The following is a 72089-nucleotide window of genomic DNA, read 5'->3' on the forward strand; positions in this document are numbered from 1 at the left end:
CGATGAAGTCCCGAGCGCCTTCACCACCTCCGCCATCATCAACCTCCTTCCGGTGTCGCGCCACCTCGGTATGTCCTCAAACGGGATCCCCGTGTTCTCCAGTTTCTGCTAAGCCGCTCATCGTCGTAATCCACATACCAGAGCGCTGTTTCGGCTAACTCCGGCGAACCTCTGTCGTGCCCGAGCTCGGTCGCCACCGTCCTTCTTTTGCTGCCACTGCTGTTTGCCTCCTCAATCTCCTTAGCCGTCTGATCCGATTCCAAGGGCTCTAATTAGATCTAACCTACCCCTTCGCAGACCAATCATCTTTCTCCACATGTCTCACTTGATCCAGTCAGCATCTCAGCCACCTCACACACCTCATCACCTTCCGCATCAACAAAATTACTAATGTGTCATCCCTGTCACCGTGCCACATAAGCCATGTCAGCCCAGTCAACAATTCAAGCTTTTTGAGTACAAAAATAATTCTGAAATTCCATAAAATAGCACTTTTGCAGAAAAGCCCCTAGATCTTCAAAGTCTCGTAACTTCTCCGTTTTTACTCTGATTTGAGTGATTCTTGTGCTCAATTTTTTCTAAAATCATGATCAATCCAACCATGCTAATTTCAAATAGAAATTATCATATCTTTATAGTGGTTTTCCCTCATTAAAATTTAAGTCTCTGCAACATGAAGATATTGTTTTGATTTGTAAATTCATGGTTGTCACAATGACATATAGGTCCTGATCAAATGTACATGTCATTGTATCACAAACATAAGTTTATGACGTTAAAATAATATATTAATTTGTAGGTCACACATTTTAATGAATCAATCAATCTTTTCTATCATTTCATGTGAAGCCCTAGTTCCTAACTCTTCATCTTTCTTTGAAAGAAATCCAGTCAATTATGTTCTTCTTGTCCAGCCCAATCAAATCCCAATCCACATTCTATTTCTTTTATTTGCAATTTGGAGTTTATTTGGTGTTTATTTGATGTTGCTTTTGTTTGTCGATATAATTCGCGATTAGTCGACAACGCCTCGGATCAGTTTGAGGGACTTCAAGACTAAGATTTTGACAACACTGAGCAGCATTGGGTAAAATTAAAGTATACTCCTTGATCATCTCGAACTTATGTTTTTAATGTTTTGTTTATGCAGTGTCTATCAATGTGATGGGTAGTCACCTATGTTAGGGTTGTCCCTAGATTTTCCCTTTGCATTCCTTGAAGCCTAAGTGCTAGTTGATACGAGTTTCTTGAGTAGAATTGCTTAGCCATGCTTTTGGGATGTTAGGAAGTGTCATATACATGTTTAGTGGACAAATGCAATGGTGATGATGAACCTGTTTTAGTGACATGAAACCCTAGGACTTGGGCAAAGAGTGGGTTAGAGGATGTTGGTTCTTGTGGTGGGTTGTGGGTACGTTCCGAGCAGAGATGTTAGGTTTTGTGGTTATTTCTCTGTTGATTAGTTGGAAAGTCTTTGCCCAAGTGTCACATATAAGGATTGGTTCATGGAACGATAACACAAGAATTACCATACCAACCATGAGGATGATATGTGTAAGGCTTGGCATATTGGTTAGACACCTGACTGTTATTCGTTGGAGTACCAGGACCTAATCAATGGACAATGCTTTGTAGTGGTCTCCTTGCGGCACACCACTGGTGTGTGTTAAGTTTCTTGCAAACATGGCAACACAGAAATCATGACTCGTGGGAAAAGCTGGACAACCTTTGCAGAGTATAAAACTATTATAACAGCCATGCTCATGGTTATGAGAGACTTGGATCCTCACATGATTAGTGGGTTGTGATTATGGGTTTGGTTGTGGTTATGGATTTGGTTGTGGTTTTGGTTATAGTATAGGGAGTACTAGACGGTTATGGTATGCAAGGTGGGGAACCTTGTATGTTGGGTGTGCACTGTATGAGTTACATTCACTTAATAACTGCTTAATTTTTTTTAGTCCAAATATGTTTTCATTACTCGCATTTATGCAAATATACTATGTGTTAGCCTATTCTTGATATAAGATTGCATGATGTCATGGCTATCGAGCAAACCAGTCAACCGCGTCGATGCTTTGATAAGACGGACGGGAAGAAGGGAAGAGGCTACTTCCTGATCCACTGTACCAACGCCCATAACTTGATCGAATGCAAGGTCGTGTGAGGCATCATCGACCAAGAGTTTGGGGAATGGAAACCTAGGCACAACAACAATGGTGAGGACAGGGCCAACCCTAACCAATCAGCTCTAGGCTTCCAGCAGGCTGAGAACATGATCCACACATCTTTAGGGGTGCCGCAATGTATTCGCCAAATAGGGAGTACAAGTCGGTGGTCCACGAGTTATGTGCGATCATGCCAAGCCTGGGTCCACACCTGAAGTGGTCGGAGGTACCCCTCACCTTCAACCAAGCGGACCATCCCGCATAAGTCAAGCACCCCGATCATTATCCTATCATGGATGAGCCCATGGTGCATAATCCTTGACTGGGGCTCGTGTTGGTCGATGGATGGAGGTCCATCAACCTCCTCTTTGCTGACGCGCTGGATGCCTTGAAGATCCCGAGGAGTGCATTGAAACCATCTCCTCCCTTCTTTGAAATCACCTTTAGCTCTTCAGCCAAGTCTTTGGGGTAGATCGAGCTACTCGTCATCTTTGGTTCACCGAGTAACTTCAGGACTGATGTAGCGGACTTTGGGACCTCTTACAATACAATCCTAGGGCGACCAGCGATAGCCCAGTTCATGTCCATTGCACACTATGCATACCAGGCGATCAAGAATCCTGGTCCTAAGGGAGCCATCACTATTTTGGGCAATACAATGATAGACCTGCACTGTGACAAGAGGAGCCTTGACATGGTTATTGGGGGAAAATAGACCAACCTGAGGATAATGGTTGACGATTGCTATCAAAGGTCCCTCTAGAGCCTTCGATCTCCAGACCCTCAGCAAGAGGCCTGACTTCTGGAGGCTGCAGGACCCTTCGGGCCACCTCTCTGGTACATACGTGGCCTTCCGAGGAATGGAAGCTACAGCAAGTCCCTGCAGAGCCTTCGGCCTCTGGACCCTCAGTAGGAGGCCTGGCCCCTGGAGGCTGTGGACCCCTTTGAACCACCCCTCTGGTGCCTATGTGGCCTTCTGAAGCCTAAAGATGCAGCAGCTCCCCGGAGACAATATCAGGGAAGAAATGACACCCCCTGCATCTGACATGACGCGAGGTGATGGGCGGTTAATGCCGGTGCAAGTGGTGCTTATCCTGACACCCCAGCACGATGAAGGTCGTCCTGACACTCCCAGCAGAGTAGTGCCAGGCCGCAATTGGCAACCAACTCATACCTCAAGGGGCAGCCACCACAATAGTTACCACGATAGATATTTATCTTCCATATAGGGTAAAAAGTAGTTATCCAGGAGAAGACCCAGTAATTCGGTCAGATCCTAGATATTTGTACATCACGATAACTTTTACACTAAGCTACACACCACCCTATAAATAGGGGGTCGTGGTCATCTGGGGAGGAGAGGTCACAAGGAGAACGTTGAAGGCAACACACAGGACACAGAAGTGCCCAAACACAAAATCACGTTGTGATACTCGCCCCAGACCGATCTATTGTTCTACTATCAATACATTTGTGGAGTTCCTTCCTCTCAAACTTCGTCTACCAGCTTGAGTCTCCTCCTCAGAAGAAACTCTCTCCATACTTGCTGGGGTAAGACGATCTCTTGCTCCAACAGCGTGCCGTCTGTGGGGACTCGAACACAGAAGTGCTAGAGAGAGGTAGGAATCCACCAGAAAAAGCACCAATGCGCTAGCGCCATATCCACCGTTGCAACCATGGAACCATATGCGTGGCTATCTCAGCCATGCACACCGCGTGCACCCTCCAGCCCCACTGCCGTATGGCATGGCGTTCCTTCGGCCTTGACGGATCCAAAACCTTGGGTCTGTATGTAAATTCCAGATGGCACGGAGGGCCTTCTAGCCTCTGCAAGACGAAGAACTCGCTACACCAGGAGAGGTCACAGTTAAGTAGGCCGCTTTCCAGTCGCTCTGGGCTAGCGAACCCAGGGATGTCCCGCCTGGGCTTGGTCCCAAAGTATCTCCTTCGACAGCACCTGGGATGCCCCAAGGGAGCCAACATCTTCGGAGAATCTGTCCACCTAGAGTCCTCCTTGGGCCCCTCTAGCGAAAGAGGGTTCCGAGGAGGTGCAAGGCTCCGGAGTGCGCAAACCCTACTAGCGCCCCTAGCGCAGCCCTTGTGACACCAACCAGGGCACACCCTTAGTGGACAGTGTTGCGGTGCACCCGGCGCATTTCCTCGAGAGCACGACAAGCCTACACACCGCGGGCGTAGCATGCCTAGGTCACTTGGAAGGTAGGATTACCTAGGTTTCCTAGAAGGTATTGCGTAGGTCCGATAGTGTGTAGAGCCTTTGGCATTAATACATGCCGAAGGGGATACAAAATCTCCGACAAAAACACAGAGACTTACAAAACCTCCAGCAAAAATGGAGAGACCTACAAAACCTCCAGCACAAACAGAGAGTCCTACAAAACCTCTGACAAAATGGAGAATCTTATAAAACCTCCGGCAAAAAAGGAGGGACCTACAAAACCTTCGGCAAAAATGGAGAGTCCTACAAAACCTTCAACAAAAATGGAGAGACTTACAAAACCACCGGCAAAAATAGAGAGACCTACAAAACCTTCGGCAAAATCGGAGTCCTACAAAAGCTCTGACAAAAATAGAGAGTCCTACAAAACCTCCGGTAAAAACGGAGAGACTTACAAAACCTCTGGCAAAAACAAAGAGTCTTGCGAAAGCTCTGGCAAAAATGAAGAGTCTTACAAATCCTCCGGTAAAGATGGAGAGACTACCGAAAACCTCTGCGAGATGGAGCGTCTTACAAAAACCTCTGCCAAATAGAGAGTCCTACTAAACCTCCGGCAAAAATGGAGAATCCTCCAAAACCACCGCAAGACGGAGAGTCTTACCAAACCCTCTGCTAAAACAAAGAGATTTCCAAAATCTCTGCAAGATGGAGAGTCTTACAAAACCTCTGTAGGACAGAGAGCCTTGCAAAAACCTCCGCAAGACGGAGAGTCTTCAAAAACCCCCACAAATGGGGATGTCTTCCATAAAACCTCCACAGGACGGAGAGCCTTGCAAAAACCTCCGCAAGATGGAGAGTCTTCAAAATCCCCGCAAATGGGGATGTCTTCCAAAAAACCTCTACCGGATGGAGAGGTTCTAAAAAGACCTATCGAACAAAATCCCCCAGCATCTTGAAGGCCAATGCCTCCATGCCAGAGAAGTGCAAAACCCACTAGCCTCTGAGAGGCACATCCAACAAATCAAAGGGGTATAAATCCCCCTCCCCGCAGGAAGAGGTATGGCCCATGTGACTCAAACATGCATGGTAGAAGGTAAAATCATTACCCTGTAGTCTCATCTAAGACATGACTCATACATCATTTATAAAGACTATGCTAATATTAAGCAAAAGCCCACTCTGCATGGCACGAGAAATAGAACGGAATCCCCAACTATTCATTGCAGAGGCAGCAGTTTCTGACACACCGTCGCTAGGCTCCGAAAGGATTACCTCCAGAACCAGGCAGTGGCTAAGGGTTAAGGAGGTCAAGGACCACCTCTCCCGTCTAGCATTTAGCTTTGCCTCCAACACGCTATCGCCAGGCTCTGGACAGATTACCTCCGGAGTCGGGCAGCGGCTAAGGGCCGAGGGGGTCGAGGACCATCTCTCCTGTCTAGCCATCAGCTTCGCCTTCGACACACCGTCGCCAGGCTCTAAACGGATTACCTCGAGAGTGGGGCAACAGCTAAGGGCCGAGGGGGTTAAGGACCACCCCTCCCATCTAGCCTTCGATTTCACCTCCAACACGCCATCGTCAGACTTCAGACAGATTACCTTTGGAGCCGAGTAGTGGCTAAGGGTTGAGGGGGTCGAGGACCACCTCTCACATCTAGCCTTCAGCTTCGCCTCTGACACGCTGTCGCTAGGATTTAGATGGATCGCCTCCTGAGCCAGGCAACGGCTAAGAACCCAAAGGGTCACGGACCACATGTCCCTTCTAGCCTTTGGCTTCACCTCTGACACGCTATCGCCAGGCTTTAGATGGATCGCCTCCTCAACCAGGCAGCGACTAAGAACCCGAAGGGTCGCGGACCACCTCCAGAGCTTTTCCCCAAAGATTCCTGATGGACTTCGTCGTATCAAAAATCTAGAACAAATTTAGAAGAAGGCCCTACCAACACCGAAACCGAGTACGCGATGGCCAAGAACGACAAAGTCACCACTACTTTGCCCGGCCCTCCTTAGTTACCCTACATGTCTGTCGCTACCAGATTCCTGAGGCCACCTTTCCCAAGGAAGGAACAACTATAATCTATGCAAAGTCTCGATACCTCGGTCATTCGAAAAAACTAGCCATTGCCTACGAAGGAGGCGAAGAAGTGTGGCATGAAGACACGAAGGCACACAGACATGCGGTCACCTGTACGAATGATGCCCTACACTTTGGCCCAAAAGAGATACAATAGCTCCCAAAGGTCCAAATTATATTATTAAATAAATCGTACATCCGGAGGACGCATACAAAGAAGCAACAGTACAAAGGCCGCTACGGAGGAGACAGACCCCGAAAGAGTAAACCAAGGGGAGAAAGAGTCCAAGGTGGCAAAAGGAAACTAGGGCCCGTAGCGGGGCCATAGTCAGACCGTCGGACAGGGATGACCCACAACTTCACCAGAAACTCCCCCGAAGATCGCCTTTGCCTCCTACGGGTCCTAGCAAGGGCCGCACATAGAGCGGCATATGCACCTCATCCGCGGCCTACCATCGTGGAAGCTGATGTAGTAACCGGCCCCTGAGCTGTCAGAAGACGAAGAAGAAACCAAAGAAGCCACCGTCGAGGACTCCTCCCCCTTCTTCTCGACCACCTCCTTCATCGTCGATGCCACTGACTCCCCATCGCTCTCCCTCCGTAGGAGATCCTAGTCGGTCTCCTCATTGTCGTTGGAAATATTGATGATCTTGACAGGCGTGGTCTCCTGAACCAGGGGTTGATCAGGAGCAGCAGGCAACTGTCAACCCTGCAAGGACGGAAGTAGAATGGCCACTGGCGTCAACGCCAGTGGTCAAGCCTGCCCAGCCCTAGTAGAAGAAGTCGAGATCATCAACATCTCCAAAGAGGATGAGGAGGAAGACGATGTCATATTCAAGTCAAAGGTTAAGTGTTCACTCGTGGGGCAGTGGTGAATCCAGCTGGATAATCTTGACTTTATATCCAGGCCAAGCAGCCACGTATGACCCAGAGATGAAGTGGAACCAACATGGCGTCACTCCATGGTGTCCCCCATTGAATCCCTGGGGGTCCGTGACCATATCCCGGTTGTTTTGCCGACACATGTCAACATCCCACGGTGACACCACGTTTTCTCGCACGAACATCCCATCACATTAATGAATTAGATTCCTTTCGATGCATGCCAGGGGAGTGGGCACAAGACCCTAAATGAACCCATGCATTATTCAGTTAAAAATGCACCAGTAATACATCCCATCCTGCCATCCTTAAACAGGCAAACGTGGGGAGCCCCCCGATCCCACCCGTAATCTCCACTCTGACAAAACTCCAATGCCGAGAAGAACCATCACCAAAGAAGTCCGAAGAATCTAAATTAGCCTCGGCACGGACCCCAGAGTGCATCACCTCCACCGATGCCCCTCTGGCCTCGCATCCCGATACTGCATATACCAACTCCAAAAACAAGCTTCGGAGCATGCCTCCTCTACTAATACGTCTTTGGTCTTTAACATCGACTTCGACGCCAGCTGCACCTTCGACCTCGGCATAACCCTGGGGCATGTTGCCACCACCAATGCACCATCAGCCTTGAGCTTCACCATCAATGCCCACGGTTCCCACCAAAAAACTTCTCACGGATAGTGAATTGCCTTCGGGCATTCTTGTTACTATCCCAGGCTGGAGTTCATTTTCCTCTACATCCTCTCACCCCTCTGAATGTCAAGGCCAGAGAATGAGGGGGTACTGTTGGGGGATAATAGACCAACCTAAGGATAATGGTTGACAATTGCTATCAAAGGTCCTCTGAAGCCTTCGGTCTCCGAACCCTCATCAGGAGGCCTGACTTCTGGAGGTTGCAGGCCCCTTCGGGCCACCTCTCCAGTATGTATGTGGCCTTTCGAAGACTCAAAGCTACAACACGTCCCTCCAGCCTTCAGCCTCCAGACTCTCAGCAGGAGGCCTGGCCCCCGAAGGCTGCGAACCCCTTCAAGCCACCCCTCCGGTGCTTGTGCGACCTTCCGAAGCCTAAAGATGCAGCAAGTCCCCGAAGATAATATTAGGGCAAAAAGGACACCCCCTGCAACCAACCTAACACGATATGACGGGCGATTAATGTCGGCGCAAGTGGTGCTTATCCTGACACCCTAGCGCGATGAAGGTCGTCCTGACACCCTCGGTAGAGCAGCGTCGGACCGCAATTAGCGACCGGCCCACCCCTAGAGGGGCAAGCACCACAATAGTTACTACGCTAGATATTTATCTTCCATATAGAGTAAAAAGTAGTTATCTGGGATAAGATCCAGTAATTCAATCAGGTCCTAGATATTTGTACATCGTGATAACTTGTACACTAAGCTACGCACCACCCTATAAATAGGGGGTTGTGGTCATTTGGGGAGGAGAGGTCACAAGGAGAACGCTGAAGGCAACACACAGGACACAAAGGTGCCCAAACACTAAATCACGTTGTTGTACTCCCCACAGATTGATCTATTTTTCTACTATCAATACATTTGTGGTGTTCCTTCCACTCAAACTTCGTCTCCAATCTTGAGTCTCGTCCTTAGAATAAACTATCACCGTACTTGCTGGGGCAAGATGATCTCTTGCTCCAACAATAGTCAAGCTATTCCCGGGTCATAGCCAAGAATATTGGCCCCAGTAGTCGCCTGATGAAGGTCCACATCATCACAATTCTCGATGATATGCTCAAGGCAGTTTGCGTAGATGACGCTGACCCATCCAGGGTGATCTAGATAGGGACCAGCTTTGACACCAAATAGGAACTTGCGCTCATCACTTTCCTTCATACCAACATGGATGTATTTCTTGGAGTCCATATGATATGCCTGGAGTCCCTAGGGATGTGATTGAGAACACGTTGTATCTGTGACTTGACACGCTACCAATCAAGCAAAAGGCGTGTTGGTTCCTAGCTAACTGAAAGGAAGCACTTTTTGAGGAGATTGAAAAGCTCCTAGAAGTAGGCTTCATCTGAGAGGTGCAGTACTCAAAATGGCTAGCTAACCCCGTCATGGTCCAAAAGCCTAATGGTAAGTGGAGGATATGTGTTGAGTTCATTGATCTCAACAAGGCGTGCTCGAAGGATCTCTTCCCTCTACCCTAGATCGACCATCTTGTTGACTCAACTTCTGGTAGTAACCTGCTAAGGTTTTTAGATGCCTATTCGGGGTACCATCAGATTAGTTTGAATAGGTTAGATGAGGAGAAAACTATTTTTTCAGACCGTTCGGGGTCTTTTGCTATGTAAAAATGTCTTTTGGTTTAAAAAACATTGGTGCCACTAACCAGCGATGTATTCAACTCATCCTTTGACCACAACTCTATAGAAATGTCAAGGCATATGTTGATGATGTGGTCCTAAAGAGTCAGACCAAGGATGACTTGGTCACAGATCTTTAGGAGATGTTTGACAATCATGCATGAAGTTAAACCGAGAGAAGTGTACGTTCGGAGTCCCATTAGGGAAGAAGTTGCTCGGTTTCCTCGTGTCTAGTTGGGGAATAGAAGCAAACCTAGATAAGATTAGAGCCAACGACCAGATGGGATCCCAGACTAGGTTAAAGGAGGTCCAAAAACTAACAGGGTACGTGGCAACTTTGAGCAAGTTCATCTCGAGGATGGGAGAGAAGGGGCCACTCTTCAAGGTCCTAAAGAAAAGCAACCACTTTCAGTGGATGCCAGAAAAGGAGGTGGTCTTCCAAGATCTCAACAGGTACCTCTCTTCCCCTCCAGTACTAATCGCTCCCCAACCAGAGAAGTAGATCTTGCTCTATGCTATAGCTACCCCATAGGTCGCGAGCGCGGTCTTAGTCGTCGAGTGTGAAGGTCTTCAGTGACCAATGTAATATGCCAGTGATGACCTACACGATGTGAAGGATCGGTACCCACATGCATAAAAGTTGTTGTACACCATGCTGATGGCATCTCACAAGCTCAGACACTACTTTTAGGCCCATAAAATCAAGGTAATCTCCTCACTCCCAATTAGGGAAATCCTCCATAGTAGGGATGCATAGGAAAAACAACAAGGTGAGTAGTAGAGCTCGGGGAGTTCAATATTCAGTTCATCCCCCAAATAGCTATCAAGTTCCTGGTGCTAATCAATTTTTTGACCGAGTGGTCATTGTATTAGACCGAATAGGAATAGCAACCAGGCGCAAAAGAGCACTGGACCATGCACTTCAATGGGTCATTCACACTGACGGGAACCGGGCATCGAGTGGCCTTGACCTCACACACCAGTGACACCCTCAGGTATGTAGTTCAATTATGTTTTCATGCCACTAACAATGTTGCAGAATATGAGGGCCTCTTGTCAGGAATGAGAGCAGCATCCGCACTTGGTATAAAACGCTTGCGAGTGAAATGGGACTCGCTACTAGTTGTAAACCAAGTGCAAAAGGAGTTCTGATGCTCTTACCCAAAAATAGTGGCATACCTCGCTGAAGTGACAAGGCTGGAGCAACGCTTTATCGGTTTTGAAGTTAAGTATGTCCTACAAAGGGAAGACATCCTCGCCGATGAGCTAGCCCATCTGGCTTCTTCTGTGCACATGTCCCGATCAGAGTCTTTGAGGAAAAACTCATATGACCATCCACTGTGATCTCAGGCCAAGGTGAAGGGGATGCTCTTCTTGGAAATGGAGCACCCGAGGTAACGTCTTTGGTGCCAATGCCTCCTTTGGTGCAGTCCTGGGGTGGTCATCATGTGGTCGCCCAGCTTGATGCAAGTATGATCTGGATGGATCAAATCTTGGCATACCGTCAAAATCGAGTGATCCCTAACAATGATGCATCAATAGAAAAGGTCACATGGCAAGCCCACAGATACTCTCTGGTAGAGGGACGCCTTTACCGTAGGGAGAGCAATGACCTTTTACTGAAGTGCATTTATCGCAAGGGGAGCAACGGCCTTTTACTAAAGTGCATCACTCAGGATGAGGGGAGCGCGCTGCTCTCCGATATCCACGAATGCATATAATGTAGCCACGCTTCATTCCACACTCTAGTCCGAAAAATGTTTTGGCAAGGATTTTATTGGCCCACGGCCCTCTAGGATGCTTCTAAGCTGATGAAACGGTGTGAGCAGTGTCAGTACCATGGCTAGACAAACCTACCAACCCAAGCACTACAAATTAGACCACTATCTTGGATTTTTGCTATCTGGGAGATCAACATTGTGGGACCATCCCCAAGGCCCTTGGCGGTTTCGATTTCTTGTTTATGGCAGTTGATAAATTCTCTAAGTGGATTGAGGCCAAGCCAGTTAGGAATATCACCGCCATGATAGCGATCAAGTTCATGTGAGGGTTAGTAGTCCAGTTTGGCAGTCCAACCCGTATAATCATGGACAATGGGACTCAATTCATCAATAGCACTTTGTGAGGAACCATCTAAATAATTTCTAGTTAATCATCTAGTCAATCATTTACATAATCACGACTTCAACAATTAACCAGAATATCATCCCGGTAGTCCCGACACGTATTTTGTGCCCAAGATCAGAACACATGCCTTTCCAACTTAACACATCACAACATCGCTTAATAAAGAGCGAGTAATTAACATTTATATTACAAGTCTTTAGCCATGCAACCATTTACACCAATTTACAACAAAAGGCAACAACATCTACATAGCAGAAACATAAACCTATACAACAAAAGAGAGTGGAGCCACATGCCCTTAAGCTTCACCCCAAAAGCACAACCTCTGAGAGTAGGATGAACTACTCTTGCCCGCCACCCTCACTGGAAGCCCTGAAGTAGACAAAAATTGGCTCTTCCTCACCGGTAGCCCCTGAAAATGCAGACATGAGTACGAAGGTACTCGCAAGACTTAAACCATATAGAACACATATACATAGCTCGACTCTAAGGATTACGCATTGAGCCATTAGCAAGGAAAACCCACATGGTTAAGTTAAACATAAATGGTAAGCAACCTAGACAAATAGATGTGAGCAACTAACTTAACCAACAACAATATAATTCTACCCGGCCATAACCAACTGAACATAAATAACTTGAACCATTGAACATATATGTAACAAAGACCAACTCAAACTTCTTCCACATATCCAACCATCAACCACAAGCGAAAACTCTACGACCGATGTAGATGGACAGAAGCATGCTCATGACCGAGAGCACAGCATTTCAAAATGTTTTCACACCCTGCAGGGAGATACTCCTGGACCCACACGACTTGAGGACCATACGTCTTGCATGACCAAATAGGTCCATACAAGGGGGTACTCATGTCAACCTTTTCCAATAAGTCCCAACCATTTGGATCATGCATCACTCGGCGCAGAGGTACTAGAACTACTCCCGGAGCAAATTAGCAACTCATACAAGCCCGCCTGCTCACACTGTCGATGTTCACGCCCAAACGATCACAACTACAGAGGTATTTGGCTCGCCTTACCATTAGATTGGCATATGGTAAGTAAGGTAAGTACTAAAACTAATAACACCGATGATCAGTGCTTAAATGACACAAGTGGTCTACAGTGTCTGGGTTCCTCTCCCGTCCTGCCCTCAGGACTTTACTCCATAGCAGATAACACCCCTAGCACCGCCCATATCTCGTCTCATACTTACCACTCATCCAACCATATCAACCCATATCCAACATTGTTATCATTATGAAAGTAAATATCACCTATGCTCGTGAACGATAAAATAATTCACTGCTCGACTTCTACCAAATGACCTATGCACTGCTAAGCATTTAGATTTAACTTATAACCTAGACATCAGCACCAAATTCAAGGTGACAAGGAAAGGATGAACAACAAATCAAGGTAAAGGTAATGCATTCAACATAGGATCTACCCATTTATACCCAATCTCAACTAGACACATGCAAGCATGCATCAGCATAGTTCATCAATTTTAGACTTCATTCAATTGAACAAAGGTGCAATATGCTTAGTTGTTTGCCTTGCTGCACTTGGGTTTGCCTGACACTTTCTGCACAAAATTCATAGAAACATGGGAGCTCACTGGCGCCTTTGCTCACACCCGTGTCACGCTTCGGTTCTTCGTTCACTAAAAGGGAGAGCGCGTTCAATGATGAGTACGAATGAAGTGCAAATATGTATGATACAACACGTATATGAGGAACCCATAAAAATATGCTTATAAAGCATGAAATTATTTTTTCTAGCTAGAACATGTCATAATGAGACTAGCAAAATTGGATTCCCAATTTTGGACTTGTAAAGAATTAACGGCGAATTAATGAAGCCTTAATCTAATTAATTTAACTCATAAATTTAGTTAATTATTTCATGGCTAGTGATATTTTTAGCAAGTAGAGTATTTTATTATGAAACCAACAAAATTAGTTTCATAATTTTTTGAGCTACAGAGAATTTACTATGTATTTTATAAGTTTTAGCAAATAGTAAACTGTGCTGAAAACGGTTCTGTCTAAGTTGACCACGGTCAGACCACGAGAAATCACTGTCAGACCGCTGCCGTGCAGAGAGGTTTGGGTTCCGGTGGCCAGATGGACCCGAGGCGCGGTTGGACCCCTAGAACAGCGGTCAGACCACTGGGAGTGGCCAGAGGTACTTGTTGAGCTCACCGGCAATCATTCCAATGACCTTTGGGGTGGGGATTTGAACCTAGAGCATCATCTTGACCTCCTCTACTGTATAGGAGCACACATATAAGCTGAAATCAGAACTCGGCTATTACCACCAAAACATCAAGAACTCATGAACTTCACTCCGTTCCAAAATCGACCAACCAAATCACGAATTCATGCCGAGGGAAGCCTAAGGGGCTTACACATTGTGCTTGTGGAGGTTGGTGACCGCCGGGTGACGAAGGAAACGGAGGAAATTGCTTGAGAGACTAAGAAATCTAGTGTTCTTCACGTTTCAACCCTAAACACCAAAACACACCAAAATCAGCTCGAATCCTTTAGGAAAGAGCAAACGAATTGGAGGGTTAGGAAGCTTATGAGCTAAGGATCACAATGGTACCATATACTCACCTCGAATCCAAGCTCTTGTCAGCAGATTTGAGGGGGGAATGGAGAGAGTGCTTGAGAGGGAAGGGAGAGGGAGCCACTCCTTGCTTCTTTGGCTGGTTGAGCACGGGAATGAGGGTGGGAGCAGGTGGCTGCACATGAGGGAGAGGGAGGGATGGTTTTCCCACTCCAGTGGGGCCCACGTGCTAGAGGAACAAAGTATTTTCAATGCAATTTCTATTCTTTTCTCTCTCGGATTAGATTCTCTCATCCAAATGAATTTAAACGAATTGCTCTAGAGTTACAAACAAAATCACACAAAATTAAACATAATGCTTAAGAAGCATAATTATGCTTAATTATGTGATTACAGATTTTGGACGTGACAAACCTCCCCCCCCCCCCCACTAAAAGAATCTTGTCCCGAGATTCGGCAAACCCAAGGAGAAAGGGGACGGTGAAAAAATGGAAAGGGACTTTCCCGCTAACGGAAAAGAATCATGTTGAACATTTTTGACAGACAAAAGGATTGCCATGTAACCCTCTATGAATTGACAGTCAGACTGAGATGATCCCAGTCAGACCGTAGCTAGGTTAGACCGTGGGTTCCATAGTTGGACCGAAATCTATACAGAGAGTTTTGGACTCTGACATTCGGACCGCAAGTTTTGTGGTGGTCAAACCACTAGCCAATAGAGAGGTTTGAAAAATCTTGGCGCCACTGGTGGTCAGGCTGACAAATCAATTGCGGTCAGACTACGAGCCAGCAGAGAGCAAAACTCATCTAGCTTCGGTTCAGGTCGACTTATAAACACAACTCATTTGAGACTTGATTTCCATTCGACATGAAGATGAAAATATACATGTGAGAGGATCCAAAAGTGTAAAATTACAACCACATCTACAAACTCTCAAGGAACTCGGGATACTCTGAGTGGATGTTATCCTCCTGCTTCCACATCGCTTCGGCTTCCGAATGGTTGCTCCATTGAACCTTGATGAACTTGATGGATTGCCGCCGAGTTTTGCATTCCGCTTCATCCAAAATTTTCATCGGTCGCTCGCAATATGTCAAATCCGTTAGCAACTCTTGCTTTGCAAGGTCAATCACATCAGTTGGCACTTGGAGGCACTTCTTCAATTGCAAGATGTGAAACACATCATGAACAGCAGAGAGAGACGGCGGCAAGTTCAATTGATAGGCTACCTCTCCACACTGGCCAACAATTTGAAAAGGTCAGACATAGCGAGGTGCTAGCTTGCCTTGGACATGGAAACGTCGGACGCCTTTGAGAGGAGAAACCTTGATATACACATAATCTCCAATGGCGACATTGAGGTGGCGGCGGTGGCGATCTGCATAGCTCTTTTGCCTAGATTGAATCGTGAGAAGACACTTGCGGATGTTCAGAACATGCTCTTCGGCCTCCTTGACCAAATCCGTACCTAGAAAAGCCCATTCACCGGATTCGGACCAATTCAACAGCGTTCGGCATCGCCGGCCATAAAGAGCTTCAAACTGAGGCATCTCAATGCTTGCTTGAAAGCTATTGTTATATGACAACTCAACAAATGACAAAAAAATTTCCCACCTCTTCCCATAAGTGAGAACACAAGCCCGAAGCATGTCCTCCAGAATCTAATTCACCCTCTCAATTTGACTGCCGGTTTGAGGATGATACGCAGTGTTATGGAAGAGCTCGATCTCCATAGCCTCATGAAGGCTCCTCCAGAAATGAGAAGTGAACTAAGTGCCTCGATCAGAAACGATCATCTTCAGAATCCCGTGGAAGACAACAATCTGAGTGAGGTATAGCTTTGCATAATGCTTAGCCGAAAAAGTGGTCTTGATGAGCAAGAAGTGAGCAGACTTCATCGACCGATCCACAATGACCCAAATCGAGCCATAGCCATACGAGGTCTTCAAATCTAGTAATGAAATCCATTCCGATCTCCTCCCACTTCCAAGAGGGAATAAGTAAAGGTTGAAGTGTACCGGCTAGCTTGATATGCTCGGCCTTCACCCTTCGCTTGACATCATACTCAGCAACATATCAAGTGATTTCTCGCTTCATGCGAGTCCACCAAAATTGTGGCTTGAGGTCCAGATACATTTTCGTGGTCTGTGGATGAATGGATAGCAACAACTCATGAGCCTCATCCAGTATCTTCTTCCTTTGTGCCTCAACCTTCGAAAACACTAGACAATTCTCGAACCACAGAATACACTGGTCATCTTCAGAAAAGTACACGGCCTTGCCGATCTTCATTTTCTCCTGGATTCTGGCCTTACCCTTATCACCCTTCTGAGCTGCATTGATATCATCCAGGAGAGTGGATTTGATCTCTAGATTGGCGAGAAAACCACCCGGAACCATTTTAATATGAACAAGGGTTCCCGATCTTCCGAAAGGTTCTGGTAACTCTCGATTTGGTGGAAACAAGACACAAGTCGATCCGGCTTCCGAACAACACGATCCGAAACCCCGCAATCGCAGCACCACGTCTCCTCTGGTTATCAACCGGCGTTGCACGGTTGACCTCGCCAAGAAGGCTAAAGTCCTTGCCTGCGAATCGAAGAACAAAAGCAAGAACAAGGAAGAATGCAACCAAATTGCAGATGAATGATTAATCTCACGAGTTGGGGTCTCACGAACCGACGAAACGGCGAAACTGTTCTTGACAGAATAATCTAAGCAAAATCCGCCCTAATGAGAGCGGCAGCGGCTGATAATAAGGGTCTAAGGGTCGTCACACCCCCTGGTCACGCCCCCCTAATGGGCTCAACGACGATACACGGCCCAACGGACCAAAAACGGTGACGCAGCACCGGGACAGATTCTGGATGCTAACTTGTTTCGACGTTTTCCGTTGACTCAGAAGGAATTTGGACCTCAAACCAACGCCATTGGTTTCCTTATGAAATTATCTTTCCAACCATATGTGAATCGTCGAAAACGGAGTCCGGATGCGTCCTGGGCGTCCGTTTTACTGCTCGCTGGTCCTGGAGGTCGAGACTGATTCGGACTCGAGTTGGACTAGACCTCCTGCTGTTGTTGGACGTCCTAGCTGCTCCTCCACGCCTCCAAGCCTTCCTCTATGTGTCTCCTTGTCCTCTCCATGATTCCTAAGCAACACATAATCATTAGGTAGTAATCTATTCTCAAAATTATATAAAGAGTTGCTTAGGAACGAGCTCACCTCTAAATTTAATTGTCGTGCGCAAGCTCTTGTGATTGGACCTTGAAAGTTCAATGGAGGATCATTGTATGTATCCGAGGGAGTGATGTCCTCATCACATTTCAAGTCCAAGCCGGCGGAAATCATCACAAAGTGTGGCATTCCTCTGCTTGACTCAAAGACAATGACAATGACAATGAGCTTTTTGGCTCAAAACATCAGCGACCACATTTGCCTTACCGGGGTGATAAAGAACTTCCTGCTCATTGTCTTTGACCAACTCGAGCCACCTTCATTGCCTCATATTCAAATCCGCATGAGTGAAGATATATTTGAGACTTTTGTGATCTGTGTAGATACGACACAAGTTTCCCATTAGGTAATGGTGTCAGATCTTCAGAGCGTGCACCACTGCGGCAAGCTCTAAGTCATGTGTTGGGTAGTTCTCCTCGTGACACTTCAACTGGCGGGAGGCATAAGTGACAACTCTGCCCTCTTGCATAAGGACACATCCATGGCCCATGCGAGAAGCATTGCAATAGACATCCAAACCCTTGCCTACGTCAGGCTGAGAGAGAATAGGAGCAGTCATGAGCAACTTCTTCAAGGTCTGTAAAGTGAAATCACATTCGCTCGATGACTCGAACATGTTGCCTCTCTTCATAAGCTCTATCATTAGCTTGGCAATTTTGGAGAAATTCTCAATGAACTGACGGTAGTAGCCCATGAGTCCGAGAAAACTTTAGATGTCATTGACATTTTTTGGCTGGACCCAGTCGAGCACGTCCTGCACCTTGCTCGGGTCAACTGCAACACCATTCTCTGATAAGACATGACCTAGAAAAGTGACCTCCTAGAGCTAGAACTCGCACTTGCTGAACTTGGCATAGAGTTGATGATCTTGGAGTCAGCCAAGAACAACATGGAGGTGATCAGATTTTTCTTCTTCAGTCTTGGAGTATATACGAATGTCATCGATGAAAACCACAACAAACTTATCAAGTTCCTCCATGAATACCATGTTCATCAAGTACAAGAAAAACACCAGAGCATTCATCAATCCTAAGGACATGACAGTGAACTCATAAAGCCCATAACAGGTCGAGAAAGCCGTCTTTGATATATCTTCTGGTTAAACCTTGACTTGATGGTAGCCCAACCTTTGAGAGAACTCGGGCACCGGTTAGCTGATCGAACAGGATATCAATCCTGGGAAGTGGGTACTTGTTCTTGACTGTGACCTTATTTAACAGACAGTAATCAACACACATCCGCAGAGTGTCATCCTTCTTCTTCACAAAGAGTGTTGAGCATCCCCATGGGGAAGAGCTCGGACGTATGAAACACTTTGATAGCAACTCCTGAATCTATTTCTTCAACTCAGCTATGTCAACTGACGGCATCTTAAACGACTTCCTTGAAACTAGGGCTGCTTTGGACACAAGGTCAATATGGAATTCCACGACGCGGTCGGGTGGCATCCTTGGAAACTCATCCGGAAAGATATTCGGGAATTCACACACCATAGGAATACTCGATAGATCTGTGGTGGGGACAGCCTTTAGAGTGTAAAGGCAAGGATCAACGGCCTTGATCTTCAAATGAATTTCGGAGCTGGACAGACCATTAAGGGTGATGGTCCGCTGAGCACAATCCATGACAGCTTCATTCTTGGTAAGCCAATTCATCCCCAATATGACATCTATCCCCTTTGAGTCCATCACCAACAAATTCGCATTGAAAGGTATCTCGTTGATAATTACTGATGCGTTGGACATGCACTGCTTAATAAGAACCCTAGCTCCAGATGCATCTATAAGATAAGGCATAGGGGTGGTGCCAATTCTCAACTAGTGCCGTCGTGTATAGCTCGTCCCTATGAAATAGTGACAAGCTCCGGAATCGAAAAGAACGACTGCAGGAGCAACGACAGAATTTGAATGCATCAACAACATACCCATCAGCATGTTGTCACCCTCATGAACGTCTTCAGTGGTGGTGTGGTGCGCTCGGCCATGCTTGGGGACGTGGGTGGCCTGATAAGACTTTGGTGCAGACTGAGCAGGAGGTGGCGTTGGAGCGATCACCATGGCTCCCGGCTTCGGATATGGGCAATCCCGAGCATAGTGGCCGACATGGCCACAGTTGTAGCACGGTTTATCAGGGCCACCTGTCATGCTCACTTGAGAGTCAGCGGGTCTTGCAGGCTGCCCTTGTGGAGCAAAGAAAGCCAGACACTACACCAACCACATTGGTCGTGGAGTAGTCGGTGCTGACACGTGAGATGGTAGAGGCTGACTCTCAGTGCAGGCGCATTGAGAGCTCCCACCGATGGAAGGCCACATAACCCTCTTGTGCTTCTTCTCCTCTTGGTGGTTCTTGAGCTTGAACTCCACTGTGAGGGACGTGCTCACCAACTTGTTGAAGTCGATGAACTTGTGTGTGGAGACAGTGGTCGGCATCGAAGAAGAGTGAGCTTCTGCTCGATAGTCCGGAGACAGTGGTCGGCATCCAGAAGATCCTCAGCCCACGTTAAAGTGGGCATCTAACTCCGTAGAAAATCTAAGAAGTCATCTCGGTGCCCAACCCTGCCTCCTCCTTGAGGGGCCGTATTACACACAAGAGCTTCAAGAAGTGTCGTCTGAGCTTGACAGTTCTCCTCAATTTGTATAAGCACCTCTTCCATGCTTGGTGGTGGAGGCGGCACTACATTATTCTCATTCGAGGCCTTAGGAAGTTCACCCAAACTATTGCAGGTTCTCATCCTGTTAATGATGACAAGATAGAAGAGGGAACATCAAATTCCGACTTAGTATAATAGCATTAGCTGGATATCATTACTTGGATCTCATAATATCATATACTTGGAAAAAAAACATGCATATCAGTTATAGAAAATGAAGGTATGCTTGATTCCTATCTACACGTTTCTTTCTCAAACGCGTCTTTCCGCAACAAACATCAATGCATTACACTTAGGGGCATAATATAGCAATTTCATACATATTAACCATGGAGAGGTATAAAAGAAACTTTAGTGGGTTACTTAGTGGATTTGACACTTTACTAACCCACGTCCTAAGCATTGTTTAGGCTACTTTATTAAACCCAGCTCTGATACTACCGCTGTAAGGAACCGTCCAAATAATATTCTAGTTAATTAACCAGTCGATCATTTACATAATCACGACTTCAACGATTAACCAGAATATCATCTCGGTAGTCTCGGCACATGTTTTGTGCCTAAGATCGGAACACATGCCTTTCCAACATAACACATCACAACATAGCTTAATAAAGAGCGAGTAATTAACATTTATATTACAAGTCTTAGCCATGCAACCATTTACACCATTTACAAACAAAAGACAATAACATCTACACAACGAAAACATAAACTTATACAGTAACAGATAGTGGAGCCACATGCTCTTAGGCTCCATCTCAAAAGCACGACTTTCAAGAGTAGGATGAACTACTCTTGCCTGCCACCCTAATCGGCAGGCATGAAGTAGCCAAACACCGGCTCATTTGTTTATACACCTTTTTCTCTGGTATATAAAGGGATGAGGACCTGACTTGTAGGGACACGGAGGACACTATGTAAGAAGTTCACTCAATCTATAAGAAAATACACTGTATATATGGCTGTTATCCTACGGGGGGCATGAATCTGGATAAATCTTTATGGTCTTGAGTCTAGTTCGATATACACCCAGAAGAAACGTAGATCAATATGTCCGTCATCTAATATACCTCATTTATTATCAGGGATGATCTCCGAAAGGCATCATTTACCTATGGTTGTTTCCCCTGGCTAACATTTCTTTTCTAATATCACTGCACAGACGTGACCAGCACTGCAATGTGCAAATTGTTCACAACAAGAGACCGTGGAAAGCAAACAGACAACTTTATTTTGCTTCACCGTCGTCATCTCGCATCTAATTATGTCAGGTTTGCTTAGTTTCACTACCTGATGGTTGAGGATTTATCATTTCATTTATTGTATGATGGTGATGATAAATTGCGAAGTGCTTGAATTGGATCCATGTCCGTTGAGCAAAGTTCTATTGTTTCCCTGGCATCCGGCTAGGGATGAGCATCAATCGATATTAATCCACTCTTCAACTTAATCAACTAAAATTATCTAGTTAGTTGATTCAGTTAAACTAGAATGGATCCATACATCGATCCATGCTCAACCCTTCCTCCCGCCGCATACGCAGAAATGGAGCCAATTTTATTGTTTCCTTTTTTAGGCAAGTCAGAGCTTTAGCTTGAAGCTGGGGAATACAGTCATTGTCAATTACATCCAGTAGGATTGTAGGAAGGACAGGATGTAATTAACCCACATACAAACATTATTTCGCCTGTTGCACGCAGACGTGCAACATCCAATTTTACAGCTTATCGTCACGATGTTCCTAAAAATGAATTCAAGTCCCATGTCCTGCAAACAATGGACTTAATCTAAAAAATCAGTTCCTTGGTTTTTTTAGAGTTAAATGTTGCCGTTCTGTGCAGCACTGTTGGTCAATGCCTTACCAAAATCAGCACGGTCAAATTCAGTGATGCAGCTACCAGAGTATATTGACTGCTTTTCTGTTTACAGAGCAGTTATTTCTCCTGATTTTGTTCGGTGTAGTTGCTCTCCTGCTCTCTTGTCAATTTGCTTAAAGTCATTTTGTACTTCTGGTGAGGGCTATGGCGAAGTTTATTTATCGATTGCTTCCAACCACTTTTCTTTTTTTTCAGCTTAGCGGGACCACATAGAAGCCCTATCGGTACCACCATGAAGGCCTAGGACGAACGGTGAAGGGGCAGCGCCCCAGCATGCGCACGCCCGGATTCGAGCCCGGGCGGGTCCAGGAGTCGTACCAATCGAGCTACGCTCCCTTCTCTTAAACCATGATTACAGTATGCCTTAATTCGTACATACATATACAATCTTGTTTTCACAAAGGTTAGCCTACCTGAAAAAAGAAAGATCAACCACCAACACTGCAAACTGAAGTCTAAACATGTGTTGTGTTGGAGTACAAAGTCAACATAAAGCGCCTATAAATACAGGTCACCCCTTAAACTTGTACCATCAATAATAAGATTTGTTTCCCATGATTTCTTACATCTTCATTAGAGGGGTTTTCCACGTAAAATAATTGTATCTCATGTCCATCGTTTTCTAACTTATTGGTTGTATAAAAATTGCACTGATAGAGTTAAACCATTCATTATCATAGACTGCAACTTCACTATTAGTGTACTCCTTCAGTTCCTCTGAACAAAATATGTCTTTAAAAATTCTACACGAGGATTAAGGTAGTAGAACAAATGACATGGTTGCCTTTTATTTTTATTGATTTGGAAAAAGGGTGAGTTCTTTTGAGACTAATACCATTTACTTATAAGGGAAAATTAGGTAAGTGCCATTATGAAAAATGAAAAATGACGTTTTAAAAAATGCCATTGGAAAGAGTGAAACCGGGCCCATTACAATTCTGTGCAAATTTGAGTGGTGCCATTTTAGACGGCTGGAGCGTATTTGAATGCCTCCTTCGCATACGGTATTCAAGTATGGATGTTTTTGCCCCTGCCCTTGCTCTTCTTTCCCTTGGCACCAACTAAGCTCAAGACGCCTCCCTCCCATTCGTGCTCAGTTCCCAAAGCTGGAGAGGCGGTGGTGTCTGCCAGAGCTGGAGAGGCAGCAGTGCTAGGGCCACCTAAGCCATTCTTTGGCAATGGAGGCAGAGGTTAACTGATTCCCAAGAAGGTGACATCGCCTGCGACTGCTTCCACTGTTGCGATGGACGAGGTGGAGCTTTCCCGAACGGATCTAGAATCGTGAGTAGCCTCTCCACTATGTAGTAACCTCTCCACTATGTAGTAGCATCTCCCACAGCCTTGTAGGATTTGACTCTATTTCTTATCTTTTGTTCAATAGGCTCTAGTTCACAGTAGACTTACAAGTTGAGGGATTTCTAACAGTAGACTCAGATGGTAGGACGTTGTATAGGAAAGCCTCATGCCTAAAATGGGTTGTAGATCCGAGCACCTTTTCAATGAAATTCATGTTGGAATGCTTAGCTACGAGCTAAAATGGGGCAAGAACCAGATTCCCACGGTTTGGTTCCATGACAAGACAATGGGTGAGGATGTTAAGCTTGTAGATGACACACAAATTCCTAGTTTTTCTGAAATGTGCATACTAAATAACTATTTGGAGCTTATTGTTGCAGTTTTTGACTCTAGTAGGTCTGAGCAATATTAGCTGAACTTATGTGAACCTTTATGTATTGTGCCACCTTTGGAGGCCGACATCAGGCTTAGTAAGTCCATTCCACCTAGAACAGAAGAACAAAGTGTTAGGCATGCCGCCAATGAAGCAGATGCTAGGCAAACAACCAATAAGCAAATGTTGGGCAGCATGATGTCTTTGACAAGGAGAGGAGTATGTTGGTGTGGATGATGAGGGCATGTATGTTCCTCCACCACCTGCTGAAGCAGCTCAATTTGTAGACGTTGGTGACACTGTAAAAAACATTGATACTGCTGCTGAAGGAAATGTCCCTCCTGAGGCAGAAATAACATATGTTGACCTTAAATCTTTATATTTCGTTCATGACCCTGAGAACCCAGCCATTAGAAAAGCTGTTAGGCATTATGTCATTAAGGGAGCTTTTGAATTTACTAATTTGAAGACATATACCATAAGGTTTATTGCTAACTGTGCACACAATGAGTGTCCTTGGCGCATACATGCTTCTAGGCTGCAGGATGGCCGCACTATAAAGGTGAGCTTGTTGTTTTCAATCCATTTGATTTAATTTAACATGTTGTAACAATCCTTAATTCATTATGCAGATTAAGTTCTTCCATTTGAACATAACTGTCCAACTACCAAGCTTCAGGAAGAGAAGATGGCTAATCAAGGTTGGGTTGCAAACAGGCTTAGGGATTAGATAAAAAGGAATCAACATAAGGGTGCAAAGGATGCAAAGGAAAAGCTGGAAGTAGAGTATGAAATAAAGTTTAAGTATTCCAAGGCTTCGGAAGGCATGAGGGTAGCACTTGATCAGATACATGGGAAATATGAAGAAAGTTTTCAACTGCTTGTCAATTGGAAACCAAAGATAGAGAATATACAATTAGGTACAATTGTTGAAACTAAGTTGGCTTAGGTGAATGTTGCCTGCAAAATATTCCCACCTAAGCTGAAAAGGGCTACACGAAGGCCTAGAACTCAGAGAGTGAAGGGAATTCTTGAACCTGGAAGAAGGGTTAGCTGTAAAAGATGTAGAGGTTTTAGTCATTTTGGGAAGACTTGCAAGCATGTAGAAGCTACTAGTGCTAGAGAAGCTACTGAAGGAACCACCAAGAAGAGGTTCCATTTCTTTTATTCTGTGTCAATGTTTTGCTGTGTCAATGGTCTCCTCTGTTTCTCCTTTGCATCCTTTGACATAAGTTATTTGTTTGCAGGCTTAGAGAAGATGATGGAGCTTCTAGAAGAAAAAATAAGAGGAGGACACCCAAAAGGAAGAAGACACCAAAAAAGAAGAAGCAACAAGCAAGTAGCAGTGCCCCTCCTACTAGAATTGTTAGAAAAATTTCAGATTGGCTAGCGAGGTGGATTACTCCAGTGCATGGGAGCTCTAGAATATATTTTGTGATGACACACTAGTGTTAAGTTTTGCTTGTATTTTGTGATAGCAAACTTGTGTCAAGTTTGCTTGTATTTTGTGATAACAAACTTGTGTCAAGTTATGCTTGTATGTAGTGAAGACAAAGTTGTGCCAAGTTCTGCTTGTATGATGACAAATTCATTTAAGTTCTGCTTCTATTTATGCCATGTCACGAAACTTGTTAGGTTCATTCAGTAACCTGGCAATCTTAAGTCAGTAATGCAACTGGTTCACTCAGGGATACAAGCTGTTTCATTCATGCAACCTGACAATTTCATGCAATCTGATGCAAGCTTACATAAATCAAATGCAATCTGAAATCACTTGGATACAAGCTAGATACAAACTGGTTCATTCTTGCAACCTAGATACAAGCTAAAGGCAGTACATTTCAGTCATGAAATCACTTGGATACATATGCTAGAAGAGTTCCAAACACAACACCTACACATACAGCCAGTACACACACACTTTCTACTGAAACCCCCCTCCTATTTTGCTTTGCAAGTTCTTGCTCAACTTTAAAAATTTGGTTATTTGTATCCAGTACATGCTTCTTTAACTGTAAAATTTGAAACTTCACATCACCAAATTCACCAAATTCATCTGTTCCACCTGCAGACCACCTATGGCCTTCCCTTTCATGAAGACCCCACAAATACTTGACATAATCTTTCTCCCACTTGTAAAATCCACAAGTGCTATAATTATGCATTTAGGACATATCTCAATCAAAATGCCAACAACATAAAAACACACCAGATTCATACAACTCATTGGTATATTATTCTCACACTCAAAAAATTCTTTGTAACTTCCTAGGTGCTTGCTCTATAGCTTAACAACTGGACTCCCATGCGATGGGCAATCAACACGCAATAGCTCCTTCCCCTTCATGACGCTTCCGCTAGTACCCAAACCAGACTTCCCCGAAACCCTAACGAATTGTGAAATTATGCTGGACTCTCAATCTCAGTCCGCCTCTTCCACATATGCGTATCTTGGATGAGGATGAGGGTGCGGATGAGGGGGAGCACTAGGGTGGGAAAGGAGCATACCGGTGACGAAGGCAAGGGGGGCCACTACTTCACTGGGAACATGAATGCTTGACTTCAACGACTAGAAATGGTTCAGTTCAACCATCTAGTGCTAGGGGAAGAAGAGCCAAGGGCAGGGGCAAAAAGTCCATATTTGAATACCATATGCGAAGGAGGTGGCCAAGTACGCTCCAGCTGTCTAAAATGGTGCCACTCGAATTCACGCAGAATTGTAATGGCACTAGGTCGGTTTCATTCTTTCCAATGGCATTTTTCTAAACGGTGTTTTTTCATAATGGCACGAATCTAATTTTCCGTACTTATAAATTTCAAGAAATATTGAACAGAGAAAAAGGGACGTGGAAGTGTTCTAGCATGATTTCATTTAAAAAAATGGTTTTTTAGAACAATAAAAAAGTTGAGAAGCCTAAAACGGCTTACATTTAGAATCAATCGAAGAGGGTAAGATGTTTTCGTGAATAATTTATACAACTCAATTGAATTTATGTACAATTAGAAGATGTTAGTACTACTCTGCCACTTGTAGCATCCACTAGACAAATACACAATAAATGCAGCTTCCGTAGGGAAGATTTTTTCCAGAATAGTTTATAAATATATCTCAAATCTTTGGGTGTATACATATATATATCTTAAATATAATGTAATAAGTACTGAAGGTACCTATACTTGTGATATTTTCTGGTACTAAATTATTTTGTATATTTAAAATCTGTAAGTGTGTATTATGTCATCAGATAATTTTTTTCTTGTCATTAATTTTTTTCCTCTCTAGTTGGGTCTGAAGATACTACTATTCCATCATATTTAACCCTGCCAATACTACACAATAAATGGAGCACATGCCTTAGGATCAGTGTTTTCAAAAAGAATTAATTTAATTTATTTCAAATCCATATGGTGTATACATCTTAGCAGAAAATTTATTTTTAAATTAATGTAATTAATGAAGGATGCATATAGAGAGATTAAAAGCAAGAGGTACATGTTATATGTGTGTGTGTCTATATATATATATATATATATATATATATATATATATATATATATATATATATATATATATATATATAATCAAATTCCTTGGGGTGTGGAAAAACCAATTGTCATGGAACAGAGCCAATGTGTTTCCATAATATTTCTTTCACTTCAGTTGTTGATGCACAATGGGAAATCAGATCTGGAAGGAACTAATAGCATGTTTGCAGCCAAGATGATTCAGGTATGATGTTTATCAACATAGGATATTTATTTGTGCACTTAGTATGGTTTGTGATGCAAAAACAAACTTTCTACAGACTGAATATGAGCAAATCTTTGAATGCATAAACGTCAACTCACAACCGTCTCTTCGGCATCCTTTGCTGAGAGATCATATTGTTCAGGTATGTCCACTAGATTTGTTTAATAATGCATTTCTGTGAGTTCTGTTCATTATCTCCTTTGGAATGTAGATGAGGCCAACCTCCTTTGCAGACAGTTTGGATGCTGATCTCAAGTCAAAATTTTCTTACGAAGAAGTTACGATAAATTATATTGCTTGCCCAATGGGTACAGTCCCTATTCTTCGAAACTATGGAAGAAATTCAACTGCTAGATCTTTCAAAATGTTGAAAGGATACATGCAGAATGAGTACAAGAGCACTCTTCATGTACGTCATTAAATCTCTGTTCAAACGGATTACAAACAAATAAATTGCATATTAATAATACATAAAGCGAAGCACTGCAATGCATTCTCCACTTTTTAATTTTCAAGCAATCTATACTCTACATTGACAAATGAATTTATTCGTTATTCAGACTGTAATGGTTGCCACATTGCCTGCTACCGTTCACGGTTCTATAGCAATGATAACAGTATACGAGCCAAATGTCGGTATCAGCACTCAGCCAAGATATAGTGGAGCAGTTGTGCAAATACAAAATGGTGTACTCCCAAATATAAGTACAATATATGCAGGGTGGTTTGTATGTTCTTACTTGCTTACAAATACTTGCCACCATTTCGCTTACATTTTTACATTTTACATCAAGTTCTTCATTTGAAGGTCGATCCACATCTTTACGGCGACAACCATTCCCATTTCGAGATTGCTTGGGTAAATTGATCATGTGTATTTGAGAGTCCCCAACCAATACAATGTCACATATTCTATCAGAACACTAATCTATTCATTCTTGCATAAAACAGAGTGACAACAACCATGGTTGCATTAACCTCCTATGTAAAGGCTTTGTTCAGGTCAGCTCACAGGTTGCTCCTAGAGCAATATTGAACCCCGCTTCCACCATCAATGGAACTCAATATGTAATTGCAGTCGAACTTTGTCAGGTATGCGTCCCTGCAGGAAGGCTGCAGATGTTATCCCAATAAATAAATTGTTTACGCCACCGTATTTAAGAGAAAAGATATCTTCTCTCAATCATGCAGGACACTGTCACTGGAAATTGGTGGCTGACTTATGGTAACGAAAGCCATCCAGTAGGGTACTGGCCAAAGGAACTATTCAGTTACTTGGCTGATGCTGCGAACGAAATTGGTTGGTTTGGCGTAGTGGGAGCTGCGCATGGTGAATCTTGTCCTCCAATGGGTAGCGGTGAATGGCCAGATGAAGGAGAAGGAAAAGCAGCTTACTTCGCTGAAGTTAAAATCGTAGATGAGAGGACAAACGTAGTAGTTCCTAATTTGAAAGACTGTGTTGTACAAATAACAGACCCAAAGTGCTATCAGGTAGGCCGTGTTAATGCCCTAGATGAGGGCCTGCATTTCTACTTTGGAGGACCTGAATGTCCATCAGCTGGTTGACGTGAAAATTGTTGCAGGATATGTTCAAATAAAGGTGGGATGTTTGTGTTTTCATTAAGAGCCTATATGCCTTTATCGGTGTTACAGTTGCAAGGACATTCGACCTAGGTACAGATTGACTTATATTTTGCCCTTTACGGTGTTACAATTGCGTACAACATTTGTTTGTCTTAAATAGTTGTGCACTAAATCTTGGTATCATGGTGTGGTGGTCGAGGAGTTCTTATAGGGCGACTCCACCCGCCAAGTGTGCATATAACAATACATTAGGCTCAGTTGGCCACTTAGCAAAGATTTGGATAATTTGCGTATTTGTCACTACTCCTTTTCACTTTTGCACATTTACGATCGGAAAAGGCTTAACTGCAAATATTCCAATGGAACTGTGAGACATGCATTCTGCATGACAGTACAATGTTAAGACCATCAACTAACTTGTGAAATTACCTCACTACTCCTCCCAATGCCCCCTGCTCCTGGCCACCGCCACCTCGTCTCCACTAGCGGCCACCTTTTCATCCCTGCTGCCTCTTGCTCCCAGCAGCTGCCACCCTGCTCCTTGGCCTCCTACACCATAGGGTCGAAGGTTGAGATCTATGCCTTTTAATCACCTCCTCCACTTGAAGAAGCATCACGGACTGGGATGTTGAACGAGAGCGGAGCACAGCAACAGCAACCACGGCAGCGACAGCGGAGAGGAGCGTAGAGCGCGGCGACCTCAGCGGCAGCGACACATAGGTGTGCGGCAATGGCGTCCCGCGCCTCAGGGACCTCGTCGGAGAGCTCGGTTGCGGCTGCCGGCCTGAAGTAGCTTAACAAGGGTGGCCTCGGTGATGGTGGCGCGGAGAACCTCTAGTCTTGCCCACTGGCGTGGTCCACAGCGGATCAATTTGGGAATCGGCCAGGTGTCCTCTGAGTTGGCAGGCAGGGGTAGTATTATCATTTGTATCTAAAATTATTTCAACAATGTTTTTCGCACCAAAAACAGCACAATTCCACGGGAAATGAGAACGGTGGCAGACATAAGCTACTAACCCAAGTTTTAGTGGCATTTTTACAATTATGTTTTTGATGGCAAATCTCAGATTGGAGATCAAAGGAGTGGTAAATATGCAATTATATTCAAAGATTTGTTTCCTTTATCTAGGATGAAAGATTTTTTTCCTTTGCATGCAAATTTTAAAATGTTCATTTGAGTCAGCATTTTCTATCAACATTAAAAGAATGGGATGTTTTTGTCCAGCAGACAAATAAAGATTTAATTCATAAACACGAAAGTCATGTATACATATTTTATCCTATGTAAGATAAATGTTGAGCAATTTGTGTGGTGATATGCTTTGTGTGTATCATCATTTAAATTGACATAGATGTGCCAACTCCCACCCAGCAATTTTCAAGATATAATATTGAACAATTTGTGTGGCCGTGTTTCATCATTTAAATTGATATAAATGTATCAACTCCCACTCAGCAGTTTTCAAGATCTAACGTTGAGCAATCTGTTTGGCGATATCCTTGGTGTGTATCATCATTTAAATTGACATAAATGTACCAACTCTCATTCAGCTGTTTTGAGGATCTATTTCTAGCAGAAATAAATTATGAACTTTAAAGAATATATATAGAAGGGTCACCAGGAAGGAAAAAAAAAATTGATATCAGGCTGCATGCTTCAGATTTTTATTCATTATTTATTTTAATATAATAAAGGAATGCAGTACTCACATGTTCTTGAAGTATTATACATGTCCATGGTTTTTGCGCTCATATTTGATATGGAAGATATCTTGCAATGGGATATGAAGAATGGGCCAGAACTGCATTAGTTTTACTACAGTTCCTTGCGTTTAGTGTGGAGCCAACAGTCGAAGCAGTTGTGTCGAAATCAATCGTCAAAACGATTCTGGCATACTCTCACTTTATCTTGCATGCATGTTCTAGTTTGATCTTGCACAGAGACAGTTCTAAAAGTTCCGCAGAGCAACGATGGACAGATTTTTTACTGTGTTTGTTTCAAGTCCCAACCGTCTTTGCAACATCCTTTGCTGAAGAATCATAGTTTTCAGGTATCTCCATGTTTATAGTTTAATTTGGCTTTCACATCATTTATCTTTTATACAAATTATATACCTTTTGTTCTAAATGTAGATGTAACCAAGCTCGTATCTCCACGATGTAGCTGGTGATAGTCGGACCACATTTTCTAACCCAAATATTGAGATGAGTAAAATTGACGCTACGTGAAAAAAAGATATAAGTGGCCGATGATAATCGTTATAGGTGATGGGTTACGTCACTTTAAACGTATCACTGATGACTAGTCTGATCGATTATGACCAATCACCAATAATATCATAAGTGATAGGTTGTAATCTTGACTCGTCACTTATTACGTATCCCTGATAAACAATTTTTGCGTATTTTGGACACAAAAAAATCAAAAAAATAGTTTATCAACTAGTCATCCCACGCATGGACCATCATCACTCGCCACATGTCATTTGCTATTTTCCACACTGTTTTTATACTTTTTGTTCCGTGAGAATCGAACCAGCGACCTACCCTCACACGCATAGCCGTCTTACCACATCACCCTCTTATGCATTATGAAGGAAGCCGATATTTTATCCTTTTAACTTCCTTTTCTGAGAGTGTCATAAGTAATGGGTCACAGTTCACTGATTACTATTTTGCTGAATTGTTTGATATTAAATTCAATGAATTGTTGATTTATATATAAATTTTTTCTTCATCCAAATTTGTATAAATATTTTATGAATTTCGGAATATGCATGCAATGATCCTAATTTGATACGTGACCTGGAGTAACTTCGGTAAAATAAACATAACTTTTTTACTCTACTACCATCTTAAAAAAATTTACATGCATTTCTCCCTAACTTTATCGGGTTTGGCGAATTTTTGAGCCCAAATTGGCTTTAAAGATTGACTTCTCTCTCCTAAAGTTTATGCACCATTTTTGAAATACACGTTTGTGTCCATAACTATTACCTCTTATATAAAACTTGAGCAAAAATGTACAATGGTTCATATTATAGTGTTGTTAATGTGAGAAAAAATAAGAGAAAAATAAAAAAATATATCTGAAGATGAAGTGATAGAAAATTCTTATTACAATAGAATAGAAAGACATGCTCATATAGGGCACACATGTAACTAACAATTATATCTGTGCATAAATGTATACCATTTAAAACATCGATAAATTAATGCTTAATTTGATGCTCTTTTTTGCAATACTGAAAAAGCTTGTTATCTTTTTGTCATATCTTAGTCAATGTACATTTTATTTTTCTTTTCCTACTCAAACAGTTCATAAAGCATTAGGCACTTGTGTATTCTTATACATAATAGTGAATGATTTAAACTGTTCAAAAAGTGACAGGTCATCCCGTCATTAGTGACGGGTCACAACTTGATCCGCCACTAATAACTGATATAGGATGATCCGTTATTGATGGGTTTATCATAAGCGGTTAAAATTTGATCTGTCATTTATGTCATCAGTGGCGGATAAATTTATAACCAATCACTTATATCATCGGTGACAAATAACTTTATGACTCATCATTGATAACTTATCATAAGTAAATCCTAACCTGATACTACTTAAGTGATGGATCCTGCCCGTCACTTATATAGTATTACCTTTGTTTATTATTCACATAGTGTGAATGCCCTCCAAGGACGGTTCCGACCCTAAGAAGCTACAATGGATCTTCAGCAAATAGACCATTAAACACTACTACAAAAATTATTTCTAGAGGCGGGTGGTAACTCATTTTTACAGGCGTTTAGTGCATCCGCCTGCGATCGAAGGACTATAAAAATGAATGATTTCCACATGCGCAAAAGTGACCGCATGTGGAAATCTATTATCACAGGCGGTTCACTTAAAAAACCGCCTGTGAAAATAAGTTTCCACAGGCGGTTCCTTAAGAGGACCGCCTATGAAAATTAATTTCCACAGACGGTTCTTTAAGCGGACCGCCTACGATAGTCGGTCCCTCAATTGATATTTTTTGAACCAAAAAAAGCAAAAAAAAAAAATTTGAACCGACCAGGAACCCCACACGGTTTTTCGCGCGAAATACGCGCGCTACACGGATTTTGGCACTCGAACTCGAAACCTGTCGGATCGCGCGATCCCTCCCCACCATCACACCAGAGAACGACTACTGAACATATGAGCATATGTAATTCTTTTGATATCTACAATCTGAAACTTTAAATGATTATTTGGGCATATAAATTACTTTTCAACTATAAAGTTGTAGATCTCGTCGAGGGCTACAATTTTCATATAAACTTTATCCTCATCCGACTTCGTATGAAAATGTTATGAATTTTGGAAGATAAACTGTCACCTATTTTCACATACGGTTCCTTAAACGGACCACCTGCGATAATGTGGTCATTTCTACAGACGGTTCACATAAGGAGGATAAGGATAAAGTTTTTTAGATGAAGTAGCATGAGTATAAAGTTTATATGAAAATTATAGCCCTCAACGAGATCTACAACTTCGTAGTTGAAAAGTTTTTCATTTGAATTCATTTATATGCCATTCAAACGATTATTTGTATATCTAAATGACTTCAAATAAAAAAACTGTCAACTACAAAGTTGTAGGTCTTATCGAGGGCTACAATTTTTACATAGATTTTTTCCTCATCTGACGTCATATACAAAAGTTATGAATTTTTTAATGGATAGTCATTTCCAGAGTCGGTTCACATAAGGAACCGCCTGTGGAAATGACCATTCTTACAGACGGTTCCTTATGTGAACTACCTATGATAATAATCTATTATCAATCTATTATCACATGCAGTTCACATAAGGAACTGCCTGTGAAAATAGGTAATTTGTAACCGTAGGAGGTCCTCACCAATTGTTCAAGCGGTTTTTTAAATAAACCGTCTATAGAAAATTACCTTTAAGTGTCTCGAAAAATAATTTTTATAGTTGTGAAATATGATCAGCGGAAACAAGGGGATGAAAAGTACAATACACGGGGCTATGTGAGTTAATTTTGAGTTCTTGAGTTATGTTACCGCCAAACTGTGAACTACTTCTTGCTGCATCCATGGGAATGTAAATTATATTCGATATTTAACACACGGTTTTCATTCATTCTAGATTGCAGCAGTTGCAACAATGTCATCTACTTTTTATGCTTCGTGTTTAGAAATTTCAGTATGGGAACCAGATCTTGGTACGGGAAAACCACCAAGGTTTAGTGGAGCAATTGCGCTACAATGCAAAATGGAGGGGAACCGAAAATGACTAAATGACTGTAGTATATGCTGGCTGGTTTGTACGTAAATTTTGTCTTGTAGTGGGACATTTAATTTGGACACGAAAATTATTTATATCTTGCAAAAAGAGTCAGTTTCGTTTGTGAAATGTCCAATTTTAACTTTTGTTTCTCATCCGTAGTTTGATATCCATTACCCACTACTATAGAACACCATATATATAGTGTTTTATTAGTGTCGGTTCGATAGTAATTGGCACTGAAGACGTATCAGTCCGATTTTTAAACTTCCGCATGTAGAAAACAGCTGATAAGATAAGAACCGACACTAATAATTAGTAACAGTTCTTGACTAGAACCGACACTGATACATCAGTATCGGTTCCAGCCACGAACCGAGACAAATAGTGACTGTATTAGTATCGGTTCGTGTCTAGAACCAGCACTGATACATCAATGCCGGTTCTATTTACGAACCGTGACTAATAATAGGTACTGTCACAGCTCAACTTAAAAAATTTATATTTTTTTCACACGAAGTCGGATTGAGAAAAACTTTATATGAAAATTATAGCTCTTGATGAGATCTACAATTTTATAGTTGAAAACTTTTTAATTTAAGGTCATTTAAATACCCAAATAATTATAATAAAGTTGCAACAGTGGTCTATGATAGCTGATATTAAAAAATTCATAACTTTTTCACCGAAGTCGAATGGGAAAAAACTTTATATTAAAATTGTAGCTCTTGACGAGATCTACACCTTTGTAGTTGATCACTTTTTATTTGCGATCATTTAGATATCCAAATAGCTATTCAAACGTTCAGTCAGAAGATATTAAAAGTATTTATTTTGCTTCTGTACTCACGAATGGACATTAACTAAGATGGTTAGAGGGTTTATGTATGCTCACAGGAGGTCTTGGTTCGAGTCTTAGTTGCAGTATGCGAGCGAATATCACGTGAGTTTACGAATATTAGGTACGGCCGGGTGGATAACCTCTGGTCGGATGCCTCTGGTAAAAAAAAAAAAATTGAAACTTTTTCGACTCAAAAAACGTTGAATCGAGACCGACTATCAATACTGGTTGGTAGCTCCAACCAGCACTGATAGCGATTTTTAGTGTCGATTCTATACTCATCACAGATAGTCAGTGCCGAATAATCAATAACAGTTCAAAGCCTATCATTGATGACGATTTTGAACCGGTATTGATAAGGTGTTTTTGTGTAGTGACATTCAAACAATTCGAGGGTTATCATCTTAACATAACTGTGAACTGTTACAGTTAAACTGGCAAAAACAACGTGGAAACTGGCTATAGCTTCACATTAGTACATGTGCGTGATGTATCCCATTTAGGCCTCGTTTGGCTATACCGGGATCGACCGGGATTGGGACTCGATCTCGCCCTCGTGGGGAACAGTACCCACGGGTGGGATGGAACCCGGGTTGAGCCGAAAGTACATTTGGCTCGGATGTGGGTTGTAATGAATCCGACCCAAACCCAGTCAATCCACCGGAGAAAACAGCACCCCTAGTTTAGATCGGGAACGATTCGTTCTCTCTCGTATCACTCATCCTCGTAGGAGGCGGCAACAGCACTAAATCTCTCTTGCGAGCGTCAACTCCAACAGCGGTGGTCTGTGCCTTCCTTGCAGACCAAGTCCCTTCACTCGGCCCTCTTCGCACTCCCCGCCTCGCTGTTGACACACCCACACCACCGCCAGCTCAGACCCCACGCCCGATCAACTCCAACAGCGGCGGTCTGTGTCTTCCTTGCAGACCAAGTCCCTTCACTCAGCCCTCTTCACACTCCCCGCCTCGCCGTTGACACACCCACGCCACCGCCAGCCCAGACCCCATGCCCGATCTAGAAATCCAAGCGGAGGCGCCATCCCACAACAAACCTCGTCGCTAGCTTCCTGCTCACTGCGCCCAGGTCCAATGCCTTCGTGGTGAGTAGTGCTACATCGAGTTCCCCAACGACGATGACCTTATCGAGAAACTCACCACCAATAGCATCGACATCTTTGTCTCTGACGGTGACACAGCAAGGCCTGGCTGCTCCCTCACATTCGTCGGCAACCTCCTCTTCCCCATCTTCGCGTTTCTTCGCGAGTAGGAGGCCTATCGAGCATTACCACCGTGGCATCAAGCATATTGTGTGTGTTCAACATGCAACAACAGGTGAAGTCCATGGCGCCCATGGACACATCCGCCACCGCCGACACTACAGAATCAGATTGCGTATAAAGAGGTGTTCGCATATTGCATGTTCGATAAAATGTGTGAGTCGTGAAAACTTGCAGAAATTTCATCGATGTTTTTTGTTTGCTTGACATTTGAAAGAAAATGAATCCACTAAAATCCTAAAAATACAACTAAAATTAGTCTATAATTGACCTAAAATCATCTAAAATTCACCTAAATCGTTTAAAATGCACCTAAAATCCTCAAAAAGGCACTTAAAAGTAATCTATAATTGACCTAAAATAATCTAAAATTCACCTAAACCATTTAGAATGCACTTTAAATCCTCTAAAATACATCTAAAATTCTCTAGCAATAATCCATCCATTCATACCTTGTTATGGCGGCAGTGTAAGGGTGGAGGAGGGTGTGAGAGCTCATGGTGAAGGTTGGGGTCGAGGTGGCAGCGTTAGGGTGTAGGAGACCAAGGAGGGCTTAGTGGTGCAAGACAGGAACCAAGGCATCGATGTGGAGCAGGCCAGCGTCAAGTTGGATGAGGAGGTGGCGTCAGCTCCTAGATGTGGAGGAGGTTGTGCTGTTGAGGAGGTGTGGGGCAGGAGCCCAGGTGTCGGTGTGGAGGAGGTCGATGTCAGGGTGGTTGAGGAGGTGGCATCAGCTCTGAGATGTAGATGAAGTTGTGCAGTGGAGGAGGCTACGGTGGGCGTGGGGCTGGGTGGGAGCTAAGTCGTTGGTGTGGTGGCCCGGGAGCAACTAAGTATTGATGAAGGGTGGAGAAGGATAGTTATAGGGTAGTGATAATAAGAAAGTTGAGCGACATATACTAAATTGAAATTTAGTGACTCAACTAGTAAGACATTTGAAATAGACAAATCACATGAGATAGTAATTTTACATAAATCTTTTACCTTTTGTTTGCTATTATCTCCAATATTTATTTTGTCATATTCTGATCCATCATTGCTTATAGAAGTGAACATCCTTTGAGTTCGGATCATGTGTTGAATGCACCCACTATCTAGCATCCAATGCCACCGGACTTGTAGTTTACCTATAAAACAAAGTTAAACTCTTTTAGGTACCTAAACTTGTTTGGATCCTTTGATATTAGTTACCAATGCTTTAAGCACCCAAATGACATTCTTTTTAGCACCAATTATAGGAGTGTCAATAAATTTAACTTTAACACTACCAATTTAATATCTCTTAAGAATAGAATATGAATCAAAAGATGCATATGAATTATGCTTAACATTTTTATAATCTTTTTCAACATGCTCGGGTGTCTTGCACTTTATACAATAACAACTACCTTTCACAAAAAAGGTTTTGTGATGGATAAATATTTTCTTACCATTTTTTGGAACATACCCAAAGCCTTCATTCTTGATGGAGAACCTTTGATCATATAAGATTTGTTTAATCTTGGATTCTTCAATATAGCATCTTGTTAGATCATTGGTTAGTTTTTCAACCTTTCATTTTAACTTATTGTTCTCATCAACAAGCAAAGAATTATTGCAACATGTAATTTTAGGCAAGCTAAGCAAATCATTATGCAAGATAAATGTACTCATGAAAGTGAAGTAGACATGTCATCTAGAATATTGCAAGAGATACCCATATCTACTTTAGTTTTATTGATTTTATGAGCAATAAGAGAGTCATGAACTTCCTTAACCATCTCATGAGTTTCTTTTAGACCCTCATAAAATGTCTTTAACTGCTTATAGGATCCTTAAAGAGAACTGTATTTTGTCTTCAATTTCTTAAGTTTTATTCTTTCTTTGCTCATAAAATTATCAAAATCATTTATCAATTCAACAACATCATATAAATATTTGTATTTATCATATACTACCTTAGAGTCACTTTTTGCCATGAGGCAAAAATGTGTGGAGAAGAATGGATGTGCCTCCTTGATGAATGTACCGGCAAGACCATTTTAAGATAACTTCTCATCATGAGAGTCGGAGTTTGAGCTTGCATCCGAATCCCATATAACATAGCAAGTTTGACCATCTTTCTTTTTTTTAAATACTTCTTGAATACCTTCTTGCCATCACTCTTCTTCTTCTTGTTATATTTTTATTCTTCTTGTTTTTACAATGTATTACAATATGTCAATTTTTATCACATTCAAAATACCTTCTTTTCTCAAAAGGATTTACTTTAAAATATTATCTTTTTACTATATCCGCTTAAATCATCTCTGTCTTAATAATGTAGCAAGTGTTGTTGACACAATATTTGAAGATGTTGGGCTGCACTTTTATACTGTAGCTATGTGTACTGTAATAGTAAATATTAGCTGTTATGTTCTGATCGGACAGTCGAGACTGTACAGTACTGTAGAGAGCTGTTCAAAAATGACGTACTGCAGTACTATAGAGGATATGGGTTGGTGTCCATGACCTTCCGACATTGCTGAGACATAGACCCCATCTCAATCGTGGTACACAGTCATTTTCCAGACTTGATGATAGCACGATGTCTATCATCGCGTCCCACGTGATCCACGTGATGATAGCTCAGTCATAATTATTAGTACTTCTTAACAGCAGGTAAGCTGTACTATATTAACCCTCGCAAAGCATGCAGAGCCATCCAAGCAAACCACATAAAACTACACCCAGGAATCGTAAGGTATAGCAACAAATGGCAGCTCAGGCTCATTCCATTGTAGTTCCCACTGACGCCGAGCTGCTGCAGGCACAGGCCGACCTATGGCGCCACAGCCTCTACTACCTCAAATCCATGGCACTGAAGTGTGCTGTGGAGCTTGGCATCCCCACAGCCATCCACCGCCTAGGCGGCGCCGCCACACTGCCTGACCTGGTCACCGCGCTATCACTTCCCGCGGCTAAGCTTCAATTCCTTGGCCGCCTCATGCGGCTGTTGGCATCGTCTGGCGTCTTCGCCATGGTTGAGGACACCTACTCGCTCACCCCCCTGTCCTACCTCTTGGTGGATGGCATCGCTGCAGATGGGCACATCAACCATGCACCTTTCCTGCTCACTGTGACCTCGACCCACTATATTGACTTGGCAATGGGGCTAGCCGCCTGGCTCAAGAAGGAAGACAAGACACCACCTTTTGATCATGTGCATGGAGCATCACTGTTCGAGGAGAGTATGGAGCGGTTGCATCCAGAGTTCCATAAGATGGCAATCAAAGGTTTGGTAGTCCACGACAACTTTGGGGTCGACATTGCGTTGCGAGAATTCCGTGAAATATTCCAGGGGATAAAGTCATTGACAGATTGCTGCTACCATGGGGATGGCACGACGGCGAAGGCCATTGTGAAGGCCTTCCCACACATAAAGGTCACCGTGCTGGACCTTCCATACGAGGTTCGCAAAATACCGGCTGATGGTGTCGTTAACTATGTTGGAGGTGACATGTTCAAGTTCATCCCACCTGCTCAAGTTGTGATACTCAAGGTATAAGTGGTACACGAAATTGAAACTCTTTTACGTGTTTCATTGCCAAAAAAATAACGCATTAATTCGAACAAAACATTTTTCGTGTATACAAAACCATTCAAGTTATGCAGATTGTTGTCTATAATTATTAAGCTCTATAATTTTCATGTCCTCAACTAACATTATTGAACTTTTCCCTGGCAGATGGTGCTGCACCACTGGAGTGATGAGGACTGCGTGAAGATCCTTGCCAATTGCAAGAAGGCAGTACCTTCACGAGAAGATGGAGGAAAAGTTCTGATCCGAGATATAGTTCTCGACCCTGCCTCCGGGCCAATGTTTGAAACCCAACTCTTAATGGACATCGGCATGATGCTCATAAAAGGAGGCCGGCAACGGGACTTAAATGACTGGCGTGACATCTTCATCAAAGCAGGGTTCAGTGACTATAAGTTGATCAAGAAATTTGGAGCTCGAGGTGTCTTGGAGGTCTATCCGTAAGTTTTCTCCTAGACATTCTGGTATTGTGGTTTGCTACGATAAAACCTATAATGAAAGAAAATAAAGGATGCGCCATAGTTTCTGAATGATCGTTTCACGGAACATTAAGCAGCTAGCTGAGATGACAAGCTTGGTTGCTTTAAGATCTGTTAGAATAAGTCTTGAGTGCTTTGCGTCGAGTTTGGGTTTGTTTGTTTCAATTTCGGTTCAGAGCACGATCATGTCAATTGGTTGTGCACGTTTGTAGCTCGAGGCATGCGCGTTCATGCCGGAGTGGAGTCATAGCGGTTGACGCGGCATGCTGGAACGTGCGAACGGCATGCCGCGCCCGTCGGAGAGCCAGTGGCCATGACGATGTCGAGTCTGTAACCTCCTTTATATTCAAGCAATAGAGTCCCGAAAAACGCTGCTGCATTGCAGCACACATTCATGCGTTCTCTGGTTTCCAATTGTGTTCGCGTGCATGTGTCTTCCAGGGAGCTCGTCGACGACGTGCAAGTGTCGTATCTCTGGCGATTTGTAACAAGTGGTATCAGAGCCGGTTGCGGGGGGGAGCTCGATCGCGGCAAGGTACCGCCGTTGAAATCGAGACCGCGCAATCGACTACGCACTCATGGCCGGCGACGGGAAAGGCGAGGGGAGCGGCGCCAAGGATGGCATCGTGGTCCAGCGGGTGGTGCGTGAGGTGTCAGGCGGGACTAGCTACCCCGTTCTCACCAAAACGAACTACACTAAGTGGGCACTCCTCATGAAGGTCAAGCTCAGGGCCCGAGCACTCTGGGCCGCCGTCGATACAGGAGGCGTGGATTCTCAGGAAGACATGATGGCGCTCGGTGCTCTGTGCAGCGTCGTGCCGCTGGAGATGGTGTCCGTGATCGCCGACAAAGGAACGGCGAAGGAAGCCTGGGATGCTATCAAGACCATGCGAGTTGGCGATGACCGCGTGAAGAAGTCAAGAGCCCAACAGCTGCGCAGACAGTTCGAGGCGGCGGCGTTCAAGCATGGTGAGTCCGTTGAAGAGTTCGCTCTACGACTAAGCGGCATGGTGGCCACTCTGGCGACTCTCGGCGAGGTTGTGGAGGAGACCAAGGTAGTGGAGAAGCTGTTCCGCAGCATGCCGCAGCGATTTCGTCAGATCGTGCTGGCAAATGAGACGCTGCTTGACGTGTCCAAGCTCATGCTGGCAAATGCGACGGGGAGGTTGAAGGCCGCCGAAGATGTGTTCGAGCCGCCATCGTCAACGGTGCAACACGATGGCAAGTTGTACTTGACAGAGGAGGAATGGGATGCAAGGAGAAAACGGCGCGAGGCCGAGAATCATGACGGCAGCGGCGGCTCAGGCAAGAACTTCGCGCGTCGAGGAAGGGGGCGTTCGAATGGGCGTCCACGAATGGGCCATGGCGGCAGATCATAGTCGGGTGGGCCGCCAGTGGCCTCGGACCAGTGCCGGAGGTGTGGAAAACATGGGCATTGGGCCCGGGAGTGCAGGTCGAAGCCGAAGAAGGAGCAGGCCCATGTGGCCCACGAAGAGGAGGCTGCTTTACTGCTGTTGCGAGCGAGTGTCGGCAGAATCCCCATTTCGTCGCCGGTACAGGACTCCCCCGCGATCACACCGATGACTGGAGCGGTGAAATGTGAGGCCGTGCAGGAGCGGGCGGTGTCATGCTTGGCCCCGAACCTCGACATCGGGCCTGTGGAGGCGTCGGCGTGCTCCCCGCCCCAAATCCGGGAGGAATAGGTCTTCGTGCAGCTTGGGAGAGCGGAGGAGAACCGCGACGCCAAGCGATGGATCCTTGACACTGGAGCGACGAACCACATGACGGGGTCACGAGCCGCCTTCGTCGAGATGAACACCAAAGTCTACAGAACGGTGCGGTTCGGCGATGACTCCGTCGCGCAGATCGAAGGATGCGGGACCGTGATGTTCGTCTACAAGAACGGCGAGCATCGCTCCTTCGCCGGTGTCTACTACATCCCCCAGCTCACAACGAACATTGTGAGTGTGGGTCAACTCGACGAGGGAGGTTATCAGGTGCTGATTGATGGCGGAGTGATGACGATTCGTGAACTGGGAGGACGCATGCTTGCCAAGGTGAAGCGTGCCCAGAACCGCCTGTATGTGCTCTCTGTTGAGCTCGCGCGGCCGGTGTGCTTGGCGCTGCCAGGCAGTGAGGCGGCTTGGCGCTGGCATGCACGGTTGGGGCACCTAAACTTTCCGGCAATGAGGAGGATGGCCCGTGAGGATCTAGTACGCGGACTTCCTGAATTCAGTCAAGTGGATCAACTTTACGAAGCTTGTCTGGAAGGGAAGCAGAGGAGGACGTCGTTCCCAGATCAAGCTCAGTACCGCGCCGGGCGAGTGCTGGAATTGGTGCACGGAGACATTTGCGGCAAGATCACGCCAGCCACACCAAGCGGAAATCAATACTTTCTGCTCATGGTGGATGACAAGAGCAGGTTCATGTCAGTAGCTCTGTTGAAGACGAAGGATCAAGCCACTGCAGCAATCAAGCAGTTTCAGTTCACGGCCGAGGCAGAGACAGGATAGAAGATGGGCACGCTACGGACTGACCGTGGCGAGGAGTTCAATTTAGCAGAGCTCCACGACTACTGTCTGGAACATGGCGTGCGGCAGCAAACAACGGCGCCATACTCCCCTCAGCAGAATGGAGTCGTGGAACGGCGGAACGCCACCGTGGTGGGCACTGCCCGGAGCATGATGAAAGCGAAAGGGCTCCCGAATTGGTTTTGGGGGGAGGCTGTGCTCATTGCTGTGTATGTGCTGAACCGGACGCCGATGAAGAGTGTGGAAGGTATGACACCATTTGAAGCTTGGTACAGCAAGAAGCCATCGGTTCATCATCTCCGCACATTTGGATGCATTGTTTATGTGAAGAACACGATGCCCCACTTGAAGAAGCTGGAGGACAGGGGTCAGCGCATGGTGTTCATCGGCTATGAACGAGGCTCCAAGGCGTTCCGAGCACGCGGCGAGTTCACATCACCAGAGATGTGGTGTTCGATGAAGATGCTCAGTGGAATTGGGACGATGAAGATGAAGGCAAGGCTGATGCCAGCGACACGTTTACAGTGGAGTACATGGTGATCACCGGGCGGGAAGAACCACAAGAAGAACCTGTGGAGTCGCCGGCGTCACCACCGCAGACGCCCGGGGGAGCTGGTGGCGCGGCTTCCACTCCAGTACACCTGGTCTCGCCACCGACGGAGCTAGGGAGCCACCTAGATGCCGACCACGACGACGACGCACCCTTGCGGTTCCGAACCGTGGAGAACATCCTTGGGGAGGCAATCCGCAATCTGGGCCACGGTGAGCTGCACGCAGTGAGCGCCAAGGAACCGGCTACATTGGCGGATGCGGAACGTCAGCCGTGTTGGCGTAAGGCGATGGAAGAAGAGCTGCAATCCATTGAAGAGAACCAGACCTGGTCGCTGGCTGAGCTCCCCAAAGGGCGACGAGCGATCAGTTTGAAGTGGGTGTTCAAAGTGAAGCGAGATGAGCAGGGAAAAGTGGTGCGGCACAAGGCGAGATTGGTTGTAAAGGGGTATGCCTAACGCCATGGCATCGACTACGGTGAAGTCTTTGCGCCTGTGGCACAGCTGGAAGCAGTGCGGCTGATCATGGCCATGGCGGCTCATCTGGGCTGGGAGGTACACCATATGGATGTCAAGTCAGCCTTCTTGAATGGAAATCTGCAGGAAGAAGTGTTTGTTGAACAACCTCCTGGTTTTGTGAGAGCTGGAAGGGAGCATCAAGTGTTTAAGCTACACAAGGCACTATATGGGCTACATCAAGCACCTCGAGCTTGGAATCAGAAGCTGGATGAGAGCTTGACTCTGCTGGGTTTTCCGAAGTGTCCTTCAGACCATGCTATATACTGCAGAGGAGATAGTGGTGAGCGCCTGGTACTGGGGGTTTATGTAGATGATTTTGTGATCACTGGTAGCAGCAGAGAAGGGATCCAACAATTCAAGAAGGAGATGACTAAATTGTTCAAGATGAGTGATTTGGGGTTGCTACATTATTATCTTGGCATTGAGGTGAAACAGCATGAAGATGGGTTTTTCCTCAGTCAGAGCAGCTATGCTAAGAAGATTTTGGAGAAGGCAAGGATGACTGAATGCAATCCATGCAAGATACCAATGGAGCCCAGACTGAAACTTAGTAAGCAGAGCACCAGTCCTCTTGTGGATGCAACTTTCTATAGAAGTTTGATTGGCAGCCTCAGGTATTTAGTGAATACTCGCCCTGATCTTGCTTATTCAGTTGGGTATGTGAGTAGGTTCATGGAAGAGCCACACATGGATCATTTGCTAGCAGTGAAACACATTCTGAGATATATTGCTGGCACATGTGACTGGGGTCTGTTTTACCCAAGGAAGAAAGGAGTACAACCAAGTTTGGAGGGGTATAGTGATAGTGACTTAGCAGGAGATATTGATGGCCGAAAGAGCACTACTGGTGTTATTTTCTTCCTTGGTGATAGTCCTGTTAGTTGGCAATCTGCAAAACAGATAGTGGTGGCCATGTCAAGTTGTGAAGCTGAATATATTGCTGCTGCAACTGCTACTTGTCAAGCTGTGTGGTTGGCAAGGCTGCTAGCTGAAATCCTGAATTCAGAAGTGAGCATGCCATTGCTAAGGGTGGACAACAAGTCTGCTATTTCCCTCATCAAGAATCCAGTGCTGAATGATCGTAGTCGACACATAGACACAAGGTTTCATTTGATCAGGGAGTATGCAGCACAGGGAAAAATCGAAGTGAAGCTCATCGGGACAGAAGAGCAACTTGGGGACATTCTCACGAAGTCTCTTTGCAGAGTGAAGTTCCAGGATCTTTGCGAGAAGATTGGACTTTAGAACTTGTCAGGTCAGTAGTGTTGCGCGTCAAGAATTAGGGGGAGAATTGTTAGAATAAGTCTTGAGCGCTTAGCGTCGAGTTTGGGTTTGTTTGTTTCAATTTCGGTTCAGAGCACGATCATGTCAATTGGTTGTGCGCGTTTGTAGCTCGAGCCATGCGCGTTCATGCCAGAGCGGAGTCATAGCGGTTGACGCGGCATGCTGGAACGTGTGAACGGCATGCCGCGCCCGTCGGAGAGCCAGTGGCCACGACGATGTCGAGTCTGTAACCTCCTTTATATTCAAGCAATAGAGTCCCAAAAAACGCTGCTGCATTGCAGCACACATTCGTGCGTTCTCTGGTTTCCAATTGTGTTCGCGTGCGTGTATCTTCCAGGGAGCTCGCCGACGACGTGCAAGCGTCGTATCTCTGGCGATTTCTAACAAGATGTGCATAACTTTCATTTGGGAAAGTACCAACGCACAAGGTGAGATTGTACATGTACCATATTGGTATCCACCAACCAGGAGTTGGATATATGTACTGGCTTGTTATTAGTCCAGTTCTATCATTAATATTCAAGAGGGACTCTTTCCATTAGCCCCTGTATCTCGGAAAGCAGGGGCAACCGTTGTACCAACACTAAATATATCTATAAATATTCAGGAGAGTCTCTGGACTGTTTGTGAATACTTTACTGTTATTCATGTTGAGTTTGCTAGATCGAATGCTTGTGACTATCATTGAATAGCAATGTCAAAGAACAACTGGACCTGACAAATAATAGTTTGGGGAGTCCTGGGAATAGGTCCGAAAGGATGATCACGGTGACTTGACAAGGAAAACCAGACAAGTTGCTTGAATTTTTCTTGTAACGAGGATTTTTTGATCTCTCCCGATGATCAATTTTTCAGATTTTTCCAGAACCTTGTGCATTAAAAGATATTTTGTTGTTTGAAGATGAGTTTGTATTTATTTTATTCCTCATTGCGAAATGCGGTGGAATGTCCTTGGCATAGGTTCACTAAGAGATTTGAATAATCAATTCTAATTGCATAAGAGCTGCACAATTTCAATTAGCATAATTATTATGCTTTTCCCTTATGGATATGGATTATAGGAATTTATTTTTTAAAACATTTATACTTGCAATTCAGTCAAACATATAATGTTCTCAATCTATTTCTATGACAGCATGTAAAATTTCAATGAATATCACTGCCAATAGTAAACTGGCGCACAGAGATAAGCTCAATTCTTTTAAAGAAATATATAAAACTAAGGTAGGTGGCTAACAAAATTAATTTCTGATATTTTCATGACGTAGGACAGTCATGCAACGATTTAATGCCCCTGTCATTTTGATAAAACTATAATATTCTAACATATTTCCTCGAATGAATCTGTCATACCCTTAAAATTTAAAAAAAGATTCAAAGAACAGAGAAAAGAAATTAGACGATTTAATGCTCTCTTCGCCTCCATCGCCGCCGCACACCTTTTTCACTCTGCCACCGCAAATCCTGCGCACGATGCGTGGCCTGTGCGTGTTTCCGTGCCGCCCTGCACTGTGCCGCCGCCTGCGAATCCCGCTGCACAACACACAGCCGCCTCGCGCCCGAGCCGCCACTATGGCCATGCTTGCCACAGTGCTCCGCCTGTTCCCTCTCTCCACCGGCTTTAAAAGGACCCGAGTCCTTCTCCCTCGCTGCTCTCCATCCCGGCACCTACACCACCTCCTCCTCAAATTCTCTCAGTGCCACCACCCAAACCGGCCGTCCCCGTTGCTAGTAAGCCCCATCACCGAAGATCTCGCTGCCACTCGCACTGCCGCCGGTTAGCCGTCGTCCCCATCTCCTTCTTACTCCCTTAGGCAGCCAAACACCAACCAGACCTGAGAAGACTAACCCATGCCGCTGCTGTCGAGCTTCATCGCAAATCAATTCCACCCTGGTGTAGATCCGTCCACTGCCCATTTTCCACGTCGCCAGAGTCTGCCGCTGCCATACACTGCCGGCACCCCCATCCTTCCTACCTCTGTCTCGCCAACCAAACAGAGCCGAGCTAATTTAGGAGCTGAGCAAAGCCGAGAATATTCCAGGAGTATTCATTTTTCAGTTTCCAAATTAACCTCTCGATAAATATTTGGAAACCTATTTCTCCTTCGTTTTGACTCTGTTTTTGATGATTCTTCCATCAATATTTATCTAAATTCAAGATCTATCAAAACATACCAATTTCATAATTTTTATAATTTATTAGTTTTAAATATAACTTAATTTAGTCATTTAATATATGTGTTGTCAAAAATATAGAACTAGCTCTTTGGCTAGTTTAAGAGTAGTCTTAGATGTAGATAAAATTAGATAGACATGTTTTGGGCTATAAAGTAACACTTAGCACTTAGGCTATAAGAGATTAATTTATGTAGATAATTAAAATTAATTGGCTCGTTACAATAAATAATAACTTAATTAGAATAGTAAATAAATAAATATTTGCTAACTAGATAAAAAATTCTAGAAAATAGGGAAATTGACACACACACTTTGAACTCAGGAGGCCTTATAATAGCCACCTTTCAACTAGTGAATTGGAATAGTTTCTTTAATTAGGTTATATTTAATTGGACTTTCCATTCAACTTACGAAGTAAGATTAGAGCAGTCACTTGATCTAGTTGTTGTCGGATAATCGCACCTAGTACAATTAATGGAGTAGAATAATCATCCTTCATACCTCAGTTCCACAAAACATTAGTAGTAGAACATATCCATGTAGAGCAACAAGATACGTACTTTGTTCTTAATGCCCGTCCCTCGTTTGGAATTAGGGTAGACTTACCTCGATTAAATATTTATTGACGTTATTTGTGTATGTTACAAGAATAAGCATTTGAAGAGGACCTAGATTTCAAGGAAGAAACCGAAGACAAGACCCGATCGTGCAGAAACCCGTGAGACTTGGACGTCAAGATCAATCGAGATTTTCCTTTTAGAAGGCAAGTCCTATACAATGGACCATACTGCACCTATAATTTTTAACTATACTATTATGTATGCTTAAATTGGTGACTCTAATTTAAAATATTGAAGTAGCTATGACCTAGATTATTTAAGACATGCCTTGTTATTGGTTATCTTTATCTTTACCCTGTTGAAAGCCTAGAAGGCCCTAACAATAACTATATTATTTGGTTAGATGATTGCTTATTTACTAGCATGTTTAGCTAAACAATAACAAATACTAGCGTTAATCATGCTTTCCGAAATGTGTGAAATATGGTGTGTGCTTGGTGGTGTGAGTGACTTTTAAAGAACCGCAAAGTTTGATTTGACACGGGTGAGTAAGGTACCTCATGTGGGGTGGGACTATCTTGGGGAGCAAGGTTCACATGCATGGTGTTTTTGCTGGGAGATACTTAGCTCGGTTGCATAAGGACCAGTTTGCTTTGACATCTCATCTAGCGATCATCCGTATAACCACATGTCCCTGAGAGTGGGTAAAGGGTTTGGCAACTCACATTTCGACATTTCTGAAGGATCACCTGGAGGCAAGTGTTGCAGTGTAGGAGAAGACTTGAGTTGTTCATTGAGAGACTCCAGGTCCGGCTGGAGGTTGTTCATTCCTAATGATGCCCTAATAGTCCCTAGCCTGGAGAGACTGATTTGAAAGCCAAAAGCCTTTGCTTGCAGTTTCTCGTAGGTGGGAATTTAGAAGGTTAGACTGTCAAGTAGTCTCGTTATGCCGCTTCACTGTTGATCCTGGTTGGAGGTTAGGCGTATCATGTGGGTAAAGTTGTATATCTCTGCAGAGTGAAATCTATTTAAATAGCTATGCCTACAGTCATGGACTATGCTATGGTTTAGTCTTAATGATTAGCTCAAATATGTGAGTATTTCTTGAAGTGTGAGTGGGTAGTGTGCTCGTGTTTTGAAAAAGAACAACACCTAGGTACTTCTAGTGAAATCTAGTTGTTACCACAGGTTCCAAAGTAAGTGTAAAGTGTTTTCCACCTTTCACGTGTAGTCGCAAACTCACAAACATGTAGATCATGACAAATCATCCGAAAGTCAACTAGAACAACAATGGAAACAAAGAAAATAAAGAAGACAAGAATTTGTTTTTCGAAGTTAGGATCTAGCGATCCTATGTCTCCGCTAAGGTGCTCACAAAGAGCCGGGTCTCTTTCAACCATATTTCTCATCAACTGACCACGAAGATCGAGCTTAGACTTATTCAAAGTCATCTTTCCTTGCAGAGGCAAGGATGAACCTTCACAAATATCCCGCAGCACTCCACAAGCTTGAGTGCTCAGCCGATGATGCCTAGCCTTCTAGGACCTCAAGGCTCCAAGAGTAACGAACGCGAAATTGACCGCTTGGAGATGAACTTGAGTGCTCAAAGGTTTTAATGGAGGTCACTAGCACTCAGTCACTCAACCTAACTCTCAAAAGTTTGCAAGACTGAATGTCTAAGGGAGCGGGATAGCTATTTAATGGCTATGAATGCTTTTGTCTTCGTGGTTGCTTAGCAGCAAATGAAGGGAGGGGTGATGGGGTATTTACACCCAATTCTCAAAAACTACCTATTATGCAGTTTTCTCTGCACTAACCTAGAACTTCTGGGTTCAACCCAGAACTTTCAAGTTGGCTCGAGACTTAGTAACCGAGGACCCCTACTTGGAAAGAATTCAGAGGTTTCAGCACCCAGAACTTGAGGGCTAGCCCGGAACTACTGAGTTAAGCATTAAGGTCTTAACCAAGCATCCTAGATTAGACTTAATCTAGAGGTTCTGGCTACCTAGAACTTCTGAACTAACCCAGAACTTCTAGGTTGGTTTAAAAAAGCAAACCGAGCACTGTTACTCACTTGAGAAGCTTTCATGGTCTTGCGGGTTTCTATTGGCGTTTTGTGCGAGATTTCAACACCATTACTGCCCCCATTGAATGAATTAATGAAGAAAAGAGTGGTTTTCAAATGGGGACCTGAACAAGAACAAGCATTCGAGTTGTTGAAAGAGAAGTTCACCCATGCTCCATTGCTCCACTCTGATTTTGGTAAGACATTTGACATGGAATGTGATGCTAGTGGGATTAGAATTGGAGGTGACCTAATTCAAGAAGGTAACATGTTGCTTATTTTAACGAGAAATTAAGTGGGCTAAGTTTGAATTATTCCACTTATGATTAAGAATTGTATGCTTTAGTTCGTGTGCTTGAAACTTGGCAACATTATCTATGGCTCCAAGAATTTATTATACATTCTAATCATGAATCGCAGAAACATATTACAAGTCAAGCTAAACTGAATAAATGACATGCTAAATGGGTAGAATTGAGTCATTTCCATATGTCATAAAACATAAGAAAGGAAAGGACAATGTGATTACTGATGCGCTTTCTAGGAATATACCATATTATCTCAGCTTGATCATAAGATTTTTGGTTTAGAGACCACTAAGGACTTATATGCTGCTGATTTAGACTTTAAAGAAGTGCTTGAACATTGTAAAGAAGGGAAGACATGGAATAAATATGTTCTGAATGACGGAATGCTCTATTGTGCTAACAAGCTATGCATTCCAGCTAGCTCCGTTCATCTTTTGTTCTTACAGGAGGCACATGGAGGAGAATTGATGGCACATTATGGAGCAAAGAAGACTGAAGATGTGCTGGCTGCCCACTTCTTTTGGCCAAAGATAAGACGTGATGTCGAGTGATATGTTTTACGTTGTACCACTTGCAACAAAGCTAAGTCTCGCTTAAATCCACATGGTTTTTATATGCCTCTTCCTGTTCCAAGTGCACCATAGGAGAATATTTCTATGGTTATGTTTTAGGACTGCCTAGGATAATGAGGGAGAGGGATAGTATATTTGTAGTTATGGATAGATTTTCTAAAATGGCGCATTTTATACCTTGTCACAAGCGCGATGATGCTACAAACATAGCTGATTTATTTTTCAAGGAAATTGTTCGCCTACATGGAGTGCTTATTACTATTGTCTCGGATCGTGATGCAAAGTTTTTGAGTCACTTTTGGAGATCACTTTGGAATAAATTGGGGACGAAGCTGCCATTTTCTACTACATATCATCCCCAAGCCGATGGTCAAACAGAGGTCGTCATAAGCACATTATCGACTATGATACGGGCAGTTCTAAAGAAAAATTTAAGGATGTGGGAAGAGTGTTTACCACATATTAAATTTTCTTACAATAGATCGGTACACTCCACAACCAAGGTAAGTTTCTTCCAGGTAGTGTATGGATTTAATCCCCGTGCTTTTATTGATTTATTACCTTTGCCTACTTTTGAAAGACTTAATTTAGATGCTAAGAAACGTGCTGAATTTTTTCTTAAGTTACATGAAACCACTAAAAAGAATATATAGAGCATGACTAAAAAGTATAGGATTGCTAGAAACAAAGGTAGGAAGAAAATAAAATTTGAACCGAGTGATTTAGTTTGGTTACATTTGAGGAAGGATAAGTTTTCGGAACTAAGAAAGTCAAATTTGATGTCTGGAGCTGATGGACCATTTAAGATAATTGAGAAAAATCAGTGACAATGCATACAAATTGGAACTACCTGCAGATTTCGGGGTTAGTCCCATGTTTAACATTTCAGATTTGAAGCCATATTTGGGAGACGAAGATGAGTTTGAGTCGAGGATGACCCCAATTAAAGAGGGGGAGGATGATGAGCCCTTAGCTCCTTTAGATACGATCAATACTACTAATATTTCTCAAATCAAACAAGGTCCAATTACAAGAGCATGTGCATGATAATTAGACTACCAGGTGAACTCGTTTCTCGCTGTTCATGCTTCTTTAGATGGCTTCCTACTAAATTTTTGTGATGTTTTGTTGCTTAGGAACGTGGGAGAAGCGTCACAATCTTACCCGGATGGCATCCCTTAAAAGACAAGTCTAATCGGACTTGACGTTAAACTCCAGTCGTGATCGTGATCATGGTCGAAGTCGTGGTCGTGGTCGAGTCTCAGGATAGAACGTTAGTAAAACAGGCATAACTCTCATACGAAGTCCGTTTTAGGCAATCTTAGATATTCTGGAAAGCTTACGACGAGTCCTTTCCAATGGATATGAGCTCGACCAAATATTCCTTATAGTTTAGTCAGAGTAAAAAAAATAAGGTGTTGCGCCACCGTTTTGGGCCTTGTTATATCTTGTAATCGTGTCGTCGTTGGAGTCCAGGTTGTGCACGCCTCTTTCCCCGGCTGCACAACCCTAGGTCGACCACATCACATCCCCCCTATATATGCATAGTAGCCATCGTAATTTCGGCTCAGGTTTAGCTTAGACTATTCTGTTTCAGTTTGTTGAACCCCAACTCAAGTACTTCATTGGTAATTAGCAATATTCAGATTGCATCTACCTTTTCTTACTTGTGTTCTCGATTCTCTTGCGGGAGAAGCCTTCTTGGCGAGGTCAATTGTGTATCGGAACGGTTGATAACCACAGAGTAGTGGTATAGTGGTTTTGAAGGTTCTCGATCTGTTATGTTCGGATACTTTGGATCATCAACGTTGAAGCTCCACTAATCAAATTATCATATTATCTTTCGGAAGATCGGGTAAACGCGCATCACCTCGGCTCCTCCATTTTTCTTCTTCGGAAGCTTCCTCATTACTACTAACATGAACCTGAGTAGAAGCAGATGTGTTGGTGCTGATGACTGTAGCTTGGCAGCATGATACCAAGCCTAAGGGTCCTCAAACACCTCGGGCTCTCTCTCCTCTTCCTCGGAGGCCACCAGAGTGTAAGGAGGCTTAATTCTCAAATGAGCATGAATCTGCTTTTGTCTCGGTTCAAGCTTCCTTAGCCTCATGTTGGTACGATCCGTATGGTCTTTAATCTTCACTACATTGCTAGTGCATACTTTGAACATAGCCTTGAGCATAGCACAAATTGGCGATGATGAGGATGAAGACCGATGTGTAGGAGGAGAATAAGTTCTCCTATGTGCTGCTCAAGAAGGAGGTGGCATATTAGTTGATTTTGAGCTCACCGATCTAATCCTTAAAGGTTCATGTTTTACTTCTTTGAAGAACTCTTTCGTGGTCACTTTCTCAATCATAAACATGATGTAGGGAACATAGGCATAACTCTTGTTGGAGGTGTGGGATGTAATGTGGATCTCGTTCCAAATGAAATCAACCACACTAAAATGACCAAAAGAATTATATTTGATCTTGTATTTTTCACCTTCAATCATCATAGTTCTGCATAGAATTGAGCTATGACTTCTTCAATCCAATCATATTTCATCCTCATGATTTTCTTTACCCTCTTGTGCTCACAAATTGCTATGACTTGATTAAAGATTGGATAATTTTTCTTGGCCATGTGAGTGACAGGCTTCTTCTTTGGAAGGATCACGGTTTCATAGAAATCAGCTTGAAAGTCATTTCAAAAATGATAATCTGATATATTCTCATAAATGAAATGACCTACCCAAGAATTGGTAAGTCCCCGAGGTACTCTGCCTATCCACTTTGCAACCGCATAATCGAAATCCGAATAGTTGATAAGGTCAAAGGTTGAACCTTTAGGATACCATAAGCCAAGGTAAAAGGTATGAATTAATTATCTAAGAATTCTTTTAACGGTCACTAAATGACACTCTTTTGGAGTGGTCTAAAATGTTGCACACATGCACACACTAAGCATAACCTCTAGTCTAGATGCACAAAGGTAAAGTAAAGATCCAATCATTGAGCGATATACCTTTTGATCCACAGTCTTTCCTTCTTTATTTAGGTCAAAATGTTCATTGACTTGCATGAGAGTCTTGATAGGTTCGCATTCTCCATTTCAAACTTCTTGAGCATATCCTTGATGTACTCGGTTTGACATATGAGTGTCCCTTCCTTGAGTTGTTTGATTTGAAATCCAAGGAAGAACTTCCACATCATTGACATCTCAAACCTCTTCATCATAATCCTACTAAATTCTCCATAAAACTTTTTATTAGTAGAACCAAATATAATATCATCGACATATATTTAGAAAATAAATAAATCATTATCAACATTTTTAGTGAAGAGAGTAGAATCGACTTTGCCTATTTCAAAGCCCTTTTTGACGAGAAAATCTCTAACACATTCATACTATGCTCTAGGTGCTTGTTTAAGCCCATAAAGCACCTTTTAGAGTTTATACATGTGATGGGAAACTTAGGGTCTTCTAATCTGGGTGGTTGCTCCACATACACTATTTTGGAGATTGGGCCATTGAGAAATACACTATTCACATCTATTTAATATAGCTTAAAATCATGGTGAGTAGCATAGGCAGGTAATATACGAATGGACTCAAGCTTAGCTACAAAAGCATAAGTCTCACCAAAATTCAAACCTTGTATTTGTGTGAAGCCTTGAGCAACCAACTGTGCCTTGTTTTGTGTCACAATCCCATTACCATATTTTTTGTTGTGGAAGACCCATTTAGTGTCAATCACATTTTGATTGGTTCTTTCCACCAAGGACTAGACTTCATTCCTCTTGAATTTATTGAGGTATTCATGCATGGACATCAGCCAATTCGGATCTCCAAGTGTGTCATCTACCTTTAAAGGTTTCGAAGAGAAAACAAAAGAGTAATATTCAAGAAATGTACAATTCTGAATGAGTTGTTACCCTTTTTGTATATCACCAAGATATTATCAATCAGGTGATCTCTTTTGATGCTTTGATGAACTTTTGGTTGTAACACATGGGATTGAGTTTGAATGTCTCCCACTTCATCATTATCATCATCATCATCATCATCATCAACAAGGAAGTCATTGGAGTCACCATGAGCTTGATTTTGACTTTGGTCTTGATCTTAAGTTGATGTAGGTGGCTCCACTTAAGTTGATCTTGATTGCTTTTGGCCATTTGCAACCCCAATTTGTTGAGGGGAGTAGGGTGTCGAGAATTCATGCTTGATGCCTTCTTCATCAAAAAAGTCTTTAATTTGAGTATTCTTGAATTCACTTTCGTTGTCGCTTCTCACCCTTTTGATCTTCACATCAAATTCATTTTGAGCTCTTCTTATAAATTTCTTGAATATGGCCTGTGTTTTACTTTTATCATGCAAAAAAAAACCCAAATGAAGTGAAAAAAATCATCAACAATGACTAAGTCATATTTGTTACCGCCAACGCTTATGTACGTGATTGGTCCAAACAAATCCATGTCGAGAAGCTCCAATGGTCTTGTTGCCATCATCACATTCTTGGTAGGGTAAGGAGCTCCAACTTGCTTTCTCGCTTGACATGCACTATAAATTCTATCTTCAAATATTTGTTAGTCCTAGAATGCGCTCTTCATTTATAAGTTTAGACAAGTTTCTTATGCCAACATGGGCTAGTCGATGGTGCCATAGCCAACCAATTCTAGACTTAGCAATCAAACAAGTCTTAAGTCTCACTTCATCTGTTGAAAAATCAATAAGATAAAGCTTCCCCTTCAAGAGACCGGTGACAGCTATTGATGAGTCTTCCCTTCTAGTGACTGTCACACCTGCTTAGTAAAAAAGACAATTATAGCCCATTTCATAAAGTTATGATAAAGATAACAAATTGTAGCTAAGAGATTTAACTAACAAAACATTTGAGATATAATGATCATTTGAGACAGCAATTTTACTTAGACCAATTACCTCTCCTTTTTCATCATCTCCAAATAAAATGTTCTCATGTAAACCTCCATTTTCTTCGGATGATGAGAACATGCTTTTCTCTCCGGTCATATGATTGGTGTATCCACTATCAAGTATCCAACTTGATCCAATAGAGGAGTATGCCTACAAAACAAATTAGGCTTTTGTTTTAGATACCCAAATTTGCTTTGCTCCTTTCACGTTAGTCACAATAACTTTTGGCACATATACATTCCTTTTGCCAACACGATCCTTTGTGCGGGCACCAACATATAGAGCAACCACTTTACTAAGGTTGTTCCTCTTCAAAACATAAGAGGCGTAAAATGTAGCTTGTGGTGCATGGCCTATGGGTTGCTTGGCCTATGTAGTGGAATCAACTTGCTTGCCTCTTTTGATGAATTTGAGGCACTTCTTGCCATTTACAACCACATGCTCATTTTGCATGCTTGTATACATATCAAACTCAAGCCCGCTCTTTTGCTTGTTGTCCTTGACCTCCATCATCTTATACAGGGTATCCTTAGATTTGTATGTCTTGATACATGCATACTTGACCAAGACATTTAATATCTCATTTTCCTTTTGCAATGCTTACAAAGATTGATCATTGGTGGCACAAGCATTGATATCAATATGATAGCAACAAGTGCAATATTGACTAGTAGAAGCATTAGAGAGCAATGTTGCATCATTAGAGTGGGAAGTGCTATTCTTAAGGGCATCAAATTGCACTTCAAGAGCTTTATGAGTTTCATCCAAACATTTGACATTCTCTTGAAGTGTGACATTGCTACCCTCAAGACTAGCAATGGATTAATTGGCCAATCTTAATTGTTTGGTCAACTCCTCAACATTCCCCTTGTCTTTAGCAAAGAGCTTCTCGTGTTCAAGCTTTCTCTCCTTTTCAAGGATAAGAAAGTCCTCTTGCTTCTCGGGAATCTCATCTTGACTCTATTATTTTCATTAGTTCATCTATTTTAGTCATGGCATTTTTACTTAGGCTTTTTAGCAAGATTCACTATCACTATCTCTATCACTATCTAGGAGCTTGGGTTGTGATTTTTTGCTTAAACCCTTTTGCTACAAGGTACTTGGGAGTGTCGTCATCGTTGCTCGTGTCACTAAAAAGTGAGCTTATTGGTGGAGTGGAGCAGATGGTGATGGTGGTGACCCATTCATCATCGGAGTTGGAGTCCCACTCCTCTCCAATGTAAGCTTGACCCGAATAGATCTTCTTGTGGATCTTGTACTTGTCCTTCTTATAAGGCTTGCTCTTCTTCTCTTCCTTGTCCTTGTTCTTCTTCTTCTTAGGACACTTGAGGACAAGGTGGCCAACATCGCCACACTCATAGCAAGCCCTCTTGGATGGTCTTCTTTGGACTTGTCTTTCTTGTACTTGCTATAATCACCCTTCATTAATTTCTTGAACTTCCTTACAAGGAAAGCAATTTCTTCATCATCGAAGCTCTCCTCTTCACTTGAGCTCAATTCTTCATATTGCTTGATCTTGCTTGCCTTCAATGCAACATCTTTTGTCTTCGAGGTTGAGTTTTGCTTGACAAGGTTCTTTACTTATTTGCTTCCTTCTACATAAGCTCATGAGTAAGAATTCTTCCAAGCACAGCACTTGGAGTGAGTCTTTTGTAATCCCTTATTTTGTGGATGAGTGTTACTGAGGCAGGATTCCTTAGTGCGAAAGCTCTCAATAATCTTCTTGCCACTTTGTGGGCATTTAGCTCTTAATTTCCAAGCCCTATAATCTTGTTCACTAGCACTATCATGTGGTCATACATTACTTGATGGGTTTCATCATATTCTATCATGAATCTTCCCAATTTCCCTTCAAGCAACTCTATCTTTGATTCCCTCACACTTGTGGTACCTTCATGTGCGACTTGGGATGTGTCCCATATCACTTTAGCCTCATTAAGCCCATGTACCTTGTTGAACTCTTTGGGGCTGAAGGCACCAAGCAGCACGCTTGCAGCTTGTGCATTGCGGTGGTGGTTTTGCTCTTGTTTGGGAGAGATTTCAATGTCTTCATCCGGTAGTTCAGAACATGTACACACAATCTTCCAAATACTTGGGGTGAAAGATATTAGATTCAATTTCATTTTGTGCTTCACGCGGCATAATGTGTGCCATTAAAATATGGCGCACGCTTGAACGAAACAGAAATATAATAATGAGGTACGTTTAATTTATCATAATTGAAACCGCTTTCAACTCCCTTGTTCTTGCCGTTGCCCGATGTCTCATCCTTAGGACTTTTCAGGCTATTCTTCCTGGATATCGACATCTTGAAATTCTACAAGTGGTGAAGCCTTGTAGGAGATTAGGTTCAGATACTAATTGAATGTACGAGACGTCGCCTAGAAAACTTCACAACGGATTAACAGAATACGGAAGGGCCGTGTTCAATCCGGAACTTTTGGGTACCAGAAGTTCCGAGTTTAACCCGGACTTTCCGGATAAACATAACGAAATTGAAAAAGAACAACACCTAGGTACTTCTAGTTGAATCTAGTTGTTACTACAGGTTCCAAAGTAAGTGTAAAGTATTTTCCACCTTTCACCTGCAATCACCAACTCACAAACATGTAGATCGTGGCAAATTGCCCAAAAGTCAACTAGAACAACAAACAACACAAAGAGGAAAGGAGACAAGAATTTGTTTCCTAAAGTTTGGATCTAACGATCCTACGTCTCCATTGAGGTGGTCACAAAGAGCCGGATTTCTTTCAACCCTATTCCTCATCGTGCGACCATGAAGATCGAGCTTTGGCTTACTTAAAGTCCTCTTTTTTTGCGGAGGCGGGGATGAACCTACACAAATGTCCCGTGACACTCCACAAGCTTAGGTGCTCAGCGAGCGATGCCTAGCCGCCTAGGAGCTCAAGGATCCAAGAGCATCGAACATGAAATCAACCAGCCTATTGACGAACTCGAGTGCTCAAAGGTTTGAATGGAGCTCACTAGCACTCAATCACTACACCCAACTCTCAAAACCTTGCACGATTTAATGCCTAAGGGAGTGGGAGAGCTATTTGATAGCTACTAATGCTTTTGTCTCTGAGGTTGCTCAGTAGCAAAATGAAGGGATGGGGTGAGGGGGGATTTATACCTAACCCCAAAAACTAGCCATTATGCAGCTTTTCTACACTAACCTGGAACTTTCGGGTTAGCTTGAGACTTAGTAATCGAGGACCCCTACTTGGAAAGAATCCGAAGGTTCTGGCACCTGGAACTTCCAAGTTAAGCACTGAGGTCCTTACCGAGCACCCTATCCCAGACACAATCCGGAGGTTCCGTCTACCCGGAACATCCGGGTTGGTTTAAAAAAGCAAATTGAGCACCCTTGCTCTAAGCTCCACCTAGAGGTTCTGGATACCCGGACCTTCCAGGTTGCACCCAGAACTTCCATGTACACAGAGCAACTTTGAAAACCCGGTATTCATAGGGTGAATTGTGTCTCTCATCTTTCGGAGAAAAAGGATACTTTGAGCACTGAGACATCCTCAAGACAATCTAAACGCATCCCTCTTAATAGTGCGGAGTACATATACTCAAATTTGAAAATAAAATCAATTAAAACTATTGAGTACCCATGTGTTGCTTCTATTTTTCTTTTGAGGGATGCCAACGTCGTTTAACATCTTTAATGGTAGTGGAAAGAGTTTTGTCAAACTACCCTCCCATTTTTGTTCATCCCTAGAGTTTGAAAGACCGCGGCGAGCAAAAACTTTCCCTTGAGAGTGCGTCTCCTCCATGATTCTCTCTGTCGCTAAGCTCCATATGATCCTCACTAAAGGCCAAAGGACATCACTTTCCTATCTCTAATAAATTGTTGAAGGCTTGACATATGGAGCTTGGAAGGGTAGTGATGGCTCGTTTGTCATGTGGATATCGTAAGGGAAAGAAAAGTCCTAATGGAGATCATGGCCCCTCTCGTTCAGATATTGGAATTTTAATTTTTCCTAGGGAGAGGGAGACATGGAGTCATGCCAAGGAATGAAATATAATAATTGCCAAGGTTATCAGGGCACAAGTGAAGTCTGTGAAATCGCATATTATGCTATGCATGCAAAGTGAAAGAATGATTTCTCGAAAATACAAAGGATTATATGTGCTACTAGCTTTCCTACATCTAGGAGCTAACTTTCCTTTAATTGTTCCTTTATCTATATTAATATTCTATATTTGAAAATTTATTGTAATATAAAAAACAATAATTACTTTGTTATATGGAAGATAATTGGTAGTCAGATCACCTTCCTACTAGGCTTCTGAACACCTTCAGGTCCTAAATTCATTTCAATGCATTTAGCCATCTAACATATATTTAAAAATAATCAACAATTAAAAAAGAAATACAAATGTTCCAACTAAGAAACTATCAATCAGACAATATTAGCTAAACGAACATACTCGTCTTAGTTTCTTAAAACTCTTGAAAAGCATCAATTCAGCAATATCTTCATCAGAAGAAATCATATCCTATAAAAATGAAAACTATGTAAAGATACCATACATGTAGTTAATGAAAGAAAATACAAAGAAACAATCTGCCAAAAAATTTACCTTGTCATCACCTTCAAAACCTGAGTTGTTTCCTTCTGAATTCAAATTAAAATCACTGTCTTTGTCACCCTCAATAGAATTATTATCAAAAATTATCTCATTATCAGCCATGGCAAACTGCCTATTGCAATAATTAATTTGAATGAATTATTACATACGCTATGTAAATCACTTTTCACAAGAGCATAGAGCATATTGAAGAAAATGGCCATTTGCAATTAGTTAATTCAGATTGAAAAAAAATACAAACTCGCTCAAAGTTCTATGGAAAAGAAGATTTATACAGAGAAGAACAAGAGCATAATCAAAGTAGAGGTCGGATATTTCCAATTACATTATAGTACATAATAACAGTGAAGCCAAAAATTTTAAAGTGAATCAAGGTCATCATGCACTTCTAGATTTTGAAGTCCAATAATAAAAATGAACAAAACAACAACATGACTAAATATTCATAATATTTCATTGAAGTTTAAAAAGAAACCTTACATCAAACTCGATACATGACACCAAAGACCATAAAACAATACAACTAAAAAATTACAAATACTATTCAACATGACACTACATTGAACTGGCATTTCATTCACCTCAACAAGGACTTAAAGACCTAATGGAGAAACAAGATGCTACCAATATAGGCAGGATCATTCAGACCACTCCCAATGCAAATGTCTTAGAGCGATATCTACCTCCTTCCACCTTAGATGTAAGTGTAAAAGTTATTTCCACAATGCAAATTTTCTTCCACATTTTAAATATATGGCCACATGTAATTTTCTATTGGTACTAATTTATTTGCTTGTTTTATGCAACACGTGAAGATGGATATTGAGCACCATGATGCATTTCTTAGCGTGTTTCTTTTGTTGGATATTGTGCCTAGCTTGTTTCTTTAGAAACAAACTAGGTCTATCTCTCTCTTCTTTAATTCATTGGCACCTCATAAAAATCCTATGTGGCATGGTCATTTAATGTCCAAGAAATAAGCCAAGGTGGGGCATTGGGAGTGGCCTCATGGCTAGAACCACTACATCAACAAGGGCAAATGAAACAATCTGCTACCCAATCATCACAATTTGTCTGTCCGACTCTGTAGGATGTTTTGACTCCCGAAATAAGTGTACAAAACTCCATCAAAGTTAGCTGCAACATGGAAACCTATGTTGGTACGAATCATAGAGTGAATGCAAATATTGCAATAAACAAGTTGTCAATAACGTTAACAATAACAAGGAAATTTGAAAGACTAGGAGTAGTTGCCAAAAACGGTGATATGTGAGCCTCCCTATCATTCATAGGAGTGCCTTCAGCACCAACACCTCCTCCAGCAGCATTGCCTCTAGCACCTACTCCATCCGCAACAGCAACAGCAACACCTACTCCTACAATGGCACCAGAAGTATGGATAACAGCAACAACTCCTGCTAGAACAGTGTTGCCTGTAGGAGCACCTCCAGGAAGAACAATAAGAGCAGCTACAACAGGGGACTCCTCTGCAGTAGGAACAACTCCACATGACTACAAAAACCGCTATTAGTGTTGGTTTTTGAACTAACACTGTGCAATCGATAATGATTATTTAGGATGATCACTACCGGTTGGTGAACCGATAGTGATAATAGGCTATCATTGCTAGTTTTAGCCACTAACCGGCAGTGATACCAATCGGTAGTGATATAACCACTATCATTGCTGGTTGGTATGAGCCATGAACCGCCAGTCATATCCTATTTTCCTGACCTATTCTGCTCATGACATTAACTAGTAATGATAGTGGTGTTATTACTACCAGTTTTAGTCACAAATTGGCAATTATAATTCCATGCAAAAAACAACACATATGGTTTGTATACAATTCACAATTCACATATCACATATGCTTGATGTGCAATTTATCATTCATATATGGTTTTATCATTTATTTATATAGAAACTAAAAACTAGATATTAATATGTAAAATTACATACCTTAGCATCATTCAGGAGGACTCTGTCTCCATCGCTGCAAATGCACGTGGGTAGGTAAAATAAGCCCTATCTAAAAATATTATGGTGGCTAATCATATGTATGGCAGAGAAATTTTCACGGAGACAAAGGGTGAGGAAGGTGACTCTAAGAATCTTAGCATGAACAGTCTAGAAAACTTAATGCACCTTCCACCTCCTGCTCTTGTGAAATCTATCATGCTATGATCTCTCAAATTTTGATGCCTAATCCTAAAAGAGGAAATTTCATCAAGGCGGAGGGAGAAAGAAAGTGGCACCAAACCTAATGCACTGTCCTCTCCCTCAACCTAGGTGAAATCTGCCCTGATATGATCTCTCAACAATGGCTTGCAAATCAAACTTTAGAACATCATTAGTCAAACCCTGCATCTTTTAAAAGCAAAATTTTTGCCTTAGTTGTGTGCTCTAAAATTTAAATGTGATATTATGTGTAGCAGGGTAGGTAATTTGTTTGACTAAACCCTAATACCACACAATATCACGTTCAAACTTAATTTGACATGGTACCATAATTGGAAAAATGCTTTTACCAATATATGGGACCATATCATTGGCTTATTTCATCATTAACGGGATAAACATAGATAAATTCAATTAAAATTCTATAAAAGAAAACTAATCTACTAAAATCCTAAAAATACAACTAAAATTAGTCTATAATTGACCTTAAGTCATCTAAAATTCACCTAAACCATTTAAAATGCACCTAAAATCCTCAAAAGTACACTTAAAGTAATATGTAATTGACCTAAAATAATCTAAAATTCACCTAAACCATTTAGAATGCACCTTAAATCCTCTAAAGTACACATAAAATTCTCTAAAATTATCTAGCCATAATCCATCCATTCATACCTTGTTATGGCGGCAGTGTCAAGGTACAGGAGGGTGTGACGGCTCATGGTGGTGGTTGGGGCTGAGGTGGCGGCATTAAGGTGTAGGAGACTAGGGAGGGCTTGGCGGTGCAAGACAATGATCAAGGCATCGGTGTGGAGCAGACATGCATCAAGTTGGATGAGGAGGTGGCATCATCTCCGAGATGTGGAGGAGGTCGCGCTATTGAAGAGGTGTGGGGCAGGAGCCCAAGTGTCGATGTGGAGGAGGTCGACGTTGGGGTGGTTGAGGAGGCGGCATCGGCTTTGAGATGTAGATGAGGTCGTGTGGTGGAGGAGGCTAGGGAGGGCGTAGGGCGGGGCAGGAGCTAAGTCGTTGGTGTGGCGGCCCGGGAGCAACTAAGTATCAAGGAAGGGTGGAGAAGGATAGTTATATAGGGCAGTGATAATAAGAAAATTGAGCGACGAATACTACATTGGATTTTAGTTACTCAACTAGTAAGACATTTGAATTAGACAAATTATTTGAGATAGCAATTTTATCTAGAACTTTTACCTTTCATTTGTTATTATCTTCAACATTGATTTTGTTGTATTCTTATCCATTATTACTCATAGATGTGAACATTCTTTGATTTCCGATCATGTGTTGAGTGCACCCACTATCTAGCATCCAATGCCTTCTACCGAACTTATAGTTTACCTACAAAACAAAGTTAAGCTCTTTTAGGTACCAAACTTGTTTGGGTCCTTTGATATTAGTTACCAAGGATTTAAGAACCCAAATGACATTCTTTTTAGCACCAATTACAGGAGTATCAATAAATTAAACTTTAACACTACCATTTGAATATCTCTTAAGAACATAGTATGAATCAAAAGATATATATGAATTATGTTTAACATTTTTATAATCTTTTTCAACATGCCCGGGTGTTTTGCACTTTATGCAATAACAACTACCCTTCACAAAAATGATTTTGAGTTGGATAAATGCTTTCTTACCATTCTTGGGAACATACACAAAGCCTTTCTTCTTCATGGAGAACCTTTAACCATATAAGATTTTTCTAATCTTGGATTCTCCAATATAACATCTTGCTAAGATTGTTCTAATTAACAAGCAAATAATTATTTCAACATATAATTTTAGTCAAGCAAAGAAAATCATTATGCAAGATAAATGTACTCATAAAAGATGAAGTAGACATGTCATCTAGAATATTGCAAGAGATATCCATTTCTACTTTAGTTTTGTTGATTTTATGAGCAATAAGAGAGTCATGAGCTTTCTTAAGCATCTTATGAGCTTCTTTTAGGCCCTTATGAGATGTCTTTAGCTGCTTATAAGATTTTTGAAGAGAACTGTATTTTCTCTTCACTTTCTTAAGCTTTGTCCTTTCTTTGCTCATGAAGTCATCAAAACCATTTATCAACTCAACAAGATCATCATATGAACATTTGTATTTATCATATAATATCTTAGAGTCACTTTTTACCATAAGGCAAAAATATGTGGAGAAGAGTGAATGTACCTCCTTGAAAGCTACACTGGCAAGACCGTTTTGAGATGGTTTTTCTTTATCAAAGTTGGAGCTTGAGCTAGCATCCGAATCCCATAAAACATAGCAAGCTTGATCATCTTTCTTCTTTTTATAGTACTTCTCGAGTACCTTCTTGCCATCACTCTTCTTCTTGTTATATTTTTATTCTTCTTGTTTTTACAATGTATTACAATATGTTAATTTTTATCACATTTAAAATACCTTCTTTTCTCAAAAAGATTTTATTTAAAATATTATCCTTTTTACTATATCCGCTTAAATCATCTCTGTCTTAATAATGTAGCAAGGGTTGTTGACACAATATTTGAAGATGTTGGGCTGCGTTTTTGTACTGTAGCTATGTGTACTGTAACAGTAAATATTAGCTGTTATGCTCTGATCGGACAGTCGGGACTGTACAGTACTGTAGAGAGCTGTTCAAAAATGACTTACTGCAGTACTATAGAGAATATGGTACCGTGTCCGTGACCTCCCGACACTGCTGAGACACAGACCCCCTCTCAATCGTAGGGTCTATACCCATGTGAATCACGCACGAAAAAGAATTCTGGTACACAGTCATTTTCCAGACTTGATGGTAGCACGATGTCTATCATCGCGTCCCACGTGATCCACGTGATGATAGCTCAGTCATAATTATTAGTACTTCTTAACAGCAGGTAAGCTGTACTATATTAACCCTCGCAAAGCATGCAGAGCCATCCAAGCAAACCACATAAAACTACACCCAGGAATCGTAAGGTATAGCAACAAATGGCAGCTCAGGCTCATTCCATTGTAGTTCCCACTGACGCCGAGCTGCTGCAGGCACAGGCCGACCTATGGCGCCACAGCCTCTACTACCTCAAATCCATGGCACTGAAGTGTGCTGTGGAGCTTGGCATCCCCACAGCCATCCACCGCCTAGGCGGCGCCGCCACACTGCCTGACCTGGTCACCGCGCTATCACTTCCCGCGGCTAAGCTTCAATTCCTTGGCCGCCTCATGCGGCTGTTGGCATCGTCTGGCGTCTTCGCCATGGTTGAGGACACCTACTCGCTCACCCCCCTGTCCTACCTTTTGACGGATGGCATCGCTGCAGATGGGCACATCAACCATGCACCTTTCCTGCTCGCTGTGACCTCGACCCACTCTATTGACTCGGCAATGGGGTTAGCCGCCTGGCTCAAGAAGGAAGACAAGACACCACCTTTTGATCATGTGCATGGAGCATCACTGTTCGAGGAGAGTATGGAGCGGTTGCATCCAGAGTTCCATAAGATGGCAATCAAAGGTTTGGTAGTCCACGACAACTTTGGGGTCGACATTGCGTTGCGAGAATTCCGTGAAATATTCCAGGGGATAAAGTCATTGACAGATTGCTGCTACCATGGGGATGGCACGACGGCGAAGGCCATTGTGAAGGCCTTCCCACACATAAAGGTCACCGTGCTGGACCTTCCATACGAGGTTCGCAAAATACCGGCTGATGGTGTCGTTAACTATGTTGGAGGTGACATGTTCAAGTTCATCCCACCTGCTCAAGTTGTGATACTCAAGGTATAAGTGGTACACGAAATTGAAACTCTTTTACGTGTTTCATTGCCAAAAAAATAACGCATTAATTCGAACAAAACATTTTTCGTGTATACAAAATCATTCAAGTTATGCAGATTGTTGTCTATAATTATTAAGCTCTATAATTTTCATGTCCTCAACTAACATTATTGAACTTTTCCCTGGCAGATGGTGCTGCACCACTGGAGTGATGAGGACTGCGTGAAGATCCTTGCCAATTGCAAGAAGGCAGTACCTTCACGAGAAGATGGAGGAAAAGTTCTGATCCGAGATATAGTTCTCGACCCTGCCTCCGGGCCAATGTTTGAAACCCAACTCTTAATGGACATCGGCATGATGCTCATAAAAGGAGGCCGGCAACGGGACTTAAATGACTGGCGTGACATCTTCATCAAAGCAGGGTTCAGTGATTATAAGTTGATCAAGAAATTTGGAGCTCGAGGTGTCTTGGAGGTCTATCCGTAAGTTTTCTCCTAGACATTCTGGTATTGTGGTTTGCTACGATAAAACCTATAATGAAAGAAAATAAAGGATGCGCCATAGTTTCTGAATGATCGTTTCACAGAACATTAAGCAGCTAGCTGAGATGACAGGCTTGGTTGCTTTAAGATCTGTTAGAATAAGTCTTGAGCGCTTTGCGTCGAGTTTGGGTTTGTTTGTTTCAATTTCGGTTCAGAGCACGATCATGTCAATTGGTTGTGCACGTTTGTAGCTCGAGGCATGCGCGTTCATGCCGGAGCGGAGTCATAGCGGTTGACGCGGCATGCTGGAACGTGCGAATGGCATGCCGCGCCCATCGTTGAGCCAGTGTCCACGATGATGTCGAGTCTGTAACCTCCTTTATATTCAAGCAATAGAGTCCCGAAAAATGCTGCTGCATTGCAGCACACATTCGTGCGTTCTCTGGTTTCCAATTGTGTTCGCGTGCGTGTGTCTTCCAGGGAGCTCGCCGACGAAGTGCAAGCGTCGTATCTCTGGCGATTTCTAACAAGATCTGCATAACTTTCATTTGGGAAAGTACCAACGCACAAGGTGAGATTGTACATGTACCATATTGGTATCCACCAACCAGGAGTTGGATATATGTACTGGCTTGTTATTAGTCCAGTTCTATCATTAATATTCAAGAGGGACTCTTTCCATTAGCCCCTGTATCTCGGAAAGCAGGGGCAACCGTTGTACCAACACTAAATATATCTATAAATATTCAGGAGAGTCTCTGGACTGTTTGTGAATACTTTACTGTTATTCATGTTGAGTTTGCTAGATCGATTGCTTGTGACTATAATTGAATAGCAATGTCAAAGAACAACTGGACCTGACAAATAATAGTTTGGGGAGTCCTGGGAATAGGTCCGAAAGGATGATCACGGTGACTTGACAAGGAAAACCAGACAAGTTGCTTGAATTTTTCTTGTAACGAGGATTTTTTGATCTCTCCCGATGATCAATTTTTCAGATTTTTCCAGAACCTTGTGCATTAAAAGATATTTTGTTGTTTGAAGATGAGTTTGTATTTATTTTATTCCTCATTGCGAAATGCGGTGGAATGTCCTTGGCATAGGTTCACTAAGAGATTTGAATAATCAATTCTAATTGCATAAGAGCTGAACAATTTCAATTAGCATAATTATTATGCTTTTCCCTAATGGATATGGATTATAGGAATTTATTTTTTAAAACATTTATACTTGCAATTCAGTCAAACATATAATGTTCTCAATCTATTTCTATGACAGCATGTAAAATTTCAATGAATATCACTGCCAATAGTAAACTGGCGCACAGAGATAAGCTCAATTCTTTTAAAGAAATATATAAAACTAAGGTAGGTGGCTAACAAAATTAATTTCTGATATTTTCATGACGTAGGACAGTCATGCAACGATTTAATGCCCCTGTCATTTTGATAAAACTATAATATTCTAACATATTTCCTCGAATGAATCTGTCACACCCTTAAAATTTAAAAAAAGATTCAAAGAACAGAGAAAAGAAATTAAACGATTTAATGCTCTCTTCGCCTCCATCGCCGCCGCACACCTTTTTCACTCTGCCACCGCAAATCCTGCGCACGATGCGTGGCCTGTGCGTGTTTCCGTGCCGCCCTGCAATGTGCCGCCGCCTGCGAATCCCGCTGCACAACACACAGCCGCCTCGCGCCCGAGCCGCCACTATGGCCATGCTTGCCACAGTGCTCCGCCTGTTCCCTCTCTCCACCGGCTTTAAAAGGACCCGAGTCCTTCTCCCTCGCTGCTCTCCACCCCGGCACCTACACCACCTCCTCCTCAAATTCTCTTAGTGCCACCACCCAAACCGGCCGTCCCCGTCGCTAGTAAGCCCCAGCACCGAAGATCTCGCTGCCCCTCGCACTGCCGCCGGTTAGCCGTCGTCCCCATCTCCTTCTTACTCCCTTAGGCAGCCAAACACCAACCCGACCTGAGAAGACTAACCCATGTCGCCACTGTCGAGCTTCATCGCAAATCAATTCCACCCTGGTGTAGATCCATCCACTGCCCATTTTCCACGTCGCCAGAGTCTGCCGCTGCCATACACTGCCGGCACCCCCATCCTTCCTACCTCTGTCTCGCCAACCAAACAGAGCCGAGCTAATTTAGGAGCTGAGCAAAGCCGAGAATATTCCAGGAGTATTCATTTTTCAGTTTCCAAATTAACCTCTCGATAAATATTTGGAAACCTATTTCTCCTTCGTTTTGACTCTGTTTTTGATGATTCTTCCATCAATATTTATCTAAATTCAAGATCTATCAAAACATACCAATTTCATAATTTTTATAATTTATTAGTTTTAAATATAACTTAATTTAGTCATTTAATATATGTGTTGTCAAAAATATAGAACTAGCTCTTTGGCTAGTTTAAGAGTAGTCTTAGATGTAGATAAAATTAGATAGACATGTTTTGGGCTATAAAGTAACACTTAGCACTTAGGCTATAAGAGATTAATTTATGTAGATAATTAAAATTAATTGGCTCGTTACAATAAATAATAACTTAATTAGAATAGTAAATAAATAAATATTTGCTAACTAGATAAAAAAATCTAGAAAATAGGGAAATTGACACACACACTTTGAACTCAGGAGGCCTTATAATAGCCACCTTTCAACTAGTGAATTGGAATAGTTTCTTTAATTAGGTTATATTTAATTGGACTTTCCATTCAACTTACGAAGTAAGATTAGAGCAGTCACTTGATCTAGTTGTTGTCGGATAATCGCACCTAGTACAATTAATGGAGTAGAATAATCATCCTTCATACCTCAGTTCCACAAAACATTAGTAGTAGAACATATCCATGTAGAGCAACAAGATACGTACTTTGTTCTTAATGCCCGTCCCTCGTTTGGAATTAGGGTAGACTTACCTCGATTAAATATTTATTGACGTTATTTGTGTATGTTACAAGAATAAGCATTTGAAGAGGACCTAGATTTCAAGGAAGAAACCGAAGACAAGACCCGATCGTGCAGAAACCCGTGAGACTTGGACGTCAAGATCAATCGAGATTTTCCTTTTAGAAGGCAAGTCCTATACAATGGACCATACTGCACCTATAATTGTTAACTATACTATTATGTATGCTTAAATTGGTGACTCTAATTTAAAATATTGAAGTAGCTATGACCTAGATTATTTAAGACATGCCTTGTTATTGGTTATCTTTATCTTTACCCTGTTGAAAGCCTAGAAGGCCCTAACAATAACTATATTATTTGGTTAGATGATTGCTTATTTACTAGCATGTTTAGCTAAACAATAACAAATACTAGCGTTAATCATACTTTCCGAAATGTGTGAAATATGGTGTGTGCTTGGTGGTGTGAGTGACTTTTAAAGAACCGCAAAGTTTGATTTGACACGGGTGAGTAAGGTACCTCATGTGGGGTGGGACTATCTTGGGGAGCAAGGTTCACATGCATGGTGTTTTTGCTGGGAGATACTTAGCTCGGTTGCATAAGGACCAGTTTGCTTTGACATCTCATCTAGCGATCATCCGTATAACCACATGTCCCTGAGAGTGGGTAAAGGGTTTGGCAACTCACATTTCGACATTTCTGAAGGATCGCCTGGAGGCAAGCGTTGCAGTGGGAGCTAGGAGAAGACTTGAGTTGTTCATTGAGAGACTCCAGGTCCGGCTGGAGGTTGTTCATTCCTAATGATGCCCTAATAGTCCCTAGCCTTGAGAGACTGATTTGAAAGCCAAAAGCCTTTGCTTGCAGTTTCTCGTATGTGGGAATTTAGAAGGTTAGACTGTCAAGTAGTCTCGTTATGCCGCTTCACTGTTGATCCTGGTTGGAGGTTAGGCGTATCATGTGGGTAAAGTTGTATACCTCTGCAGAGTGAAATCTATTTAAATAGCTATGCCTACAGTCATGGACTATGCTATGGTTTAGTCTTAATGATTAGCTCAAATATGTGAGTATTTCTTGAAGTGTGAGTGGGTAGTGTGCTCGTGTTTTGAAAAAGAACAACACCTAGGTACTTCTAGTGGAATCTAGTTGTTACAACAGGTTCCAAAGTAAGTGTAAAGTGTTTTCCACCTTTCACCTGTAGTTGCAAACTCACAAACATGTAGATCATGACAAATCATCCGAAAGTCAACTAGAACAACAATGGAAACAAAGAAAATAAAGAAGACAAGAATTTGTTTTTCGAAGTTAGGATCTAGCGATCCTATGTCTCCGCTAAGGTGCTCACAAAGAGCTGGATCTCTTTCAACCATATTTCTCATCAACTGACCACGAAGATCGAGCTTAGACTTATTCAAAGTCATCTTTCCTTGCAGAGGCAAGGATGAACCTTCACAAATATCACGCAGCACTCCACAAGCTTGAGTGCTCAGCCGACAATGCCTAGCCTTCTAGGACCTCAAGGCTCCAAGAGTAACGAACGCGAAATTGACCGCTTGGCGATGAACTTGAGTGCTCAAAGGTTTTAATGGAGGTCACTAGCACTCAGTCACTCAACCTAACTCTCAAAAGTTTGCAAGACTGAATGTCTAAGGGAGCGGGATAGCTATTTAACCCAAGCTTGTGGTTTCTTAGCAGCAAATGAAGGGAGGGGTGATGGGGTATTTACACCCAATTCTCAAAAACTACCTGTTATGCAGTTTTCTCTGCACTAACCTAGAACTTCTGGGTTCAACCCAGAACTTTCAAGTTGGCTCGAGACTTAGTAACTGAGGACCCCTGCTTGGAAAGAATTCAGAGGTTTCAGCACCCAGAACTTGAGGGCTAGCCCGGAACTACTGAGTTAAGCATTAAGGTCTTAACCAAGCATCCTAGATTAGACTTAATCTAGAGGTTCTGGCTACCTAGAACTTCTGAACTAACCCAGAACTTCTAGGTTGGTTTAAAAAAGCAAACCGAGCACTGTTACTCACTTGAGAAGCTTTCATGGTCTTGCGGGTTTCTATTGGCGTTTTGTGCGAGATTTCAACACCATTACTGCCCCCATTGAATGAATTAATGAAGAAAAGAGTGGT

General features: G+C 42.6%; 3 protein-coding genes and 1 long non-coding RNA gene across 4 annotated transcripts; all 4 read left to right on the forward strand.

Annotated features, from left to right (window-relative positions):
* The first annotated feature begins 23188 nt into the window (after nucleotides 1–23188).
* On the forward strand, nucleotides 23189–25155 carry LOC133886217 (uncharacterized). The gene is made up of 3 exons (XR_009903377.1): nucleotides 23189–23373; nucleotides 24394–24913; nucleotides 25009–25155. It is a non-coding gene; the product is annotated as an uncharacterized LOC133886217 (long non-coding RNA).
* Nucleotides 25156–27377: 2222 nt separating this feature from the next.
* Nucleotides 27378–29078, forward strand: LOC133886334 (protein neprosin-like). Its single transcript, XM_062326072.1, has 7 exons — nucleotides 27378–27491; nucleotides 27568–27654; nucleotides 27724–27921; nucleotides 28073–28201; nucleotides 28321–28371; nucleotides 28464–28604; nucleotides 28677–29078. The coding sequence occupies exons 1-7, from the start codon at nucleotides 27378–27380 to the stop codon at nucleotides 29076–29078; spliced, it is 1122 nt and encodes a 373-aa protein (XP_062182056.1).
* Nucleotides 29079–39160: 10082 nt separating this feature from the next.
* On the forward strand, nucleotides 39161–40546 carry LOC133886649 (flavonoid O-methyltransferase-like protein Os11g0303600). Its single transcript, XM_062326386.1, has 2 exons — nucleotides 39161–40019; nucleotides 40206–40546. Exons 1-2 carry the CDS (start codon nucleotides 39234–39236, stop codon nucleotides 40500–40502), a joined length of 1083 nt encoding a protein of 360 aa, XP_062182370.1. The 5' UTR covers nucleotides 39161–39233; the 3' UTR covers nucleotides 40503–40546.
* A 25158-nt stretch (nucleotides 40547–65704) lies between these two features.
* Nucleotides 65705–68105, forward strand: LOC133886648 (flavonoid O-methyltransferase-like protein Os11g0303600). The gene is made up of 2 exons (XM_062326385.1): nucleotides 65705–66562; nucleotides 66749–68105. Exons 1-2 carry the CDS (start codon nucleotides 65777–65779, stop codon nucleotides 67043–67045), a joined length of 1083 nt encoding a protein of 360 aa, XP_062182369.1. The 5' UTR covers nucleotides 65705–65776; the 3' UTR covers nucleotides 67046–68105.
* The last annotated feature ends 3984 nt before the right edge of the window (nucleotides 68106–72089 follow it).

Source organism: Phragmites australis, chromosome 12, assembly GCF_958298935.1.
Source record: "Phragmites australis chromosome 12, lpPhrAust1.1, whole genome shotgun sequence".
NCBI classification, from domain to species: Eukaryota; Viridiplantae; Streptophyta; class Magnoliopsida; order Poales; family Poaceae; genus Phragmites; species Phragmites australis.

Coding starts and splice junctions, on each gene's coding strand:
- LOC133886334 (XM_062326072.1), top strand. CDS start 27,378: ATGGAACAGAGCCAATGTGTTTCCATAATATTTCTTTCACTTCAGTTG. Junction 27,492..27,567: donor TTGCAGCCAAGATGATTCAG/GTATGATGTTTA, acceptor AACTTTCTACAG/ACTGAATATGAGCAAATCTT. Junction 28,605..28,676: donor TTGCAGTCGAACTTTGTCAG/GTATGCGTCCCT, acceptor CGTATTTAAGAG/AAAAGATATCTTCTCTCAAT.
- LOC133886649 (XM_062326386.1), top strand. CDS start 39,234: ATGGCAGCTCAGGCTCATTCCATTGTAGTTCCCACTGACGCCGAGCTG. Junction 40,020..40,205: donor CTCAAGTTGTGATACTCAAG/GTATAAGTGGTA, acceptor TTTCCCTGGCAG/ATGGTGCTGCACCACTGGAG.
- LOC133886648 (XM_062326385.1), top strand. CDS start 65,777: ATGGCAGCTCAGGCTCATTCCATTGTAGTTCCCACTGACGCCGAGCTG. Junction 66,563..66,748: donor CTCAAGTTGTGATACTCAAG/GTATAAGTGGTA, acceptor TTTCCCTGGCAG/ATGGTGCTGCACCACTGGAG.